At 34.0% G+C, this 70,962-nt stretch overlaps 7 protein-coding genes and 1 non-coding gene across 8 annotated transcripts; 3 read left to right on the top strand and 5 right to left on the bottom strand.

Annotated features, from left to right (window-relative positions):
• The first annotated feature begins 29,670 nt into the window (after nt 1-29,670).
• Nucleotides 29,671-31,435, top strand: LOC130941628 (organ-specific protein P4-like). The gene is made up of 2 exons (XM_057870190.1): nt 29,671-29,768; nt 30,821-31,435. The coding sequence occupies exons 1-2, from the start codon at nt 29,724-29,726 to the stop codon at nt 31,328-31,330; spliced, it is 555 nt and encodes a 184-aa protein (XP_057726173.1). The 5' UTR covers nt 29,671-29,723; the 3' UTR covers nt 31,331-31,435.
• Nucleotides 31,436-43,313: 11,878 nt separating this feature from the next.
• LOC130942061 (ras-related protein Rab7) lies at nt 43,314-46,029 on the bottom strand. Its single transcript, XM_057870740.1, has 7 exons — nt 45,743-46,029; nt 45,394-45,420; nt 45,120-45,219; nt 44,860-45,006; nt 44,699-44,779; nt 44,435-44,580; nt 43,314-43,705 (listed from the first exon to the last, which is right to left on the bottom strand). Exons 1-7 carry the CDS (start codon nt 45,793-45,795, stop codon nt 43,639-43,641), a joined length of 621 nt encoding a protein of 206 aa, XP_057726723.1. The 5' UTR covers nt 45,796-46,029; the 3' UTR covers nt 43,314-43,638.
• Nucleotides 46,030-47,347: 1,318 nt separating this feature from the next.
• Nucleotides 47,348-50,259, top strand: LOC130939869 (proline-rich receptor-like protein kinase PERK7). The gene is made up of 8 exons (XM_057867935.1): nt 47,348-47,569; nt 47,657-48,035; nt 48,123-48,752; nt 48,838-48,908; nt 48,994-49,070; nt 49,162-49,309; nt 49,425-49,586; nt 49,682-50,259. Exons 1-8 carry the CDS (start codon nt 47,348-47,350, stop codon nt 49,943-49,945), a joined length of 1,953 nt encoding a protein of 650 aa, XP_057723918.1. The 3' UTR covers nt 49,946-50,259.
• Nucleotides 50,260-51,360: 1,101 nt separating this feature from the next.
• On the bottom strand, nt 51,361-53,970 carry LOC130940715 (guanine nucleotide-binding protein subunit beta). The gene is made up of 5 exons (XM_057868930.1): nt 53,662-53,970; nt 53,045-53,564; nt 52,600-52,957; nt 51,795-51,908; nt 51,361-51,618 (listed from the first exon to the last, which is right to left on the bottom strand). The coding sequence occupies exons 1-5, from the start codon at nt 53,765-53,767 to the stop codon at nt 51,583-51,585; spliced, it is 1,134 nt and encodes a 377-aa protein (XP_057724913.1). The 5' UTR covers nt 53,768-53,970; the 3' UTR covers nt 51,361-51,582.
• A 151-nt stretch (nt 53,971-54,121) lies between these two features.
• TRNAE-UUC (transfer RNA glutamic acid (anticodon UUC)) lies at nt 54,122-54,193 on the bottom strand. The gene has a single exon. It is a non-coding gene; the product is annotated as a tRNA-Glu (tRNA).
• Nucleotides 54,194-55,348: 1,155 nt separating this feature from the next.
• On the bottom strand, nt 55,349-58,824 carry LOC130940714 (glucan endo-1,3-beta-D-glucosidase-like). The gene is made up of 5 exons (XM_057868929.1): nt 58,245-58,824; nt 57,373-58,037; nt 56,093-56,419; nt 55,711-55,993; nt 55,349-55,612 (listed from the first exon to the last, which is right to left on the bottom strand). The coding sequence occupies exons 1-5, from the start codon at nt 58,330-58,332 to the stop codon at nt 55,575-55,577; spliced, it is 1,401 nt and encodes a 466-aa protein (XP_057724912.1). The 5' UTR covers nt 58,333-58,824; the 3' UTR covers nt 55,349-55,574.
• Nucleotides 58,825-59,794: 970 nt separating this feature from the next.
• LOC130939868 (serine/threonine-protein phosphatase 7 long form homolog) lies at nt 59,795-63,193 on the top strand. The gene is made up of 5 exons (XM_057867933.1): nt 59,795-59,872; nt 60,916-61,631; nt 61,703-61,793; nt 61,880-62,945; nt 63,054-63,193. Exons 1-5 carry the CDS (start codon nt 59,795-59,797, stop codon nt 63,191-63,193), a joined length of 2,091 nt encoding a protein of 696 aa, XP_057723916.1.
• Nucleotides 63,194-64,208: 1,015 nt separating this feature from the next.
• On the bottom strand, nt 64,209-67,257 carry LOC130939867 (uncharacterized). Its single transcript, XM_057867932.1, has 4 exons — nt 67,043-67,257; nt 66,045-66,436; nt 64,774-65,766; nt 64,209-64,675 (listed from the first exon to the last, which is right to left on the bottom strand). The coding sequence occupies exons 1-4, from the start codon at nt 67,255-67,257 to the stop codon at nt 64,209-64,211; spliced, it is 2,067 nt and encodes a 688-aa protein (XP_057723915.1).
• Between the last annotated feature and the right edge of the window lie 3,705 nt (nt 67,258-70,962).

Here is a 70,962-nt window from a genome sequence, read left to right as displayed (position 1 = left end):
GTACGCGTACGCGTGGATGCAAAAAAATTCGACCCCAGCCAAAAACCTGAGAGTCAGGCCTACACTGTGCGAACATTGGGCCTAAGGCACAAGTCTGTGCACGCGTGCGCGCACCTGGCGCGTACGCGCACATGATCTTAAATTCGCAATGCACGCGCACGCACATTGTGCGCGCGCGCGTCGATTGCACAATCTGCATCCCCGGTACTTCTACCCGAGAGTTGTGCCACTTTTGGGCCAACTTTATGCCTCTCGCCTAACTCGACGCACGCGTGCGCGCATCTGGCGCGTACGCGTCCTTCAACCAATATGCCCATTGACGCGTAAACGTGCATGACGCGTACGCGTCGGTAAAAAAAAAAGATTTTTTTTTCTCCCCTTCCATTTTCTTTTGCTTATCACATTTGCATACTTCTACTCTTCCATTTTCATTTAGTTTCTGTAGCATGTTTTCGTTTTTTTAAAGTCATTTTAATAATGGTGTTGCATCTTCCTACTCAATTGTTGAGGTTTCCTTGCATTACTTTGGTACCTCTTGACTTGTTTCATATTGTTGGGTGATGTTTCTCTTCAAATCAATGCTTAATCTTTTATGCACTTGTGTTCTTTGTGCATTGATATGACCTTATATTGTCTTTCATTGCCCACTCTCTCTTGTTCAAACTTGATGCTCAATATGTTTTTCATACTTTAACTTTACTCTTGCATCAAGTATCATTGATATGCCATTTTCTCTTATTGTTTCCTCCTCTACATGTTGTAGCTACCATGTAGTAGAGAACCATACTCCTACTTGGCATTAACCCCCGCCTATGTCCTATTTGCTTTGATATCTTTGTCATAGGCTTAATATTCCTTTCCTTTTCTATCCTTTTAGGTTGGCCACCAAGGAGGGAAAAAGGAAAAGTTTCTAAATGGGGCAACAAACAAGTCCTCCGCGCAACCTTGTGAAGAAGCTCATCAATTGTAGCAACCCGTCCACCTTGCTCTTCTTTGCATGCACCGAGGACGGTGCAATCTTCAAGTGTGGGGAGGTTGTCCGACCGATCTCCATGGGTAACAATTTCCTTTTCAACACCAAATTTTTATTTTCTTTGTTAGATTAGCTATTGCATTGCATGATAGGTTGCATGTTAGTTAGAATTTGTACATATTTTTACCACTTCTTTTTTTGTTAGGACTACTTGGTTAGGGTGATGATTTCTTTCCCAAGAAACCGTTTTAGGGCACCCTACCAATTTGAAAAAATATACTTTGTGGAACTTGCTTGAATGAATTTATTTTGGAACATGGTTTTTGAGCTAAGAACACAAGCTTGTGAGATTTGAGCCTAATGGTGTGGTTACATCTTATAACCACTTATTTTCCTTCTTGTGTGCATTATTCTCTTCCTATGATTGTAATCTTTGATTTGTTTGATTCTTTATGTCCATTATTTTGTGTATTCATGCATTTATATGATTGAGGCCATCATTTCATTAGCTCACTTACCCAAATGGCCTTACCTTTTATCTTCCTTTGTTAGCCAAATTTGAGCCAACGATTAACCCACTTTGTTCTTAATTTAGCACATTACAAGCCTTAAAGTGAAAAACAATAAATGTCCTTAATTTGGATCTTTGATTAGCTTAGGCTAGTGTGTGTGAGTATCATTCAAGTGTGGGAACCTTGGGACATTGTGTGAATAAAAGGGTAGTTTTGTATTTTTATTGAAATTATTGGAAATTGGGTACATGCTCATGTATTGATCAATTGTAAAACCTTATGCATTGATGCTCTTGTATATAGGAAGAAAGAAAAAAAAGCAATAGAAAAAGAAAGAAAAAAAACGAAGAAAAAGAAAGAAATAAAAAAGGGGACAAAATGCCCCAAAGTAATGCTCAAATAAAAGTCAATGCATATGTGTTGTGAAATGAAAAGGGAATGCATGAGTATGTGGAAAGGTGAAGAATGGGTAGTTAGGTTAGAACTTAATTGTATAGGATGTCATAGGTTAGGTGGGAAGTCTAAGCTTATCAAAGATTCAAACTTCAAGCTCACTTGACTAAATATGCATCCTACCTTAACCCTAGCCCCATTACAACCTAAAGAAAAGACCTCATGATAATTGTATGCGTGCATTGAATAATTGTTGATTGTTAGATGAAAAACAAATCTTGAGAAGCATGATTAGGGGAGAATTGAGAGAATCAACCCCAAACACCGAGCGACTAGAGTGCAAACACTTCCGGTGAGGCTTCGATGCTCAATTCCTTGATTCCCGGCTTTCATGAGCATTCTTCTCGCAAGTCTACTTGAACTTTATTTTGATATTCGAATTGGTAGGATTCATGAATCGTTATATGATCTTGGCCCTACTTGTGCATGTATGACTTGGAGGATTGATTTATTTTTAACCAAGTAAGTAAAACCATTTTGCATTTAGTTGCATCCATTTAGATAGTTACATATAGTTTAGGTTGCATATAGTTTATTTACATTGAATAAATGTTGATACCCTTTGTTTCTCTCTTGGCTTAAGCATGAGGACATGCTTGGTTTAAGTGTAGGGAGGTTGATAAATCCTATTTGTAGGGCTTATCTTATGCTTGATTTAGGAGATTTTATAACCTTTTACCCACATTTATGCAATGAAATAGCATGGTTTTGTATATTCTCCTTTAATTGTGCTTAAGAGTGAAAACATGCTTTTTAGGACTCAAAATAGCTAAATTTAATTCACCTTGATTCTAGTAGATGCCTTGATATGTTTGCTAAGTGATTTCAGAGTTAGAAGGCAAAGATTGGATCAAGGGAATGAAGAAAGAAAGCATGAAAAGTTGGAGAACTTATGAAGAAATGAAAGAACCGGAAAGCTGTCAAGCCGACCTCTTCGCACTTAAACGACCATAACTTGAGCTACAGAGGTCCAAATGATGCAGTTCTAGTTGGGTTGGAAAGCTAACATCCGGGGCTTTGAAACGATATAAGATTTGCAATAGTTTCATCGCGCATAGTGGCGCGCACGCGCACGGTACGCGGACGCGCCGATGGTGGCACATGACCCACTTAATGCAACACGTGGCCAGTGATTTTAGAAGCCTTGTGGGCCCAATCCAACTCATTTCTGATGCTATTTAAGCCAAGGATTGAAGAGGAATCAACATACTTTTAATCATTAGCTTAGTTTAGTAGCTAGAAGTAGTTTCTAGAGAGAGAAGCTCTCACTTCTCTCTAGAATTAGGATTAGGATTAGGTTTAGTTCTTAGATCTAGGTTTTAATCTTTGCTTTCTTCTACTTTTATTTCTCACTTCCTTGTAGTTACATTCATTCTTCTCCTATTCTTTTGGTGTAATCTCTTTTATGTTGTTCTTATATCTTGTTGTAGATCTATTATTGTTCCTTCTACTTTCTTTCAATTCAATTCAAGGTAATTCATAATAAATGTGTTTCTTTTGATTGTTGTTGTTAATTTCTTTCAATAATTGTTGTTAGATTCTCTTCTTGTTGTCAATTTGCTTTGCTTTTCTTTTGTGCCTTCCAAGTGTTTGATGAAATGCTTGGTTGAGTTCTAGTGTAGATTTTTGTTCCTCTTGGCCTAGGTAGAGTGATTAGTGACTCTTGAGTTATCTAATTCCTTTGTTGATTGATAATTAGAGATTGCTAATTGATTTGAATGCCACTAAAGCTAGTCATTCCTCTAGGAGTTGATTAGGACTTGAGGAATCAAATTGATTCATCCACTTGACTTTCCTCCATGGTTAGAGGTTAACCAAGTGGGAGTAATGAACAATTCTCATCACAATTGAGGAGGATAACTAGGATAGGACTTCTAGTTCTCATATCTTGCCAAGAGCTTTATTATTTGTTAGTATATTTCCTTTGCCATTTATATTTCTTGTATAGAATCTCAAAAACCCCAAAATAACTCACAACCAATAACAAGACACTTTATTGTAATTCCTAGGGAGAATGACCCGAGGTTCAATACTTCGGTTTATAAATTTTAGGGGTTTGTACTAGTGACAAACAACTTTTTGTATGAAAGGATTATTGTTTGGTTTAGAAACTATACTTTACAACGAGATTTCATTTGTGAAATTCTAAACCGTCAAAAATCCAATCATCAAGACTCCCCCGCAAACAACGGAGCTGCTGGGTTTGGTTCACGGTCAATGAGAACGACTAGAACAACTTGAACTTGAAGCCAAGCGTCAATGTGAAGCAGAACGGGAGCTGCGATGTAAAATCCTGATTTAACAAAAATTAAATAAATAATTAATTAAATATGGGTGGTAATGAGTGAAAATTTTAGCATCATAATTTGATAATTTGAATATGATATTTAGACTCAGTGGATTTTTCTGAGTCTGAAAACATAATTTTCTGCGTACAAACGTGCACTGGAAATTTAACCGGTAGTATAAGATGAGATCTGTCCGGTACTGCAGTTGAGAAAATTAATTATAAGTGAATAAGGTTAAGAAATTAGAATTTATAATTTAAAAAGATAGAAATATTTAAAATATGATTTAAAACTCTAATATTAAAGGTTTTGGCCAAAAATTGAGCCAACGAACTAAACCGAATGAACTGGGCTCGAGTGGGCCCAAGTCCATAGTATAAATACCTCACTTTAGCACCAAACTCATTGTTCTTCCCCCATTTCCCTTGAGTACCATGAAGAAGAGAGAAGAGAAGTAAGAAAACCCTTGTCATTATTCACTTTGATCTTTTTTCGTCCATAACTTTTGATTCGGAGCTCCGATTGACAAGCCGTTTGCAGTCACGCGTAGTTCTCCTCATCCTCTTCAATTCTATCTAAGTCTTGTGGTAAGAAATTCCCAGTTTTTTGCCCAATTTTTTGTTCCTTACAAATTTGTGGTTTTGGTTTTTGTGGTTGTTGAATTATTGTGATTTTGGTTGTTTAGGGATGCTCTAGCATGGATTCCTAGTAGATTCTATCCACATTTTGTGTGGGTTAAGGTGATGGAGCTTAACTCCCTTCATTATCCCCAATTTTATGTATGAACCCTAGAATAAATATTGAGATATATTGTTGTGACTAGATTATATGTAATAGAGAATTGTTGGGGCTGAATTTGGTGTGAAGTGGAATTTGATTGACAAATTTGGGTGGTGGACCTTGGAGATTGAGCAAGAAAAGGCTTCAGGGGTTGGAACCGCCGACATTCAAGGTACGGGTTTGAGTTTCAAGTAGGCATTATGTAAAGTTATGTGAATACCTAGGTTAGTTGTCCCTAGGATATGATTGAATGATATTGATTATATTTATGATTAGTTGTTTGTGGTTGAAAAATTGAAGATTTGACTATGGTTGAGTTTGGGTATGAATTAGGAAGAGAATGTGGTATGTTGATTGATGATGGTTGTTGATAATTATTATTAATTTGATGATAAATGTTGATAATTGTGGTAATTTTGATGATTTATGGTGTTGTTTTTGATAAATGGTGTTGAATATTGAGATTGAGTTTGAATGATGATTGATGAGTGTGTTGGTTAAGAAATGTTTATGTATGATGAATTTGATAATTGGGGTTGAGGATTATGAGGATAATGTACTATAAGTGAAAATTTGGTAAGAGTGGTGGTTTGAGACAAAAGGGTAAGTTCAGATGTGAATTTATGTGCGTTGTGGTTTTGAGTTGGTTTGGTTCAAAGTTTTGAAATATGGAGAACCTTGCTGACTTTTGTAAAATTTGTTTTTTAATGGACTTTGACGGATCATAACTTGAGTCTCGGTTTTCGAAATTGATTGTATTTTTGCTTTAAATTGAAGATGGTTTAAAGAGCTTCAAAATGGTATAAAGTTTAAGGAAAATAGAGTTTTGTAGAGGAAGTTATAAACGTTTGAAGTTCGGTGCAAAAATCTTAATTCTGCAGCTTTGAAATTTTTCTAAGTTTGGTGAGGTTTGCGTACGTGAATCTGTGCACGCGACGCGGGCATTCTTTACTGCCTGGGAATCTCGCGTACACTGGCATTATGTTGTGTACGTGAGCATGTCTTTTCAAGGCATAAGTACGCGAATTGTCACACACAACAAGAGCATTCCATTCTGTTTTGGATACTCGAGTACACGAGCAGGGTGTCGCGTGCGCAACCACCCATTTTCACACCTTTGCGTACGCGAACAGGGGGCTTGCATACTTGAGACCCCTGTTTTGCTGAAAAATTGTTTTCTTCACTTTTTAAGTGTTTTCTAACTTTCTAAACTTCCTTAATTACTGATGAGCGGATAATTTATACGCTTTTTGGCATTGTTTTTAGGTAGTTTTTAGTAAGTTCAAGCTACTTTTAGGGATGTTTTCCTTAGTTTTTATGTTAAATTCACATTTCTGGACTTTACTATGAGTTTGTGTGTTTTTCTGTGATTTCAGGTAAATTCTGACTGAAATTGAGGGATTTGAGCAAAACTCTGAAAAAGGCTGACAAAAGGACTGCTGATGCTGTTGGATTCTGACCTCCCTGCACTCGAAATGGATTTTCTGGAGCTACAGAACTCCAATTGGCGCGCTCTCAATGGCGTTGGAAAGTAGACATCCAGGGATTTCCAGCAATATATAATAGTCCATACTTTATTCGAAGAATGACGACGTAACTTGGCGTTGAACGCCAAGTACATGCTGGTGTCTGGAGTTAAACGCCAGAAAAACGTCATGATCCGGAGTTGAACGCCCAAAACACGTCATAACTCGAAGTTCAACTCCAAGAGAAGCCTCAGCTCGTGGATAGATCAAGCTCAGCCCAAGCACACACCAAGTGGGCCCCGGAAGTGGATTTATGCATCAATTACTTACTCATGTAAACCCTAGTAGCTAGTCTAGTATATATAGGACATTTATCTATTGTATTAGACATCTTTTGACAGTTTAATCTCTTTGAATATTCGGTCACTTGATCATGGAGAGGGCTGGTCATTCGGCCATGCCTGAACCTTATGCTTATGTATTTTCAACGGTGGAGTTTCTGCACACCATAGATTAAGGGTGTGGAGCTCTGCTGTACCTCAAGTATTAATGAAATTCTATCTTCTTTTATTCAATTCCTCTTTTATTCTTATTCCAAGATGTTCATTCGTACCCAAGAACATGATGAATGTGATGAGTCAGATAACCCGCATTATCATTCTCACTTATGAACGCGCGTGATTGACAACCACTTCCGTTCTACATGCAACCGAGCTTGAATGTATATCTCTTAGATTCCCCAACAGAATCTTCGTGGCATAAGCTAGATAGATGGCGGCATTTATGAGGATCCGGAAAGTCTCACCTTGTCTGTGGTATTCCGAGTAGGATCCTGGGAATCCGGAAAGTCTAACCTTGTCTGTGGTATTCCGAGTAGGATTCCGGTAATGAATGACTGTGACGTGCTTCAAACTTGCAAGTGCTGGGCGTTAGTGACAGACGCAAAAGAATCAAGGGATTCTATTCCAGTAGGCGCGGAAACCAACCAGTGATTAGCCGTACTGTGACAGAGTGCGTGAGCATTAGTTTTCACTGCGAGGATGGGATGTAGCCATCAACCATGGGTGATGCCTCCAGATGATTAGCTGTGCGAGTGACAGCCGCATAGGATATTTTCCCGAGAGGATTGAAAGTAGCCACCGCTGATGGTGAACCCCTATACACAGCTTGCCATGGAAAGGAGTAAGAAGGATTGAGTAGAAGCAGTAGGAGAGCAGGCGTCCTTGAGCTCTACAGCATCTCCATCCGCTTATCTGAAATTCCCACCAATGAATCTGCATAAGTATTCTATCCCTTTTATTTTCTATTTCTTATTGATTTTCGAACCCATAACTTTTTAATCTGCCTAACTGAGATTTACAAGGTGACCATAGCTTGCTTCATACCAACAATCTCTGTGGGATCGACCCTTACTCACGTAAGGTTTATTACTTGGACGACCCAGTACACTTGCTGGTTAGTTGAACAGAGTTGTGAATTCAGCTGGTGCCCCTTAGAAGCCTTCATCTCAAAATAATTAGAACATGGATCACAATTTCGTCCACCAAGTTTTTGGCGCCGTTGCCGGGGATTGTTCGAGTATGGACAACTGACGGTTCATCTTGTTGCTCAGATTAGGTAATTTTCTTTTCAAAAATCTTTTTTCAAAATTTTTCTTTTATTTTTCGTTTTTTTTTTCTAAACTTTATTTTCGAAAAAAAAATATTTATAAAAATCCAAAAAAATTAGAAAATCATAAAAATAAAAAATATTTTGTGTTTCTTGTTTGAGTCTTGTGTTAATTTTTAAGTTTGGTGTCAATTGCATGCTTTAAAAATTTTTTCTTGCATTTTTTCAAAAATTCATGCATTCATAGTGTTCTTCATGATCTTCAAGTTGTTCTTGACAAGTCTCCTTGTTTGATCTTGATGATTTCTTGTTTTGTGTCTTTTGTTGTTTTTCTTGTGCACTTTTGCATTCATATTTTCCATGCATTAAAGATTTCTAAGTTTGGTGTCTTACATGTTTTCTTTGCATCAAAAAAAAAAATTTTCAAAATTATGTTCTTGATGTTCATCATGATCTTCAAAGTGTTCTTGGTGTTCATCTTGACATTCATAGCACTCTTGCATGCATCTTGTGTCTTGATCCAAAATTTTCATGTTTTGGGTCATTTTTGTGTTTTTCATTAAAAATTCAAAAATCAAAAAAATATCTTTTCCTTATTTCTCTCCAAATTTCGAAATTTTGGGATTGACTTGGTCAAAAATTTTTAAAATTAGTTGTTTCTTACAAGTCAAGTCAAAATTTCAATTTTAAAAATCTTATCTTTGTAAAATCTTTTTCAAAAATCATATTTTTTTTCATTTTCTTTATATTTTTCGAAAATTTCAAAAATCTTTTTCAAAATATTTTCAAAATCTTTTTCTTATCTTTACATCAAATTTTCGAAAATATGCTAACAATTAATGTGATTGATTCAAAAATTTGAAGTTTGTTACTTTCTTGTTAAGAAAGGTTCAATCTTTAAATTCTAGAATCTTATCTTGTAGTTTCTTGTTAGCTAAGTAATTTTAAAAATTAAATCTTTTTCAAAATATCTTTTTCTTAAAACTTTTATTTTATCTTTATCTTATCTTTTTCAAAAATTTTATCTTTTTCAAAATTTGATTTCAAAATATCTTATCTAACCTCTTATCTTCATATCTTTTTCAAATTTTGATTTCAAATCTTTTTCAATCAACTAACTAACTTTTTGTTTGTTTCTTTTCTTTTTCAAAACCACCTAACCACTTTTCCCTCTCTAATTTTCGAAAAATCTCCCTCTCTTTTTCAAAAATTCTTTTTGTTTTAAATTTTAATTTTAATTATATTTTATCTTTGATTTTCGAAAATTACTAACCTCTTTTTCAAAAATTATTTTCGAAATCTTCCTTCTCTTTTCTTCTTCTATTTAATTATTTAATTACTAACACTTCTCTTCACCTCTCTTCATCCAAAAATCCGAACCCTCTTCTTCATTCTTCTACCCCCTTTCTTTTTCTACTAACATAAAGGAATCTCTATACTGTGACATAGAGGATTCCTCTTTTCTTTCTTGTTTTCTTCTCCTTCATATGAGCAGGAACAGGGAAAAAGGGACTCTTGTTGAAATAGATCCAGAACCTGAAAGGACTCTGAAGAGAAAATTAAGAGAAGCTAAATTACAACAATCCAGAAGAGACCTTCTAGAAATTTTCGAACAAGAGAAAGAGATGGCAGCTGAAAACAATAATAATAATGCAAGGAGAATGCTTGGTGACTTCACTAAGCCAACGTCCAAGTTTGATGGAAGAAGCATCTCCATTCCTGCCATTGGAGCCAATAACTTTGAGCTTAAGCCTCAGCTAGTTGCTTTAATGCAACAAAACTGCAAGTTTTATGGACTTCCATCTGAAGATCCTTATCAGTTTTTAACTGAGTTCTTGCAGATTTGTGAGACTGTAAAGACGAATGGAGTTGATCCTGAAGTCTACAGACTCATGCTTTTCCCTTTTGCTGTAAGAGACAGAGCTAGAATATGGTTGGATTCACAACCCAAGGATAGCCTGGACTCATGGGATAAGCTGGTCACTGCCTTCTTGGATAAATTCTTTCCTCCTCAAAAGCTGAGCAAGCTGAGAGTGGATGTTCAAACCTTCAAACAAAAAGATGGTGAATCCCTCTATGAAGCTTGGGAAAGATACAAGCAGCTGACCAAAAGATGTCCATCTGACATGTTTTCAGAATGGACCATATTGGATATATTCTATTATGGTCTCTCTGAATTTTCGAAAATGTCATTGGATCATTCTGCAGGTGGATCTATTCACCTGAAGAAAACGCCTGAAGAGGCTCAAGAACTCATTGACATGGTTGCAAATAACCAGTTCATGTACACTTCTGAGAGGAATTCTGTGAATAATGGGGTACCTCAGAAGAAAGGAGTTCTTGAAATTGATGCTCTGAATGCCATATTGGCTCAGAACAAAGTGTTGACTCAACAGGTCAACATGATCTCTCAAAATCTGAATGGATTGCAACATGCATCCAACAGTACTAGAGAGGCAGCTTCTGAAGAAGCTTATGATCCTGAGAACCCTGCCATGGCAGAGGTTAATTACATGGGTGAACCTTATGGAAACACCTATAACTCATCATGGAGAAATCATCCAAATTTCTCCTGGAAGGATCAACAAAAGCCTCAACAAGGCTTTAACAATGGTGGACGCAATAGGCTGAACAATAGTAAGCCATATCCATCATCTTCTCAGCAACAGACAGAGAGCTCTGAACAAAACAATTCTAATTTAGCCAATATAGTCTCTGATCTGTCAAAGGCCACTTTCAGTTTCATGAATGAAACAAGATCCTCCATTAGAAATCTAGAGGCACAAGTGGGCCAGCTGAGTAAGAAAGTTATTGAAACTCCTCCCAGTATTCTCCCAAGCAATACAGAAGAAAATCCAAAAGGAGAGTGCAAGGCCATTGATGTGATCAAAGAGGCCGAATGCACAAAGGAGGAGGAGAACGAAAATCCTAGTAAGGAAGACCTCCTGGGACGTTCCTCAAGCAAGAAGGAGTTTCCTATTAAGGATCCTGAGGAATCTGAGGCTCATCTAGAGACCATAGAGATTCCTTTAAATCTCCTTCTGCCATTCATGAGCTCTGAAGAATATTCATCCTCTGAAGAGAATGAAGATGTGACTTGAGAGCAAGTTGCTCAATACTTAGGAGCTATCATGAAGCTGAATGCCAAGCTGTTTGGTAATGAGACTTGGGAAAGTGAACCTCCCTTGCTTATTAGTGAACTAGATACTTGGATTCAGAGAACTCTACCTCAAAAGAAACAAGATCCTGGCAAGTTCTTAATACCTTGCACCATTGGCACCATGAGCTTTGAAAAAGCTCTATGTGATCTTGGGTCAGGGATAAATCTTATGCCACTCTCTGTAATGGAGAAGCTGGGAATCATTGAGGTACAACCTGCCTTGTTCTCATTACAATTGGCAGATAAGTCCATAAGACAAGCTTATGGAATAGTGGAGGACGTGCTAGTAAGGGTTGAAGGCCTTTACATCCCTACTGATTTCATAATCCTAGACACTAGGAAGGAAGATGATGAATGCATCATCCTAGGAAGACCTTTCCTAGCCACAGTAGGAGCTGTGATAGATGTCAACAGAGGTGAGTTAGTCCTTCAATTGAATGGGGACTACCTTGTGTTTCAGGCACATGGCCATCCCTCTGTGACAAAAGAGAGTAAGCATGAAGAGCCTCTCTCAGTTCAGAGTCAAGAAGAGCCCACACAGTCAAACTCTAAGTTTGGTGTTGTGAGGCCACAACCAAACTCTAAGTTTGGTGTTCAAACCCCATATCCAAACTCTAAGTTTGGTGTTGGGACCACACTAAATTGACCTGATCACCATGTGGCTCCATGAGAGCCACTGTCAAGCTATTGACATTAAAGAAGCGCTTGTTGGGAGGCAACCCAATTTTATTTATCTAATTTTATTTTATTTTGTTTCTTTGTTATTTTTGTGTTTTATTAGGTACATGATCATGAGGAGTCACGAAAAAATCAAAAAAATTAAAAACAGAGTCAAAAACAGAAGAAAAAATTTTCACCCTGGAGGCAGCGCAGACTGGCGTTCAACGCCAGTAAGGTGCATCTGGCCGGCGTTCAACGCCAGAACAGAGCACCATTCTGGCGCTGAACGCCCAAAACAAGCAACAACCTGGCGTTAAACGCCAGGATGGTGCACAGAGAGGACAAACTGGCGCTGAACGCCAGGAACAAGCATGAAACTGGCGTTCAACACCAGAAACATGCATTACATGGGCGTTGAACGCCCAGAACATGCACCAATGGGCGTTTAAACGCCAAAATGGTGTGCCAAGGCATTTTACATGCCTATATGGTGAAGGAATGGTATTTGTTTTCACCTCAGGATCTGTGGACCCCACAGGATCCCCACCTCAGGATCTGTGGACCCCCCTACAGGATCCTCACCTCAGGATCTGTGGACCCCACAGGATTCCCACCTACCATATTCCCACCTTACCTCCTAATCCTAGTTTTTGTGATGACTATTCCCCATGTCACAATTCCCAACATTCTTCACCACCTACATTTACCCACTCTTCCCCATAAACCCCACCTACCTTTCCAATTCAACTTCTCCTTCCTACCCTCATAAAATTCAAATTCAATTTCCCACCCATTCCCAACCAAAATGGCCGAACTCCCACCCTCCCTCTCCCTATAAATAACCTCCCATTCTTCTTCATTTTCACACAACACAAACCCCTTCTTCTCCCATATAGCCGAACCTACTCTCTCCCTCTCTACCATCTGCTCTTCTTCTTCTTCTACTATTCTTTTCTTTCTTGCTCGAGGACGAGCAAATTTTAAGTTTGGTGTGGTAAAAGCATAAGCTTTTTTCTGTTTTTCCATTACCAATGGCACCTAAAGCCAGAGAAACCTCAAAAGGGAAGACAAAAAGCTTCCACCTCTGAGTCATGGGAGATGGAAAGACTAAATATAAGCCGTCATAGCTCAGTGGTAGAACATGTGGCTGCAAATCAAGAGATCCCTGAGATACCTCAGGGGATAAGTTGTCCTCCACACAAATATTGGAAGCAACTAAGGGTAGGAACACCAAAATTACTAGGAATCAAGCAACAAAGGCAAGGAAGGGACATAGAAGAGCTTAAGGACATTGTTGGACCTTCAAGAAGAAGACGCCACTAAAGGTGGATTCATTCCTTGTTCTTTATTTCTTTCTGTTTTCGGTTTTTAGTATGATGTTTATCTATGTTTTGTGTCTCTACTTCATGATCATTAGTGTGTAACCATGCCTTAAAGCTATGAATAAAATCCATTAGTCCTTCACCTCTCTTAAATGAAAAATGTTTTAATTCAAAAGAACAAGAAGTACATGAATTTCGAAATTATTATTGAATTTAATTTGATTATATTGATGTGGTGACAATACTTTTTGTTTTCTGAATGAATGATTGAACAGTGCATATGTCTTTTGATATTGTTGTTTATGAGTGTTAAAATTGTTGGCTCTTGAAAGAATGATGAACAAAGAGAAATGTTATTGAGGATCTGAAAAATCATGAAATTGATTCTTGAAGCAAGAAAAAGCAGTGAAAAAGAAAGCTTGCGAAAAAAAAATGGCGAAAAAAAAATATAGAAAAAAAAAAGAAGGAGCAGTAGAAAAAGCCAATAGCCCTTAAAACCAAAAGGCAAGGGTAAAAAGGATCCAAGGCTTTGAGCATCAATGGATAGGAGGGCCTAAGGAAATTAAATCCAGGCCTAAGCGGCTAAATCAAGCTGTCCCTAACCATGTGCTTGTGTCATGAAGGTCCAAGTGAAAAGCTTGAGACTGAGTGGTTAAAGTCGTGATCCAAAGCAAAAGAGTGTGCTTAAGAGCTCTGGACACCACTAACTGGGGACTCTAGCAAAGCTGAGTCACAATCTGAAAAGGTTCACCCAGTTATGTGTCTGTGGCATTTATGTATCCGGTGGTAATACTGGAAAACAAAGTGCTTAGGGCCACGGCCAAGACTCATAAGTAGCTGTGTTCAAGAATCAACATGCTCAACTAGGAAAGTCAATAACACTATCCCAAATTCTAAGTTCCCCAGAGACGCCAATCCCTCTAAACTACAAAGGAAAAAGTGAGATGCCAAAACTGTTCAGAAGCAAAAAGCTGCAAGTCCCGCTCATTTAATTATAATTAATATTCATTGATATTCTGGAATTTATAGTATATTCTCTTCTTTTTATCCTATTTTATTTTCAGTTGCTTGGGGACAAGCAACAATTTAAGTTTGGTGTTGTGATGAGCGGATAATTTATACGCTTTTTGGCATTGTTTTTAGGTAGTTTTTAGTAAGTTCAAGCTACTTTTAGGGATGTTTTCCTTAGTTTTTATGTTAAATTCACATTTCTGGACTTTACTATGAGTTTGTGTGTTTTTCTGTGATTTCAGGTAAATTCTGACTGAAATTGAGGGATTTGAGCAAAACTCTGAAAAAGGCTGACAAAAGGACTGCTGATGCTGTTGGATTCTGACCTCCCTGCACTCGAAGTGAATTTTCTGGAGCTACAGAACTCCAATTGGCGCGCTCTCAACGGCGTTGGAAAGTAGACATCCAGGGCTTTCCAGAAATATATAATAGTCCATACTTTATTCGAAGAATGACGACGTAACTTGGCGTTGAACGCCAAGTACATGCTGCTGTCTAGAGTTAAACGCCAGAAAAACGTCATGATCCGGAGTTGAACGCCCAAAACACGTCATAACTCGAAGTTCAACTCCAAGAGAAGCCTCAGCTCGTGGATAGATCAAGCTCAGCCCAAGCACACACCAAGTGGGCCCCGGAAGTGGATTTATGCATCAATTACTTACTCATGTAAACCCTAGTAGCTAGTCTAGTATATATAGGACATTTATCTATTGTATTAGACATCTTTTGACAGTTTAATCTCTTTGAATATTCGGTCACTTGATTATGGAGAGGGCTGGCCATTCGGCCATGCCTGAACCTTATGCTTATGTATTTTCAACGGTGGAGTTTCTGCACACCATAGATTAAGGGTGTGGAGCTCTGCTGTACCTCAAGTATTAATGAAATTCTATCTTCTTTTATTCAATTCCTCTTTTATTCTTATTCCAAGATGTTCATTCGTACCCAAGAACATGATGAATGTGATGAGTCAGATAACCCTCATTATCATTCTCACTTATGAACGCGCGTGATTGACAACCACTTCCGTTCTACATGCAACCGAGCTTGAATGTATATCTCTTAGATTTCCCAACAGAATCTTCGTGGCATAAGCTAGATAGATGGCGGCATTTATGAGGATCCGGAAAGTCTCACCTTGTCTGTGGTATTCCGAGTAGGGGTGTACATGACCCGGCCCGGCCCGAAGACCCGGCCCGGCCCCGAACACTTTAGGGGCTAATTTAGTGTGATTTCATCGGGTCTAGGGTCGGGTAAGGGTCTCAAAGATAGACCCGGTCATTATTTCGGGTCGGGTCCGGGCCATAGCTCGGGTCACCCGAACTCGGCCCGATAGCCCGGTCTTCATACACAATTAATATTTTATGTTGGATGATGGCTATTCTTATGTGGAATTTAAATATTGTAAACCTTAATATTTTGTGTTATTAGTCATTTATAAGATTATAAGTTAATGTTTTATGTTTAAAATACATAAGACTTTACATTAATGCATAATATCGTGTTATTTGTATTGATTTAAATATTTAGTGTTAGACAATATTAGTATTGATTATGGTTATGCTTTAATTTTAGAGAAGTATTGGTTCTTGTTATATTTTTTTAAGTGAATTTTATTATGTGAATTGTGAAATAAAGGTTGGAGATTAGGTTATTTTTACATGCTAAAGACCCGGTTTTCACCCGGTTTTTACCCGATTTTTACCCGGCCCGAATGTGCGTAGGTTTCATCGGGTCTAGGATCGGGTTAGGGTCCAAACATTAGGCCCGGTCTATATTTCGGGCCGGGTCTGGGTCAAGCCAAACCCGGTGTGGCCCGGCCCATGTACACCCCTAATTCCGAGTAGGATCCTGGGAATCCGGAAAGTCTAACCTTGTCTGTGGTATTCCGAGTAGGATTCCGGTAATGAATGACTGTGACGTGCTTCAAACTTGCAAGTGCTGGGCGTTAGTGACAGACGCAAAAGAATCAAGGGATTCTATTCCAGTAGGCGCGGGAACCAACCAGTGATTAGCCGTACTGTGACAGAGTGCGTGAGCATTAGTTTTCACTGCGAGGATGGGATGTAGCCATCAACCATGGGTGATGCCTCCAGATGATTAGCTGTGCGAGTGACAGCCGCATAGGATATTTTCCCGAGAGGATTGAAAGTAGCCACCGCTGATGGTGAACCCCTATACACAGCTTGCCATGGAAAGGAGTAAGAAGGATTGAGTAGAAGCAATAGGAGAGCAGGCGTCCTTGAGCTCTACAGCATCTCCATCCGCTTATCTGAAATTCCCACCAATGAATCTGCATAAGTATCCTATCCCTTTTATTTTCTATTTCTTATTGATTTTCGAACCCATAACTTTTTAATCTGCCTAACTGAGATTTACAAGGTGACCATAGCTTGCTTCATACCAACAATCTCTGTGGGATCGACCCTTACTCACGTAAGGTTTATTACTTGGACGACCCAGTACACTTGCTGGTTAGTTGAACGGAGTTGTGAATTCAGCTGGTGCCCTTTAGAAGCCTTCATCTCAAAATAATTAGAACATGGATCACAATTTCGTCCACCAATTACTGCTTAGGATTACTAATTAGTTATTAGGTCCTAAGATTAATAGAGATATGTTAGTGAATTAAATTGGTGAATTTTTGTATAAGTTTAGAAGATGGAGACTTAGGCGTGGTATGTAGTTCGATTAATGATGAGCTTGTGGAATTGAGAACTGAGGATGGTTGTAACGAGTTTGGAACTCGAAGATGAGTGGACATGGATTGTATGGGCAATGATCACTGAGAATACGCTAAGGGATCTGGCCTGGCAAGGATGGTGATATAATCTCGCTTGCTCAGTGCGTAAACCGTTGTGCAGGAATGGTGGTTTTATCCCACCTACAGTGAGGATGTAGGTTCTATCCCGCTCATGTATTGATGAATTGTTTAGCAAGGACGGTGGTCTAATCCTGCTTGCATATTATTTTGTGTTGGGCAAGGAGGGTGGTTTAATCCCGCTTGCAGATTGATTTATGTATGTAACCTGAGCAAGGATGGTGGTGTAATTTTGCTTGCTCGATGTGCCCAGTAAGGACGGTAGTTTAATCCCATTTACTGTGGAGGCAAAGACGGTGGTTTAATCCCGCTTGCGTGTTCCGGACAAGGATGGTAGTTTAATCCCGCTTGTTTATGGAACTTACGGATAATGATGGTGGTTGAATCCTGCTTATCCGAGTCGGGTCTGACAATATAATCGATGTGTGAGCTCATGGTTAGTAGGATAGACATGCATCATTTGAATCTATATGACATTGTTTGGGTGTGTTTATTGTATATGTGGTTTGACTATGTGAATATTATTGTTTAACTGTTATCTGTTATAATTACTATAATTGAATCTGGTTGTGCTTGAATTTTCATTACTTGTATTTGCTGTTATCGTTCTATTATGAAACATGATATATCTGGAGGCTGAGATGAAGTGGGGAGAGCTTGAGACTAAAAGAAATAGGATAAGTGAAAGGTGAGAGAACTAATTAGAGATAGTTTGAGAAGGACTTGAGGTTTATTGGAGGGAGAAATGTCGAATGAAAAGCAATGGTGCCTGAGTGTAGTTAGTTGGTCTAGCATACATTACTGTTTTTCTGGTTCAGTATATTTCTAGGCTTGGATTCCTGTTTGTTGAATTGCCTAGAGGATTCATGTAGTCTTTACATTGTCTCTGCTTTGGAACTGTTACCCCTGTTGAGAACCCTGAAACGGATGATATTCTCACCTGTTTCGGAAATTTCCATCTTACAGGTATTGGACGTGATGCACCTTGTTGAGCGTGCAACAAAGATTGTCTTTTGGGGATTTTACTTTTGCTTATATATATATATATATATATATATATATATATATATATATTCTCCACTGCTATATATTATATAACTTGTATATCCCTCTTAGAGGTTGATTATGGAAAAACAAGATTTATGTTTATGATTCTGTCATACTTTTGGGTTGTATTATATTAACTAGTCGGCCTTACCTTCTCAGGTCAAGACTAGTGTTGTTATGTATAATTTTTGGGTCATATATATATACTTCTGTCGTTTTCACTTATGTATATCGTCAGTTTCTGAGTGTGATGTGATTTGGCTTATGTCTTTTCTTCACAGGCTCCTAGTACATCATATTTCTTCTATTATATATGTATGTATTTTGTTTTTAGTAGTCGTGATACCTCACCACAGTTGATTTACGACCTAGGCATAAAGCTCTGTGTGGTAGGATGTTACATGTGACAAGGAGTGTAATGACGAAGGGAGCTAGAAGAAAAGCTCTTACGACTAGAGGCCAATCTCCAAAGACAAAGCACCAGAATAGACCGAGAAGAAAGCCCCTAGGGGGAGAAGACCAGTTCATAGAAAAGATCATGCGGGCTAAAGTTCCTAGAAATTTAAAACTCTTGACATGGATCTCTATGACGGAACCTCCAACCCAAGACACCACCTTAGCAACCTTAAAAGTCGGATGTATTTAGCTGACTCCTCTGGCTCCACTGATGCGTGCGCATCATGTTGTCTTTTTCTATGCCTTTTCGTATACGAAATAAACGCATAATGCTTAATTATGGAGAGTTTTTGGTCTTAAATTGGATATTGCTTTGATCCTTTTGATTTCATAATTCTTGTAGGGAAATTTTAGTAAAATAGAAGCAAAAGCACAAGGAGGAACCAAGAATTGAAGACAAGTACAAAGAGAATTCGTGGATGCTGTCAACCCTGACCTCTTCACACTCCAACGAGCATAACTTGAGTTACAAAGATCCAAATGACGTGGTTTTAATGGCATTGGAAAGCCAACTTCTAAAGATTTCCAACAATATATAATAGTTTATACTTTGTCTTTGGCATCACGGCACTAAACGCCAAGACGTAGCACATTTTCAACTCAGTCGGAAGACTTAATTTAATTTTTAATTAATTTTATTTGATGATTTTTTAGGTTTTTAGACTTTGAATACTTAGAATTATTAGGATTAGGTATAAAAGAAGGTGGGACCCAGCCCTGCGGGATCTCTCCTCTTCTCTTCTTTTCTCTTCTCCGAATTTTCATTCCACACTTTTTATAACTTTTCTCTACTAGGGTTTATTTTCACTATGAGGAACTAAACCTCCATTGTTAAGGTTAGGATTTCTACTTATCTTGATGGAATATTATTTATTCTTTTATTCTTTGATTAATACATTAATTTATATTCAAGGATTGATTGCGTTCTTCATTTTAGGGATTAGAGTATATTGGAAGATAACTCTTTTTCTATTTGAATTCCTTTTGAATCTTGAAAAAGTTATATCACAGGATTTATAGCTTGAAATCAATTCCTCATAATTCTATACTTTTTTGGATTTAACGCGATATGTGATATATAATCATCTTATTTTTGGGTTCTTACGATTTTGTGTGGTTTATAAACTAGAATTTAAACTTAAACCCTCTAATTAAATTAAGTGACAAAGGAATTGGTGGTTGATTGAGTTAAAGGATGATTAAATTATCAAAGAATTAGAGTCTAATCACTTATATTTAGGTAGGACTAAAACCCAAGTAGAGCTTAGTGTCCCTAGGATATTATATTAAAGAAACAGGTTAGTACGTAAATGTTACGTGACGTATAGGAACCTTGTAAAGGAATAAGGTGCGGTATAGTTGAAAATAGGATAGTCACCGTTTTCTTTATATTTTAGAGTTGGAGTGGTAAAAAAATTATGATCTTTAGCTTAATAGAAACTTTAGTTCGATATGGTCACGTAGACATAAAGTTTGTGCAATTTTGAGTTCATTTATATTTTAAAAATAGGAAGAAAGTTAGATCATCGAGGTTGTTTCAGTGTCAGCCTTGGGTATGTGATTTAAAAAAAATTAATGTTATTGTTAGATATTTTGAAATAACTAGAATAAGAATTTCTGAAATAACTTAAATAATCTTTTCCAAGAAAAATATAATTAACTAATAATGTTTTAGGTTATTACGGAAGTGAAATAATTGGTTTGTAGGGCTTATAGTTAATTGTGGTATGATTGTTTGGCAAGGACATGAGTTTTGTCTCACTTGCATGATTGTGATAGAAATATGATCAATATGGAGAATTGACAACTGATCACTAAGAGCTGGTAAGTGAATTATTAAGCCCTAAACGAATGAGAAAAGCGGAATCTGTAAGTCGGAGGTCGCTTACAGAGACTAGTGATTGTTGTTTAAGCCTTCTAATTGAATATAAGGATGGGGACGCCCGTGGATTTGAGTTGCTTTTCCAAATATGCTCAGACTGACAAGCTGTTCCTATAAGGCAATGTCACTTATAGAGGTATAACGTGAGTACTCAACCTAAGAGTTGTTCCTGTAAGAGAGTTGCTTACGGAGGTATTCCTATAGTACTTAATTTGGTTTTGCTCTGGAAAAGCGTTACCCAGACCGGCTGTTGGGTTACGTCAGAAGTGGGTAGAAACTGATACATGAGCTAATGACCTACACTAGGGCTAGACGTTCATCATATGCATTTGTATGAATTGTTTGGGTGTGCTTTGTATTGTTGTATTATGCTAATTGTGAATTCATTGCTATTTGTTGCATGCGTAAATTGTTGATATATTTGTATTGAGTGATTTGCTTTTGTGTGTTTTATATTTATGTTGGAGGTTGAAGTAGACGGAAATATATTTTAGGAAGTATAACTTAAAGAAAATAACTAATTGTCTAACGTAAATTCAAAGAATTTTAAAGGTTTGACAAGAATAAATATTTTGGGACACAATTTGACATTTTGTATTTTATTCTTTACTTTTACAACATTCCTATTCTTTATTGAGAATGAGTGATTTTGTTCTCGTCCCAAATTTTCTAACCCTTTTAGAAATACTAGTATGAAGACTCGTCGCGAAGCAGCAGATAAGTAGAAGGGTCTATTTGTAAGTGAAGTTATTTTATATTCCCTTGCCTTTATTATTTAGAATCTTGTTTCTTTACAGAGGGGCAGGAGCTGATTTTGAGTTTGTATTAACTAACTATACCATATTAATAATTAAGTGAATATATATCTATTTGGATATAGTTTTACCTTATGAATGATTTTGATTTATCTGGTGATGATTTCAAACAAATCAACAAAAAAATATATTGGCTTTTTTTCTTAAAACTGCAAATGAGTTAACATCGTAAAGGCTCAATATTAACTAAATAATAACAGAAAAGTTCACGTAATGTCCTTTCTGGTAGAAATACCATAACTTAAGCGCGACATTCTACTGGAAGGGTCGTTTCAAGTTGGTATTAGAGCAGTCCTTCCTGTAGAGTCTTGGGAGTGACTCACTTCACTGTATACTCTGTGCGTCTGTCATGCAGTAAGATTTGTCTTAATGACAAGAGATTGAGTTTTAAATGCACGATTATCTATTAAATGATTCTATTAGTTTACCATTGCATATTTCATGGTATTAAGTCTGGCCAGCTTGATACTAATGACTTATGTATACAGGAACACTGATGGGTCGTCATAGACGAAATAGAACTGATGAGTAGTGGTACTCCCTCGGTTTGGGAATATTAGAGGTTACGTTTCAGGAATTAGTTCCGATTCGAAGTATAATTTATATTCACATAACTTGGTATACAATTTTTCTTTTATCAATTGCATTGTAATTCTCTGATTCAAATTTCTTTCTTGGAACATGATTTTACTATCTTCCAGTTATACTCCATGGTTCACATATATATCTGTGCTTGATTGTGAACCTAACTATTCGTTTGGATCTTTTAGGATATACATCTTTGAAATTGCTTAATTTCTCTTTATGAATCTTGTACCCTTTGATTTGAGTTTGAACTTATTTCATTATAAAGAATGATCTTTAAATCTTTAGAAATATTACCATTGACCTGAGCCGCCTTTACTTGTGGACTTTATACTTTAATTCAATTGGAACTTACTTCGATTTAATACAACATCTTTTCTCTTATTGTTCTTATCAAAGTTTTCTAATTTAGATTTTTTTTTCTTAAGACACAATTTAATTCTTTTGTTTCATGTTCTGCATCTTATACGTATCTTGCTCTAATCATACTCTTAGCTATCTTATAGATTCTTGACCTTATAGCTTTTGATTTTGCGTTCCTCTACATAGACAATGTATCCTCTTGGAAATTCTTATTTTGGATCTTCTCAAAGAAGTTTCGGTTTGAGTTTTCTTTTGCCTGATTCTATCCACAATCATTCTATGAATTTTGATAAGATTATTTTCAATTTAACATGCATTTCCTTACATGAACTCTAAAACTTCTTTATATAATTTAAACTGGTTTGTTTGCAATGCACTACCTATCCTTTTATGGACTCATGAAAAAGTTTTATCTTAGATTTTCTTCTTTAAATGCAACTTGATTTTCTATCAATTTTGTTGTCGTTTTATGCGTATCTTTGCTTGATTATGTACCTAAGTATCCTCCAAGATTTTTGAAGGAAGATTTTTGTCTTTATTCTAAATAACCTTCATTTTATAAACCTCATATGACTTATTTCAACTTGAATATGTTTCGATGTAATGCAAACATTTATGCTCTTGTTATTTCTTTTGAGAAATGTTTATTTTGTATCTTTTCTTTTTAGAAAGTGAAATAATTCCCTTATATTTTTCTATTTCCTGTGGACATTTTATTCAATTGTGTTCCTAAACATTCTCTTGAATTTTGTGGACGATGCCATTGACTTTGGTCATCTTCCTCTTGTGAACTTTGTACTTTAGCTTGAATTCAATTCCAATAAATGCATCATTTTTCTGTTATTGTTCCTGTCGAAGTTCTTTGATTCAAGATTCTTCCTTGAGATTGTGATTTGATTTTCTTTCTGCAACCCCTCATTATTTTTATATATTCTTGTTTACTTGTGATTTCTTGTCGAAGTTCTTTGATTCAAGATTCTTCCTTGAGATTGTGATTTGATTTTCTTTCTGCTACCCCTCATCGTTTTTATACATTCTTATTTACTTGTGATTTCAAACATTCTTCCAAGTCCTTTAGAACATTGTCGCTGCTTGTTCTTTTTTAACTTAGTTTTGTATCCCTTCGAGTGAACTAGAAGTTGTGTTGGCATTACGTCCGATTCCTAACCATAGTGAACGATACATTAATTATATGGAACCGAGATTGCTGATACAGAAGATAAAACTGGTAAGTGTATGACGTCACAAGAAGTCGTGAAGTTTTGAATATAGCAAAAAGGTTTGTAGATGTCACATTATAGTTGCTAGTGATAAAATTGCAAGATGAGCATAGATTATAAAAGTGTTAAGTTGGGATCACATATAGCATGTGAAAATGTGATGCATCATGGATTAATAAGCTTGGTTATAAGAATGCAATAAGGTGATCAAACTTCGTTAAAGATTATGAGCAAGCATTGCGCCTATTGTTAAGTTCCGAGTTTTAAAATTAACTTGTATCAAATTATTTTATAAACTTTTGCATCACATTACATTTTTTTATATATTTGTGTGATATGTCTTCCTTGATTTTTGAAGCTAAGTATACTAAATCTTTTTACATTTCTTCCCTGATATGTTTGAAAGTAAGGTTAAAGTATATCTTTTTGTCTTGTATCAATTTTTGAGGACAAAATTTTTTATAAGGTGAGTAGAATGTAACGACCCGTATTTTTGAAAATCTAAATATAAATAAGTTATGATTTATTTTATTAAGTTTGAGCTTTATATTTTTAGAAATTATTTTATTACAAGTAATTAAATTAATTATAAGATAAGTTGATTTTAAATCAATCAAGATTATTACGTAATTTTTATATAATTGAATATTTTTCATAATAGAAATTAGAATGCTAGCAATAGGGATAAAAAAAAAAAACTAACCAGTCGAAACGAGTATTTGTGGGGATTACTCATGATTTGGGGTTAGATGGAGATTTATGAAATTTTCACGACTTGCCCACATGAAGCGGATGAGAACGGGGAGATAGGTACTCGCCCTATGAGACCCGTAAAATTACTGATTTATCCTAATTTATAACTACATAAATTAGTAACCCTAATTTCTACCTCCAATTCAAATCCTTCCTTTTTCTTCTAGATTCATTATCAACCTTAACTCTCTCTCTCTCTCTCTTTCTCTCTCTAAAATCCGTCATTATGTTGTTTAGTATCGTTCTATAAATTATGTTATGTTATTATGTTAGAATATATTTTTATATTTTTTCTTTTGAAATGTTATTTTTCATAGTGAATATGTTATGAATTGTGTTGAATTATATTGAATTCATTATTTTATGATTTAATATTATGCCTTTTTTCAATTTTTTTTAAATCCTTCGATACCTGAAGGGATTTGCTTACTTGAGAGAATAATTAAATAGTTATTTGCGAAGACAGAGAGGAAACGAGGGCATGTTTTTTTAAAACAGGAGTGAGGGACAAGAAAGGTGCTCGCCACGCTCTCCTAAGTATTCATTATCATACTTAATTAGCAACGGAGATCTAATTTGAGACGATTTGAAAGATCGAAGACACGTGGCCTTCATCTATATTGGGCCTTAAGGTAATGAACTCAAATCAGATTTGTGACCCTAACAATAGACATAGATTAATCTTCCTTGTTTTAAGGTTTTACTGGGGTTAAGTATATCTTGGATTAATATTTTAAATAATTATTGTAATAAATACTACACTATTATATATTATAACATTCAGTATATGTAAAAGTTAGATATATTTACAAGAGATTTTTTTATTTAAATAAAAAAAATTAATTATCTTTTTTCTCTCTTTTAATTTTAAATATTATTTATTAATGTAATGAAAAGGTAAAAATAATAACAATCATTTAAATAATTAAAATAGATAATTATAATATATACAACTACATATATTATGGATTATTATATATGATAAATGATTTTTTTTCTATTGACTATTTATATGATTTATTTTATGATTTTTCTCCTCGTAATATATAAATTTAAGATACAAAATGTTATTTATATTATGAAACATATAAAATAAATAACTTAAGTTATCATCTAAGACAATAAGAATAATAGTGTAAATACTTGCTTACATATTAATATTAAAAATATATATAAATAATATATCCTGATATTTTTTTAGTAGAAAAACAATAATAAAAATTATTAATTAAGTTAATTATATAATAAAAAAAATAATTTTTTAAATAATAATAAAAAATAAGATCACTATTTTCACGTACTATAAAATTTATAAAATAATTTTAGACAATAAATAAATCCTCAATAAATTATACATTAACCTTGTCAAAAAAATAAATAATTAATACATTAGATATAATTATTTACGTACTATAATATACATTATCGATTATTAACTTATAATTAATTTTTAACTTAATTTTTGGTAATTAAAATTTAAATGATTGTAATTATTAAATATTGAATATTTTGCATCTAACTAATTTTTTTGGTTATTGAAATTAAAAAAGGATGAGTTATTAATCAATTTTGAAGTCAAATTTAAATTTGAGTAAACAAATAAAAAATTATTTTAAATTTTATTTCATTAATTGAATTAATTTCAAGATAAGAAATTATTCTATACATTATATTGTAAAATAGTGTAGTCATTTGTTATTTTTTATTGACAAATATTACCAAATAAAATGGTATAAAAAATTAGAAGAAAATATATTTACCAATTCAAAAAATATTAATTTATTTTTAATAGAATAAATTATATATTGAATAACAAAATTCTTAATGGTTTCTCTCCACACTAATTAATACTCACAACGATGGTGTTTCAGTAATGTTACCAATAAATATTAATCAATAATCTTATAGCTTTTGTAATAACGTAAGTCTATAAATTTGAAAACTTGAAAATTATGTCATAAAATGTGAAGTTTTAACACGTAATAACGTTGATCATATTGTTTTGATCATTTCAAGAATAAATATAATACCAATAAATAAAATTGTCCCAGGTAAATTTCAATAAAGATAAATCTCCATAAATATGTATTGTTATCAATGAGAAATTATTTTATTTTCAAAACAAATATTTTTTTCTACTGTATTTCTTAACTCGACAAATCGAAGATTAATCTACTACATATTAATATTCTATTTATTAAGAGTTTATCGCTAGTCAATAAATTATTGTTACATATACAAGACAAAATTTAAATTCTTAATATTTGCTTAAGCGAATAAATAAAATGAATACTTAACTAACTCAAATTAATTAAATTAAATATTAATTATTTTTAATATTTTTAAATGATAAAATATTTATAGTAATAATTATTATATATATTTTTTATTTAGTTTTTTAATAAAAATTTAATATAATTTTATGTATTATTTCGTAGAGAGTACTGGAACATATACTAAGTGCTTGTTTAGGCACCATTAAATCAATAAAAAAAGATATTTTTTAATAGAAAATGATTTTTTTTAATTTTTAGTGTGTTTGACAAATTTCTAATAATAAAAGTACTAAAAAAATAAATATTTTTAAAAAATTATCATTTACATCTTTTTTCAAATATTTTTTTTAAAAAAAAATATTTTTTACATAATAAATAAATAAAAAATACTTTATTGTATTTTATCTAAATATAATTAATAAATAAAAATTTTTTTTACATAAAATATTTAAATATAAAATTATTTTTATTTTAATAAAAAAATTTTAAAAAATATTATTTAATTTTTTTTTTGAAAATAGCGTCGAAACAAGTACTAATTATTCGGTATGCTAAGATTATTAGTGAGTGCGCCATCATATGTATCACATGATTCACGTCAGTTTAGCACTTTAGCTATACTATAATAGTATTGAAACTAAAGGTTCCAATAACGGAAATATATAATTGATGGTTCGGTGAACAACTCCAAATAAAGAATCATTAGGGAGATTATGAAGATATACATAGCACAATAATCTACTACTATATTGTTAAATAAAGAATAAATCTATGCTATTCCTTTACTAATATTTTGGGCTGTGCTCTCCCAAAAGTTATCGAAATAAATAAGGGTGAGCTACAAAAGAAAGATTTTTTTTAAAGATATAAAAAAAAATCTAATATTTAGATATCTTATATAAAAATATTTTTTTAAATAAAAAAATGCTTTTGAAAAAGATGAGAATTTATTTTAAAAAAATAATTTTTATTTCTAGTACACTTTTATTCTTATTTAAAAAAATTCTAAATATAATAAAATTAAAAAAATAATTTTACTTACAACTAAATGAGATTCAAACACAGTCTGTTTGTTTTAAAAAAGCTTCTGCAAATAAAAAAGAAATCATGAATGATAAGATGATAATCTCAAGATAAGAAAACAAATTGGAGATAAAGGATATATCCATTATTTATTTCTTAACTTTTATTTATTGTGTCGTTAATTTCGGGGACCAGAAATATTTGATAAAAAAATATTAGTAAAAAATTATTAAAATTTATTATTTTTTACTTTATTTAATACATTATTTTATAATAAATAAATATTAAATAAAATAACTCATTGTTTTTTGTCGTCGTTCCTAACGCTGTCGTTATGGGACAAACCTTGCAGTAAATTGTTTGTATATATATATATATTTTGTACTCTTTCTATCTAAATTTCCGTATCTCATTAAATAATTGAGGGAATCTAATTGAATCTAATGAACACGCAACATGATATCAGTTTTGTCCTTCATTTTATATTTTAAATTTTGATGATCGTTAACTTCTATGAAAAATATTAGTCGTTTGAGTAAAGTATTGTTTTTGTTCTCATTTGAGATTAATTTTAAAATTATTCATAATATTTTAATTGTTCTATTTAAATTTCTAACGTTTTAAAATTGACTTAATATTATTCTGTTATTAGGGATTCGTTAACAGATATAATGGCAGAATAAAATTGAGACAATTTTAAAGCGTTAGAAACTTAAATAAGACAAAAATATTAAGGACAAAAACAATACATAAAATAAATTTTAATTTAATTTTATCTTTCAATAATATCAATATTTTACTGTACATAGTATTCAATTATTTTTTAATTACATCTAAGTAAATTACACTTAATCACATTACTTTTATTTTAAATAAATTTATTTTTTTATAATTTTAAAAAATTTTGATACATTAGAGATAAAAGGTATACTTTATATTTTATTGTATATATATATTATTTTTTTCTTTTTCACAAATTTATATATTAGTCATTCTACAGACATTTTATGATAACTAAAAATCTTTAAGAATAAAATTATAAAAAAAATTAATTTATTTAGAATGAAAGTAATATGATTAAATATAATTTATTTAGATGTGACTAAAAAGTAATTGAATACTATGTATAGTAAAAAATTGATATTATTAAAGGATAAAATTAAAATTTATTTCTATGTATCGTTTTTGTCCAATATTTTTGTTCTATTTAACTCCCTAACGTTTTAAAATCATTCCAATTTTGTCCTGCCGTCAATTCTATTAATGGATTCTTAATGGCAGGACAACATTAAATCAATTTTAAAACATTAGAGATTTAAATAGGACAATTGAAATGTTAGGAACAACTTTAAAATTTATCCCAATAATACTTTACTCTAGCCGTTTTTATTTTCATATGTGCGAGGATTATTCAAACTTAAATACTAAAATTATTATAAACTAAAATGATAATATAATCTAATTATTTAAATGAAATGACTTGCGTATTAATGTGTTTATTAATCCATCTTTTTATTTGCCGGATATGATATTAGTTAAAATAATAGATATTTAATATGTGCAATATTCAGAGGCTGACACTTTAAGTATAAAACAAAAAAAATAAGTAAATAATTTTTAATCAGTCAACTTTAAATAATTATAATTAATAATTAATAATTTTATATTTTTTAAAAATAAAATCTAAATAATTACTAATTAATGACTATTAATTAGTATATGGAGTGCAATTTAAAAATGTTTGTCACTAAATTTCTGTTAGTTACCTAATGGAATTGAAAACGAAAAGAAGAGTTAGTTAGTATTGGTTTAAAATTATAACAAAGACAAAAAGAAAAAATAGAGTAATGCTAGAAAATTAACATTTTTGGAACTAATATTTATCAGTTTTTTTTAAATTATTTTTTATCTTAAATTTATACCTTAATTATAACCCATAATTCTAAACACTAATAAATTATAAACTATAAATCTTAAGTCTTCAAAAAAAAAATTGGCTCATATTGACTAATTAAAAATTGATTCTTTACTCTTTTTCAAAAAGAATATTAGTCACATAAAATGTTCCATTTAATATTTTACATTTTAATTAATATGTTTTCGGTTTAAAATTTAAAAATAGGAGTATGATATCTTGAAGCCTGAAGGCTTGGAGCTATAAATAGGTGAAGGTTGAAGAGATCATACATGCATTCATCCACAGAGAATAAGAGAAAGAGAGTCTTACTTCTTTCACTTGATTCTAAAAAATGAGAGTTGCTTTTGCTTTTCTTCCTCTTGCTTTCCTTGTCCTGGTATATGTTTCCCTTTCATTGTTTTTATGTTTAAATCCCCTTAAGATAGAGCTCCCATGAACTGAGTTTTATAGTAAACAACAACTCAAATTAAAATTTACCACTGTTTTAAAAAAATTTAAAAAGTAATTCGTCATGAATGCACGCATTCATAAAATTTCATCTATTATATGTCATATTACATAACATAATAAATGAAATTGTAGTCTCTAAGATATACGTGTTTGTTTAGTTTAATATTTATAATTTTATTCATATAATATTTATAATTATATATTTGTTATATTTAAAATTATATAATTATTAGACTAATTTTTTTATTATTTCTCGAATATTATTGGGTTTGTGTTAGTCGCTTTACGTTTGAGAGTTCGTTCATGTTTTACTGAGTTTTAATAGTTTTCATTGTATGCTTAATAATATATTGGTTTCTATTATTATTAGTATATTTTAGACGTACGTTTCTTCCATTTATCCAACACATCTATAAAAAAATTGTAAAACTTTTTACTTTTATTTTCGATCTTAACAAGTGATTTAAACATTTTTAGCTAAATCCTTCTTTTATTTGGTTATTTGTTTAGATTAATATTAGAGAGAAAATAACATAACATTATTTTATTTAATTTAGTATTCATAATTTTATATGTATAATATTTATAATTATATATTTATTATATCTAAAATTATTTATTTATTTTAGCAATAAATTAAATAATACAAAATAAAAAAATAAATACATTAAAGAAAGCTAAAAAAAAGTTATGATTCTCTATGATTCCCAAATTATTATAGCTCTTAAATATTTTTGTTTATTTATTTGGTTTTCAAGATATATATTTAATTTCTACAGCGGTGGAAACTTAGATGTAGTTGATTTCATGTGAAGTTCATAACTGAGAGCCGTTAGATAAAATTTTAGTCAAATAAATCAAATCATCTAACCGCTCTCAGTTATCAACTTCACATGAAGTTTACTACATCTGAATTTCTACCTTCTACAGCAGAATGGCATTTCGATAATTACTTTTGCCTTGTTTTGTGTGGAGAAGCTTGTAGCTTCAGTTGAATCAAGAAAAGATGCAGGGGAATATTGGAAAATGATCAAGGACATGCCAGAAGAAATTCAAGGCCTCGTTAAATTCAATGAGGAGCAGCAAACTGAAGGTTTGAAGCCTCTTATGGTCACAGAAGAAGTAACTATGGAAAAGAAGGTGTTTACAGAAGATAACGAAATGGATTGTAAGGAAAAGAAACAGGTTGTTAAAGAGTTTGAACCAAGACCCAATGTTTCAGCTTATGGTGACAATGAGGTCGATGCTAAGGAAAAGAAGCACGTTGTGAACGATTTTGAACCAAGACCCAATGTTTCAGCTTATGGTGATAATGATGTTGATGCCAAGAACAAGAAGCACGTTGTGAATGATTTTGAACCTAGACCCAACGTTTCAGCTTATGGTGACAACGACATTGACGCTAAGAAACAAAAGAAATTTGTGAAATCCTTTGAACCAAGACCTAATGTTTCAGTTTATGATAAGGACAATGTTGATGCTAAGTAAAAGGACATGGTGAAACACTTTGAACAGTATGAAATGTCACTACTGGTTATACTATAATGATGAATAAATAAAAATAAATGCATCTTAAATGATGTAAGTTAGTTACTCCATCGATCTATTGATCATTTTGAATTTTTTTGGACACATTTCATAATTATTCCATTTAAATATAATTTATTTCTGGATATATTAATTTGTAAATATATAAACAAAATTAAAAATAATTGCTAATTAAAAATAATCAAATAATTTATTTATATATATAAATTAAATATATATAAAAATATATATAGAACAATAAATAGAAAGATATGCAAATACACGCCGGATTTAGTTAATTGTTGATTTTTTTTCGGGCATATATAATTTAGTTACTTTTTTTGATAATTTTGTTTGTATAAATATTAAATCGATTATGTTATTTATATATTAAAATTAATTATTAATATAAAATATATATTAAAATATAAATATATATTAAAATAAATTAAAAGTGTTTTATATTAAACAGATATACCTCGTAATCAAAAGCTGATTAGATTTAACACTTCAATGAATATTTTATTCAAGTCAATCATAATTGAACAAATGGAAACCTGAAAAATAGGAGGATACATGGTTGGATTTTGAGAGAGAAAATAAATTAGGGCGCCATTCACCTAAAAACGCAGGAAACGTGCTTTTTTAAAAGACATATATGGGTTATTAGTTGAATTAGTTTTTACAAAATAAAATATTTTTAAATATATTTTTGAATTTTTTAAATTAAATTAGTCTTTTAAAAATTACAAATTAATCATATTTATTTTTTAATTATTTATTAAATTTTTTTAAAAAAATTGATATCTTAAAATATTAATTGATAACATATATCATTAATGATGGACCCACAAAATTTATGTTAAAAGTCTAAAATAATACATATTACTATCAAAATATATATTAATACAAAAATTTATTTTGAATTGTTGTCTAGGATCAACTATTTCACATTAAATTCTAAAAATTTTTTATTAAAAGAAACTAATAGAGTGACTTCAGATTTTAGTGATAGTTTTTTTTTTGAAATATTTTTTTATTATTATTTCTAAAAGAAAAAAAATATTCTAAATTAGTAAATTGATCAATTCACTTTAAAAATTTATATGCAACATAATTACATATAATAGAATAAAATGAAAAATAAACAAATAAATAATAAGGATCACTAAATTGAGAATAAAATAAAATATATAAATTCATGAAGAGAATAAAAAAATAAATCAATACCTAAACTATAATTGTTTGAATTAAAATTTATAATTAAAAATATCAAAAAGAGAAACAATAAAATTGAAAGATATATAGAGTCATAGAGAGCTATATAAAATAAAATAAAGAATTTAAAATTTACTTTTTGACGAAAAAAAGATTACCACTAGACAAAAAATAAAAAAAGAAGGTTAAAAATGTGAAACTAAGAAGATGGTTTAAGAGAATAAATGAATAATGGCTAGGATTTGAGAATAGAAGATAACTAAATTTGATTAGGTTAACTAATAGTAAAAATGATAGAAAGATAAAATGGGTTTGAAATTTTTAATAATTAGATTTAATTTATTTGTAGTGGGGTTATTAAAATTTAAAATGGGAGTATATATATATATATATATATATATATATATATATATATATATATTAAAAAATGATATGAGAGTGGGGCAAGTGCCCCTCGTTACTATGCATGGGTCCCTATCTGTATATAATACTTGATATGTCTAATTGAATATTAACTAAATATATTTATAAAAATTTATTAATTTAGTCATTTTTTTCAATTACAAAAATCATATTTCTAATATGACCTAATGACTAAATTAATAGATTTTTGTAAATATATTTAGTCAATATCTAATTGAATATGTTCGTTGACGAAAATTGTAAGTAAAGTAACTGAAAGAACGATATGATTAATTAGTAATCTTTAAAGAACTAATTTAATTAAAAAAATCTTTCAAAAACAAATTCAAAAAATATCTTATCTTTTAAAAATTAATTTAAATATTAACCGGATATATATGACTTCTATTAATTAATATTCCACATATATGACTTCTATTAGTTAATATTCCATTGGTCAAGCCGTGCTACTTGGAATTTGGGAGTAAATCAAATTAAACTCTCGTGGTAACATTTATGGTTCATGTACGATTAATCTATTTTGTTAGAATAATTATTTAAATTAGTCTTTAAAAAATTTAAAAATAAATATTTTAATTTTTAAAATTAATATATAAAAATATCTTTAAAATTTTATTTTAATAGATAAATCAATTTTAAGTTTATTTTTTGACAGAATAATTATTCAGATCCATTTCTAAAAATTTTTAAAATAAATATTTTAATCTCAAAAAAATTAATATATAAATCAATTCTAATATTTTTTTTATTAGATATAACAGTCTTCCGTCTAAAAATTATTATTATTATTATTATTATTATTATTATTATTAATTACACAATAATACTATATCATAATTTTTTATATTTTTTGAATAAAATAATAAAAAATTTATTTATTAAACTGTATTTATAATATAAAAAAATATATATAGTCACTCAATAATAATAATAATAATAATAATAATAATAATAATAATAATAATAATGTTTAATAAAATTATTAGAGATTATTCTATAAAATTATTATTCACTCTAATAAAAAGAATGTATTAATATACTAGTGTCATCAATCACATACACAAAACTAAATTGATAATAACAAAAATTAATATATAATAAAAATAAAATAGACAGAAGACTATTATGTCTGATAAAAAAAATATTAGAAATTAATTTATGTATTAAATTTTATTAGTGACTAAAATATTTGTTTTTAAAATCTTTGAAAATTAATTTTGATAATTATTTTATTAAAAAATAAACTAAAAATTAATTTATCTGTCAGAATAAAATTTTAAAAATTAATTTATTTATTAATTTTTTTAAAAAACTAAAATGTTTGTTTTTAAAATGATTTGAATAGTTGCTCTTCCTCTTATTTTAAAACGAATTATTGTATTGAGTCAAGTGTATTGGTCTTTTTTGTTTTATTCATATGGGTCTAGTTTTTGTAACCATCTTAAATGTATATCAAAATTAATTTATATATAAATATAAAATTTTAAAAATTAAAAAGCAAATTTACTCTCACTTATACGCGTGCATTTTTATTCTCTCATATTTATGAATTATATAGGTTAAAATTATCTCTTTTTTTTTTTATTTTCAGACTTAATTCTCTCTTTATTTCACTATTAAAAAGTTGTTTATTATTGAGAAATTTTTAAAATAGAATTTTACTATAAAAAATTAAAAATATCCGACAAATTTTTTATTAATAAAAAATAAAAAAATTTAAACTATTAGTGACAAATTATAAGATCTACCGGTAATTTTATCAATGTAATTGGTTAATAAATGTGTCGTAAATTTAAATACACAATCTCGAGCTCCATTCACACGAGCCTCCAAATTTGACTGTTCATACCAATAAACCTCCATTCATTCTCTCCGTTGCACAAGCTTCTTCCACCGTTGCTGCCGTCACTCACGTCGCACGAAATCTCTCTGTCACTCTTTACATCGCACGAGCTCCTTCTATCGCCGCTCTCATCGCGGCTACTCCCTTCGTCCCCATCATCGCAGAGCACTCTCTGTTGCCGCTCTCGTCGTGTCTACTCCCTTTGTCGTCATCGTCGCACGAGCTCTCTCCGCCGCCGCCCTTGTCGCGTATGCTTCTTTCATGAATTTTAGGTGTACTCTGTTGCTTAGAGCCGGACTTAATTTTTCTGTGCCAATTTTAGGTTTATCATACTCTACTTCGTTAATCTGGCTTTGTAGTATCTGCATACAGTCCAACCAGGTCCAAAAGGAAGAGAACCAGACACCCAACTTTCAAGACATGGACACCCAGCAACCACAACCCATGCTTGCCGTCCCCACTTGCTTCCAAACACACGCCTGGTGGCCATCTCCCAAGCTCGGTGGCACTTGGTTCCCTGGAAGTGCAATTGGGCCACACCCAAAGTAGAAGACTCCAAGTCCGGTGTACAACACTCCTCAACTCTCAGGATGCAACAATTAAGACTCAATTTCAATTATACAAATCATTAAAAGCCTTAATCACATCTGAAGATTGAAGATTCAAAATTCAAAGAGATTAGTTATTGTTAATTCCTTCTAGAAAGATAAATATTTGGTCGTTAGGATTTATTTCTAAATTAGATTTGAATTATTATTTTAATTTGAATTTGAAATAGGTAGTTAGCTATCTTATCTTTCCGAAAGATAAGATTAGAGTTAGTTTTAAATTTGAATTCTAAATAGAACTTAGGATATAAATAAGTGAATCTTGTTCACAAGAGGGGACATCATCCATCGAATCACACATCTCTCTCATGATTAGGATTAGTTTCTTTTCTATCATGAGTTACTAAACCTCCTCGTTTGAAGGTCATGAGCTCTATTTGGTTTAAGGATTAATAATATAAGTGTTTTCTTTATTTTAATTCATGCTCCTTTACTTTTTCAAGATTGAGTTTTCTTCTTCATCAATAATGGTTAGAACTATTGAGAAATATTCTAATTCTGTCTTGGATTCTGATTTTATATTTAAAAAAATTAATTTCAGAATTAGCATAAACTCATCTCACAATCTTCACTTATCCAGAACTAGTTTGAATAAGTGACATATAATTCGGCTAGTGATAGTTTTCGAAGATTGTGTGGCTTAAAATTGAAACTGTTCTTCACCTCTTCTCTGATTAGTTGATCAAGGGATTGGCGATTAATTGGGTTTAGAGAAATTAAATCTCCAAGGGATTGTGGTTTAATTATAAATGATTTGTTGTGAAAAGACTTTTGTAAGAATTACATAAGAAAGCATAAGCATTGTTATTCCAAGAATCAAATTTCTCGGATGCCTTCAACATTCTCATCTATTAATTTTCTTCAAACTTCAAGCATTCTCCCAAGTCTCATCTATTAGCAAAGCTCTTTATGACAGGAGCTAGCATTAATCTAATGCCTCTGTCCATGATGAAGAGGCTACAAATTGAAGAGGTGAAGCCAACCAGAATCTCATTGTAATTAGCCGACCGATCAATGAAGTTTTCACATGAGATAGTGAAAAACGCATTGGTCAAGGTCGAAAAGTTTATCTTTCTCACCAACTTCATAATCTTTGACATGGAGGAAGATTATGATACCTCAATCATCCAAAGAAGACCATTTTTAGCCACTGGACAGGCACTTATTGACATCCAAAAAGAAAAGCTAACACTAAAGGTTATTAATGTTTTCAAAGCCATGCAACACCCTAGCAAAACAGAGGATTACATGACAATTGACTTAACTAACACCTTAGTCCAAGAAATTGTAGACGAAGGAACCCCTTGAAGACCCTTTGTATCACATAGATTCTTAAACGAAAGAGGAGCTAGACAATAAATGTTTAATGGAAGATGACACTGGAAGGTGCTATGAGGCACCCTAAGCTCCAACCAGAGACGGATCCAGAAAATTTTGATAGTGGGAGCAAAATATGTATAATATAATAACAATCTTTATAAAAATATTATGTGTATATATAAATCAGCTATCAAAATATTCATTAATTATTATATATTTGTATATAAATATATGTATTGTTTAATTTATTTTTAATGTATTTTTTTATTTCAATATGTATACAGGTAGTTATTTTCTATGCACATATAACATGATTAATCTTTAAAATATCTAATTTACAAATTAAAATACTAAAATAATAATTTAAATAATAACACATAATTTAAAATTTTATTATTATTTAGGTTTTATATTTAAAAAAAATTGAGTAATCTTTTTCGTAACAATACAATCGAAATATCTCTCTTTTTATATAGAATAACGCTACACATTCAAGTTTTTTTTGTTAAACAAGCCCAACCAAATTAATCTAAGATAACAAAAATCATTTATGACTAACATTATTCTATGTCTTATTATTTAACTTGGTTAGACTTAGTTCATAAAAAGACTTGAATGTGTAGTATTACTCTTTTATATATATATATATATAGAGTAAATACTTATTTAGAAATTTACTTCTCATATAATTAGAAGTCAATTTTTATTGAGATTTATAGTTGAGAAAGTTCTTTCAATTAATGCAGTTGTTACTAAAAAAAAAATAAAAACTAATATATAAAAAAAGATAAATAATACTCTTTCAAGTCGATTTCTAAAAAAAATATAAATTTCATTTAAATTGAGAATTGATCATTCTAATGACATCTAATATGAAATTTTTAAATTGATTATAATGTACCAAAAATTGAATAAAAAATTATTGTCAAATTTAATAATTTAGTGGGGACAAAAAATATTATTATCATATACTATTCAAAAAAATTTCAAATTGTAGTGGGGGCGCTTGCCCCCACAACCACCCACGTACATCCGTCCCTGGCTCCAACCTGGAAAACTTAACGTCAAGCAAGTAACATTAAAGAAGCACTTGTTGGGAGGCAACCCAACTGATGTGAATTTTACACCACAATACTACCGACAAGTGCACTGGGTCGTACTAAGTAATAAACTCACCGTGAGTGAGTGTCGATCCCACGAGGATTAACGAACTAAGCAAGTAATGGTCAATCAATTAATCTACTCAGACAATCAAAATTAGGTTTGAAAGGCTTGAGCATAAATAGCAATGTAAAAAAGCAAATAGTGAGTGTTGAAAGGTAATGTGATTAAAAGAGTTAAGGTTTTAGAGATGTTGAGACGTCCAGATCAATAATTTTTACTTTCCACCTTGATTATGCAAAGATATTTCCATGGCAAATCATTAGTAATTAAATCTTAATCCCCTGGTAATTCAATTCCTCTTTAACCTAATTAATCGCTAATTTCTTAGTCAATTACTTAAGAAAAGAGTTGAGCACATTCACTAATTCATAAGCCACACAATTCATAAGAATCTCCCCTAATTGATTCGTTGTCACTTATCAAGTCTAGTTTCAAAACATAAGAGTTGCGAGAATCGGTTTTCAAGCTTAATTCAATTAATCAACTTTTCCAAGAAGTTAAAAGAATTCAAGTTAGAGAAGAATTATTTCTCAACACATTCAAATCCTTTAGAATGAAGAACGAAAATCTTTTCTTAAGAAAGTATCAATGCATTAATTAAAGGTTTGAAAAGCTAGAATATTAGTCCATAGGAATCAACAGAGCTCCTAACCTTAACCAAGGAGACTTAGTTGCTCATGTTCTTCAGAGAAATCCTATAATTATGAAAAGTAAAAGTGCCCAAGAAGTGGTGCGAAATTTATAATCCACAAACAAACCGGTAAGTGTATCAGGTCGTACCAAGTAATACCTCAAGTGAGTGAGGGTCGATCCCACGAGAATTGATGGACCAAGCAACAATGATTAAGTGACTCACTTAGTCAGACAAGCAGAAAACGGTATTTTGGGATTCAAAAGCATCAAACAGTAAATCAGGAACTCAGAAAGCAAATAATAAATTTGGTGTAAGAAATATGTGAAAGAACAGTTAAGGTTTCGAAGTTGTTTACTTTTCGGATTTCTATTTCTTACCAACTATCTTAATCATGCAAGAATAAATTCATGGCAAACTATAATTGACTAAACCCTAATTCCTTAGTAATTTAGTCTCCTCTAACCTAGTTAACCGCCAATTCCTTGGTCACTTAATTTCAATTAGAGGTTCAAGTCCAATTCTAGTTTATTAGCCACAAGAATCCTAATTACTCAAATATAAGAGGATTATATGTCACGTCTCCCATTAAGTCCAAGCAATTAGTATTCAGGAGGAATTACTTTCAAGCTTTTGTCCAAGTAAATTACTTTAAAAATTTAACAAGAACTCAAGTAGAAAAAAGGGTTATCTTCTAATATACCCTAATCCCTAAAATGAAGAACAAAAGCAAATCTTTGAAATTGAAATCAATACATTAATTAAAATAGAGTGGCAATAGTATTAATCCATAGAATAAACAGAGCTCCTAACCTTAAGAATGAAGGTTTAGTTGCTCACGGAGAAAATAAACCCTAGTAGAGAAAAATGTCCAATTCTGAAAAGTGCAGGAGAGGAGAAGAAAAAATCCTAGGCCAATATCTCTTCTCCTTTTATATCTAATCTTAATTAATGTAAAATATATTTTCTAAAAACTAAATAATATCCTTTCTGATTGTAAATAAAATACAATTTTGATCAAAATCCTTGAAGATTCACGTTGCTGGCCTCTCTTGGGACGTGAGGACCACCCTAGATTCTGAAGCTAGCGCCAAACTTGAGCTAGACCAAGTTTGGCACCACTCAGTCTGCACATGAGTGTCGTCCATATGTTGATCCTGGAGCCAAACTTGGAATTTCCAAGTTTGGCGCCACCATGCCACCAGTGAATGGATACCTTGTGATGATCATGGCACCAAACTTGGAGATTGTCAAGTTTGGCGCCACCCCTTTGATTGTTCAGGCTCCATTTCTTCCTTCTAAACTCTGTCAAATCCGTCCTAACGCTACCTAAAATAAATCAAGTTACACGCAAATCAAAGTAGCGTTCATAGTGTCTTAAAATACCTAAATCTTGATTAAACTTAACAAATGCAAATGCAAATTCACTAGGAAAAGATAAGAAAGATACTCACACATTACAATACCAAACTTGAATTGTTACTTTTCCTCAAGCAACCAAAAATAATATAAACTTTAGATGTGAATTTGCATGAGAGTTGAGTTTTCAATAAAGCTCCTGTCCGTCTCAAAGTGGGGTTACCAATACTGAAACCCTGAATAGTTTCGGCATCTCACTATCCTTTAAATCTTAGGAATGTCAATGTCATTCGGAATTAGAATCCGGATAATATTATGAATTCTCTTGCCTTTTTACTTCGGATTAATCTTTGAACACAGCTTTTTTCTTTTTTTTTTTTCTTTGGTGCTTTGCACCTTGAACCTAACCGTGACTTTAAATACATTGTCTCAAACTTTACTTGACATAAAAACACCACAAACACTTAATTGGAGAACTCTTTGAGTTCTAATTTCTCTTTCAATTGCTCTCAGACAGTGGTACTCAAAACCTTTGGCATACTCTGTATCTGCACTTGGCCTCGGCTCTTAGTGCTTTGTCTCAAGGATTACTTGACACATTCACACTACAAGAATATGGCTAGGAAAACAACTCTTTGAGCTTTCAATCATACTTAACCTTCCTACCCATTGATGCTCAAAGTCTTGGACCTTGCCTTTTATTTTCTTTTTCTTTTTACTGTTTCTTTTGCTTCAAGGATTAATTTCTTGTTTAATTTAAAGAATCCATAATAGTTCTCTAAATTCCTGTTCCTCATGTAACAACATCTTTTGATCCAAATTCAAATATGCACTGTTCATATCATGCATTCAAAGTCACAAAAAACACAACCATATTTAAGTAAATAAAACTACTCTTAAATATAGAATCAATTTCTCATGCAATATACCATTTTTTTCTTTTTTTTTCGATTCAAACTCCGTGAGCGATACATGAGACATCTTTTCAAATTAAAAATAATCAACGAAATCAAGTTAAAGCCTAAGAGACTGAAAATACTAAAGATCATGCAGGCAATCAAAGCAAAAGAAAACAGGAATATAACATAATAGGAACGGAAGAGAAATGGGAAGTGAAAAAAGAACTAAACCACCCAGTCACCCCGGTGGGGGTCTCTCTCCTCAGGCTACGGTCCATATGGTCCTCTCAGGCACCCGAAGTCATGTCTCAGCTGAAAAAGTTCATGGCGTTGAGTATCTTGCTCCGCCGCCAATTGATGGAGAAGAGTGCTGTGAGCCTGTGACTGTTCTGTACTGCTTTCATCTAATCGAGAGAAGAAGTAAGTTGTTCCCAGTGGCTGTCCTGTGTCATCCTCATCTGCTCAAGAGAGGATGTGAACTACTGCCAGTACTTCTGAGGCATAAAATAGTGTCTTTGAGGTAGGGGAGGCTGGTCTTGCTGAGCCTCCTCTTCAGCTTGCTCTCCTCTGTGGACCCTCTGGTACTCCCTAACATATTCCATAGTCTTTTTGGTGATAGGCCTCTCAATTGGAATAGGAAAATCATTTTCCACCTTCACCCTAGCGGTTTCATAGAGGCGGTAGATAAGATGTGGGAAGCCCAACCTAGCATGTGTAGAGGAGAGTTGGAGGCAATGCTATAGATCTGCTGTGCAATGATGTCCTCTACCTCCACCTCCTCTCCCTTCATAATGCAGTCAATCATAATAGCTCGATAGACCTCCGGATGGCTATCCCCTAGCCAAAGGGAGAAGGTCACTGCTCTTAAGTTGGTTCGGTCTCCCTTCCGAACCTATTCTCCACTAGGCCCCTGGAATGCATATCTCAGAAGCACTTGGTCTAAATGCTAATCCCGGTTCACCCTCTCGCTGTAGCACTCTGCCATATGATTAGGGAGTTGCAAATGGAGGGTCTGTCGAATACTCCTTTGACTGAAGTCAAGGATTTTTCCTCTCACATAGCTCTCGTGGTTCATCTCATTGACTCCAACGACATCCTTATAGGTGACCCAAAGGTTGCCATAAAATTCCTGAACCATCAATTATCTTACCTGAGTGTGTGGGTTGCACAGAAATTGCCACCCTTGCCTCTGAATCTGGAACTGGAATTCCGGATACTCATCCGGTTGAAGTGCAATTTTCATTTTCGGAATCATAGTCCTCTTTGAAGTGACCTCATAAAAATGCTCATCATGTAATTTGGAGCAGAATCTCCTTGAATCATAAGAACTGGTGGCCGGTTCCTTTCGTTTCCTCTTTCTTGAGGTTTCACTGGTCTTCGGTGCCATGAGATCAAACAGAGAACAAGCGAAGCGACAACATCAAACTTGAACATTTGCGCGTCCTCGAGCAAAATAAAATGGAGCAAGGAGGAAGAAAGAGGGAGGAGCACGCACCTCCCAGACGTTCAGATAACCCTTTTCTAATAACTTTTGAGACACATCTGGTATTACCTAAGGTACCTGAGTACAAGCCTAAAATGTCATATCCTTAAAGATTTCAGAAAGTTTAGAGAGATAATTGTTAATTTGGTATAAATAAATTTTTATTCAATACATGAAAGAATTTTCTTCGAAATAAACTAATCTATAATACCACCACAAATTTCAACACCTCACTCATACTTCTTACAAATTTATGCAAACGTCCACGAAAAAAAAAAAATTCACGTCTCTTATGACATAGCCTAAAAAATCTACATCTAAATAGATTTATACATACTTTAATGCATATGTATTCTTTTTAACTTCTATTCTTGCAATACATAAATGATAAACAAAATTCCTTATTATGTAGTCCCAAATTTACATTAATGTCAAATTTGTGTTTGCCCCTCCTAACTTTCCTTTACAGCCAAAAACAATTTACTATTCTTTTTTTGTTGATAAAATTTATGATTCCATTCACTAATTTTAATTGTAGTATTTTCAATTTAGTTATCATCAAATTTTAAATCGCAACACAGTATCATCCGCAAGGAACTCATTACCATAAATTTTAATTTACTTCATTGCCAGATTTTTTCTCATCCCAAACTTCTCAAACATGCCTTGGCCCATTTATGGGAGCTGATTTGCATCCCACACACCTGACCCAACCATAATTCGGCTCGGCTAGGACTACAGCTCACGCTTTCACATCCCAGCCTTTAGTTGCAAGCGGACACAGGAGAGATTGTCTGTGTCTGTACACTTCTCAACTGCTCCACCCGTTGCATACCCACTGTGAACCCCTGCTCTTGGTGTACACTCAAAACAACTTCCCACGATCTTAGCCTCTCACATTCATTTATAATATATCTGGGTAGATTAAATTGACGGAAGCTGCCATACCTGAACATCTTCCATATATAATAGATATAACAAATTGCACAAATGAAATGGTAGAGTGCCTGAAATCGTTACCTTTAAATAACCGCCAGTAACATGGCAAGGGTAAAAACGCTGAAAATTCATGGATTTTACACTGTTTCTTTCACTTTAGAGGATCTAAATCTAGTGAAATACGATACAAGTACAACAGCTTAACCTGATTTAAAAAGAAAAAAAGAACATAAACCAAACAAGCACCCTACAAATGGTTTGGGGCAATTTGTTTCTTGAGCAAACACTAATCTACAGCGAAGTTTCAAAGACAGCAAAGCCTAAACAGGAAGAAGCCATTTTTAAGTGAGTTTATTTGTATGTAAAAGGGAAAGTGACATATTTAACACTCGCATCCTGTTGATCGCTGTTGACTGCTGTTTCCAACATCAATCGTGTCTGGCAGGTATCTTTAATAAGCACAGATTATCCACAAGGAGAACAAAACCCCAAAACGTTATTATCAGTGTCATATTCAAAGAATAGAATTTACAAATATTAAAAGTTCTATCACGGCTGGAGTAAAGATCAAATAACGCTTTGAAGATGTTTTACTTGAAAGAAACTTTAGCCATACAGCAATATTCCGGGATATAGAGGCAGATGATTTCAACACTCATTCTAAAATCAGGCATCAGTTGTGTAACACCAACTAATTTCAGCACCAGCAGTAACAAAATAAGGACAAAGGAGGTAGAACATGCCATTAATGAGTAGTTACCCCATTGAATATATTATCCAAATCTTATCCCAATTATTACTCTTCATATTTACCTATTTAGAGATACTTAAGTACAATAATGGATTATGTATATGTAACTAGCCTTCTTCCCATTGAAAACCTAAATTAATAATTCCAAAAAAGCAAAAATAATAAACAGAAGCATGATCCTTATTGTATGATTAACGACTTTCGATTGATAAGGGTGTTCCCGTTGCCTACCACTAATGCTAAGTTTTAACCCAAACCAAAATTTAATCATACACAGAATCCTTTGATTCCAAGATATTACTATACATATAGTTTGGAACTTTTAGGACTCCAGCAATCACCAATATTGTCCACAATCAAATAGCAACAAACTGTGTGAACTTGCTTACATACATGATAGAAGAGAAGCACATGTTTAGGAACTTACAGTTCTTCCTCTTCACCGCTTTTCAGGGCATCCTTTGCTATGCATTGGAATGCTTCTTCAACATTAACGCCTTCCTTGGCGGATGTCTCAAAATATGGAATATTTCCTTTAGATGCACACCAAGCTCGAGCCTTCTTTTCTGAAACCTGCAAACAAGAATTTATTTGTGTTCATATGGTGTCTGATATCAATGAGTTTTGGAAAGAACGAACAAGAGAGAAAAAAAAGTTAAATAATATATATAATAATAGTAGCAAAGCATACCACTCTACTGTTCCCACCATCAATATCAATCTTGTTTCCTATAACAACGAAAGGAAAATTCTCCGGATCTGAAGGACTTGCCTGCCAACGCAACCGCAGATTTACTAACACATAATTGTTAAACCGCAAAAAATTATACACAAAAATGAAGACAGGCATGCCTGAATCAGAAATTCATCTCTCCAGTTGTTAAGGTTTTCAAAAGATTTCATTGAATTAACATCATACACAAGAACACAGCAGTCAGCACCACGATAGAAAGCAACTCCCAGACTTTGGAATCTTTCCTGGCCAGCTGTATCCCAAATCTGCAAGGTTAAGAATATATTTTAGACAGAATAAAGTTTCCATTGTTGCAACAAATCGTGTTACAGAAACTAAAAGAAGCTAAGCATGATTGAGCAGTATCCAATGCACGAACCTGTAAGGTGAAAAGCCTGTCTTCAAATTGCACTTCTTTGGTTAAAAAGTCTGCTCCAATGGTAGCCTTGTACTGATTACTGAACTTCTTATTAACATATCTAAAATACATATGTAAAGGAAATACCTACTCCAAACCCGCAGCTTATTACAGTGTAAATATTTTTTTTTTTTTGGGTGTCTGTGTAAATAATGTAATACTGTAATTAGTATACAGTGTTGAAATGTGAAAACATTTAAGGTATGAGGAAAAAAAAAAGAGTACCACAGGATACTGGTTCATCAAAGATGTCTTACCCACCCTGCAAAGTTAGCAACAGTACTGCGTCAAATACACTGATTTTGAATCACCGAAGACCGGTGTTTGACTGCTTCTAAGAACTCAAACAAATGCAACATAAACAGTCACATAGAGCAATAGTTATAAATACTAGCAGGTAGAAAATCTGAAAATGTAGATCTTAATTCCAAAAGATAAGTAAGCTCTTTGGACACAAATAAGAAAGAAAAGTTCAGCAGAAGCAGAGGAATAATTTAAGATAAAAAAAAAATGATAGGAATCAGGGAAACGATTAAAGCAAAAGTGCGTGCCCTAGAATTGAGAGGCGGAAAGAAGAGACGAACCCGCTGTCGCCGAGAATGATGACCTTCAAGAGAGTTCTTCTTCGGGAAGGCATGTTAACAGAATAGATCGGAAACAAAGGTGTTTGGCGGCGAGAAATTGCGTTTGTTGTGACTTGTGATTGAGTTTAATTTCTTCAAATTCGGTCGATGAGTGAAGTTTCCGTCTACGGTGTGCGACCGCTCATACTTTCGTCGCTCCTCAGCTAGCTTCTCCTTTCTTTCTTTCCTCTGTCTCGTGCTTCAGCTTGACACTGCCCAACCCAAGCAGCGCTTACCTGATTTTTCTTTTTCGATTTTTTTTTTAATTTTATTTTGTCTTTCAGATTAGTGGCCAGTGACAACTTGAACATCACATCACCAGACTCCAAGAACGCCCAATGCAAAATAACCTTTTAGAACTGGATAATTTTTTTTCTTAATTTTATTTTATTTCATAGTTTCAATTCTTTTACAATCATACTTTGAACTAATTGTCATTACCTGCCATTTTCTACTTAAGAATGTTCATAATACTAATAAATTTATTAACTAAAACTAAAACAAACTTTGTACCATAAAAATAAGTTTTGATTGATAAAATTACTATTTGGTAATTTTGTCGATAGATATTATTTTTTAATACAAAATCAGTCTAGTGTTTTAAGTAAAATTGTTAGCATTTAAAATTTTTATAAATAAAAATAATCGTTTACTCTAATATTTTTAATGCATGAAACCCTTGAGATTAATAATTTTTAGTATTTTTTATTATTATTTAATCAATATAATTATCAAATAAATTTTATTAATTTATGTGTATAAAATTTAAAAAATATAGATACAAACTGTATTAATTAATATGTACAAATTCTAGTAAATATACGTATAAATTATATATTTTTTATATACAAAATTCTATAAATATAAGTATAAATTATTACAACTAAATATTAACAAAAAATAATAATATTTGCTACTTATATAGTATTAGTCTTTTTAATACATTAAAATTTTTGTTAAAATGATATTTTAAATATTATCTAAAAGTAAATAATAAAGTAGATAAAATCCCCTTTTTTTATTTCTTAATCAGTTCGTTCTAAACGTTATTTAGTTTAATAGCACCTCTCTCTGGCATCTCTCTCTCTCTCTCTCTCTCTCTGGATTATGATTACATACAACATGATCATAGTTGCATACTTAGTTACATAAGGCACCGCATATGCATGCATTACGAGAGAGAGTGCGTGTTGTATGTATTATTAACTAAAAATGAAGTTGAAACGTGAAAGTCACATTTTTCATTAGTTAAGAAGTTGTAACAACGTAACAAATAGAGAAGGATTTATGATGATAAGTGTTAGTTTGTTAAGGGTTTTGTGTTTTGTTTAGCCGGGGCGTAACGAGTAACGATGCAAAATTAAGAAGCCCATCGAATATGTGACATTATTAGGTATTAGTACAGAGAAGACCTGCTTGGTTACTAAAAATGGGGAATTAGGCTGTATTGTAGGAGATGAGTGGGTAACATTCCATATATTTTGTTTCATAGTCGATCAGAACCATCCTCTTCCTTGCCTCTTTGGGGAATTGTCGGAGGAGGAGGAGGGAACACCTTTATTTCAAATGTCTTCCGACGATTTCCTATCACTTATTGATCCATCTTCTCCCTCGCCAACGCCTCCCTCCGGTTCCTCCGACACCTCCTCTCCCCCACCTCCGCCCCCATCAGACGATTCCTCTTCCTCGCCCCCGCCTCCCCCAGACTCCTCCTCACCACCACCTCCACCTCCACCCTCAGACTCATCATCTCCACCTCCTCCTCCACCCTCGGACTCATCCTCTCCAGCTTCGCCTAATAATGAGGATTCTTCTTCCTCCTCCTCCTCGTCCTCCCCGCCGCCGCCCCCACCACCATCACCCAAAGGCGACGAGAACAAGGACGACTCCTCTTCCTCATCTCCACCACCACCATCACCTCCTCCCCCCCCTCCTCCCTCTCCCTCTGACAATAACGACAACAACAAAACATCCGGCAAAGTACCACCGGCATCCGGCGATGTTAGTTCTCCTCCGCCGCCACCTCCTACACGTAGTCGATTAGGTCCACCATCAGGTAGAACAGCTCCTCCACCAGGGCTATCGAAGTCGAAGGATGAGAATAGCGGTCAAATGAGCACGACGGCTATAATAGGAATCGCAGCTGCAAGTGGTTTCTTACTTCTTGTCATCATACTCTTCTTTGTCGTACGTGCAAGAAGAAAGAAAAGAGAGGACGCTCCCATTCGTTACTTCACTAATACCCAACCTGGCGGTAATATATATAGATAGATGATTATAGTTAATTAAACACGAAATGAATGATTTATTTATTTATAACATGCTTGGAAATGGATAGCAGGACGAGGTCCGGGATACAATAATAATGATGTTGACCATGCTATGAATATACCTCCACCACCAGGTGCAGCATGGGGAACAGTAGGAACAGCACCAACATCAGGCGGAGGTTGGGGAATGAATCCCAATTCCCAGCCATACAGTGGAAGCATGATGAGCAACTCCAGTGGTTACTCTGGTGGTTCTCAGGGTTCAGTGTATCCACCCCCACACCCTTCAGTAGCTCTAGGATTCAACCAGAGCACCTTCACCTTTGAGGAGTTATCCGTTGCCACCGGTGGCTTTTCAAAGGAAAACCTGTTGGGTCAAGGTGGGTTTGGATTTGTGCACAGAGGTGTCCTCCCCAATGGTAAGGAAGTAGCGGTGAAGAGCCTCAAAGCCAATGATGCTCAAGGAGATAGAGAGTTTCAAGCTGAGGTTGAGACTATTAGCCGTGTCCATCATCGCCATCTTGTCTCACTTGTTGGCTATTCCCTTTCCGAACAAAGAAAGATCCTCGTCTATGAATTTGTTCCCAACAAAACCCTTGAATACCACCTTCATGGAAAGGGTCGGCCTGTCATGGATTGGCCAACTAGGCTTAAAATCGCCACAGGAGCAGCGAAAGGACTTGCTTACTTGCATGAGGATTGTAAGCGATTCGTGCCTCTCTCTGCCATTATTTTTTCTTCTCAATCACGGAATGAAATTTACTAACTCTAGTAAAACTTGACTAGGTCATCCTCGTATTATTCATAGAGACATAAAGACTGCCAACATTCTGCTTGAAAACAACTTTGATGCCAAAGTAAGTTCTATCAATGCAACTTTGTGCCTCCGGCTTTGGTTAATGGTTACGTTCTTCCCAGAAATTAACAGGTCTGCTCATTCAGGTGGCTGATTTTGGATTGGCAAAGTTCAATCAAGACACTAATACTCATGTTTCAACTCGTGTGATGGGAACATTCGGGTAAGCAAACAACCTATATATATAGTAATATATTTCAGGGTAAATGCATGGCAAATTTCATCTAATAATTACTACTTGTCTGTTAATTTAGGTATTTGGCTCCTGAGTATGCATCAAGTGGCAAGCTAACTGAAAAGTCTGATGTCTTCTCCTTCGGTGTTATGCTTCTGGAGCTGATTACAGGACGACCCCCACTGGACCACACTGGTGATTATGAAGAGGATAGTTTGGTTGATTGGGTATGTACCTTCCAACCATCCAACAAATTTTTTTTTTTTGGTTTCAGAATATCGTAGTTAATACAGCATAACTGCAAAAAATATATATAATCACTTCCAAATTTTATATGAACAGGCTAGACCACTCTGTGCAAAAGCATTGGAAACTGGAGAATTTACAGGGCTAGTGGATCCACGTTTAGAGGAAAATTATGACAAGCAGGAAATGAAAAATATGGTGGCTTGCGCTGCTGCCAGTGTTAGGCACTCAGCAAGGAGACGCGCAAAAATGAGCCAGGTACATAAATTCTACGATTTAATTGGAATAACGTGACTAAGCTTATCCATGGCGATTATTTAGTTTCTCGCTAATTAATACTTACTAATATACAGATTGTGCGAGTGTTGGAGGGAGATGTCTCTCTAGACGTCCTTAATAACGAAGGAGTTAAACCAGGGCAAAGTGGTGTGATGGGCGAAAGCGGTGAATATGGCTCTGCAGCATATAGCGCTGACATGAAGAGGTTCAGGATGCTAGCATTGGGAGAAAGTGGAGTTGCAAGCAGTGAGTTTGGTGGAACAAGCGAATATGGCCTCAATCCTTCTGTCTCAAGCAGTGACCTATCAACATCCACTGAATATACGAGGAGGCTATGAAACACCTTGAGAAGTCAGAACCCATCATCGCCGGGGAAAAAATTAAACCATAATTTATTTCTTCTTTTGCGCATATTCTCTATGTTGATTAGAGAAGGAATACTATATACACCACATACTTGTAAAGTAAAATAAAAAGAAAAAGAAAAAGAAAAATTATTTGTACATATGGAATGGGACATCCCACTTGAACTATGTGGACATCCCAGTTAAATGGGATAGAGTATGAATCCCATATGTATACAATACAATACACAATATTGAAAATTCTTTTGGATTTGGACACGTTATGTTGCATAATGCAAGATGATAACCTTGGGAGAATGTATATTTTTTATATGAACATACGAGTTATCTATTCCTTTTGCGTTTTTGGTGGATTGTTTATCTCTGACTTATTCATATTTGAACATGGAAAAAATATATTATAAGTTGGAACTTTTTAGAAAAAGAAAAAGTAAAATTAATTGTAAAGTACAATTTTAAATTATATTTGAACTATTTTGATAGAATTTTGAACACAATAGAAGTTATTGTTAAAAAATTTATTAGCTCGTAATTTTTTCTATGCTACAAATATTCTGATCTCAAATATAAAAAAAAGAACAATGCTACATGATTAATAATATTTATTATTTTTGTCAATAATTAGTCAACTCTAACCCTAAAAACTAAATTCTAAATCTCTAAATTTAAAATATTAAATTCTAATAACATAAAAATAAAATATTAACTAAAATATTAATTAATATTGATAAAAAAAATTAGCTCTTTAGCATTTCTCTTGCCGAAATCCAAATCATGCATATTATATACATGTAATGTAAAGAGAAATATTACAATAGTAATGGGCGGTAACCACCACCAACTAATAACGAATCGACTTCTATTGTATGAAATATTATATATGAACCTCTCTTTCTTTTTTAAAATGAGTAGTGCTAGGGAGCCAATGGCTGGATAATATACATCTCAATAAAAAATTAAATTGATTTTGGAATTCACCAAGGATCGAACTCTTGACCTTTCGAATCTAGAACTCTAATACCATATCTGAAACCACTCATCCCAAAAGCGTAACCTGACAGGATAATATAACACTAATGGTCATATCTCTAATACTTCTTAAACCTCCATTGTACACATTGTACGCTTAGGCCATTGGCTCCCTAGACTTTTTCTTTTAAAATATACACGTCAATTAAGTAACAAAATATTCAAAATTTTATATTTAATACGTAAAGTTACGTATAAAATTTGTATAAATTATATTTTACCAACAATTTAATATTTTGTTTGTATACACAAGACTTTTATACTAAGCATTACATTTAGAATTTAAATTGTCTCTTTTTTATAAAAAAAAAATTCAAACGTAGTTAATTTTTAAAGTATAAAACAAAAAAACTATATAATTGAAAAACGTTGAAGAAATATGTACCGGTATCCTTAACTTGGTATACCTTATGCACCCCATATTGTCTTGTACATACATCTGCATTACTGCAATACCAATGTCTCCAAATCTACCATCACAATCAAACATCACTCACATCTGGATTTAGATGAACAACATCGCATGCAAGGAGTGGCCTTGATGGGGAGCTAAAAAGTACAAGTATTTGCCCATTCATGGTTCAGATCACCTTCCTATGCCCTCCAAATGCCCATATCTGCAAGAAGCAAGCAATCATGTCAAAATAACCAAGGATTTTTAAATTGACAGATGATACTCAGATATTACAATATCCCAAGGATATAACCAAGCATTCATACACACTAGCATTCCTTCATGACAGATTATATAGTAAATACAATATCAGGCCAAAATGTATGCTTAGTTAGTTACCTTTAAGTTTGTGTCATAACTTCCTGTACACAAGGCACTTCCATCAGCTGACAAACCTAAACAGCTGATCCTGCCCACATGAGAGTTTTGAAGTGATCCTAAATTCAATACAACCTGGAAGTAAACAAGTCATGAGACATGAAGGTTGCACAAATGCAAGTACATGAGAAGTGCCAATTATTGCTAGGAGAAAACAGTGTCTACGGAATCAAGGCAATAACAAGATGTATCACAAGGGAATTAAATTTTAGTTTTGCTTTCTGGTATACTACTAAATAATATGATAAGTTTCAAGTTTGATATTTCATATAATACCATTCTTCACAATCATATTAGTCTAAACTAGAATTTTCACTTCTTTAGTTCTTTTCACCTTGAACCTATGTCATTTACTTCAAAAGGTTCAGATGAACTCCTTTTAAAATAAGAACCCAACCCTGCAAAACTAAGATCCAACATACTGACAGTAGCACAACCATTCCATCTATTATAGGTAACTACAGGGAAAAAACGATAAAAATAATCACGGAGTCAATGATCTAAATATATACTGCATATGAAATAAGGATCAACCTCAAATATTTCATATGCAGTAGCTATATCAATGTGTAAATACTTATTAGGAATTAAGGACAGTGTGTATTGGTACCCTAAACTAACCCTTTTCCCCGAATAAACAGAAGTTTTGTAACTACCATGTCAGAAGCATCACCTGTCATATTAGTATGGTTGCTAACTAAAGAGTAAAAAATGCGTAGCCTATTATTTTATATCACACTCAGTAAAGCACCAATTAGTCAATTACCTTTGCCAATAAAGTGTCCCAAACATAGCAATCACCATTAGTGTATCCAGCAAAAAGGAGCCTTCCTGATATGGAGAATGCTATGGAGGTCACATTTGCAGTGCCATTTTCACTATGCTGCTGTTGATATACTTGGAGTTGGTGCCCTGTCCTGATATCAAACAATCTGCAAGTTCCATCATCCGAGCCGGTTCCAAATCTATTCCCATCAGGGAAGAATTTGACAGCACTAACGTCTCTCTCATGCCCATGAAATGTCCTCACTGCGCGACTTGCCACACGAGTATCCCATAACCGGGCAGTTGAATCACAAGAACCAGACACGAACATTCTAGAGTTGGATCCATTAATTGAAATGCTGAGAGCCACAAACCAGAAAACAAATTCTCAGATTAAAGTTTTAGATAATATTATAATTGAGACACAAGTGAATTATCATTTATACCTAAGCACATCTGAAGTGTGACCAGACTGAAATTCACCGCCGAAAACAGAGGTTCTAAGACCAGTAGTAATATCCCAAAGAACACAAGTCTGATCACCAGAAGCAGTGATTAAGTGAGTGTCTTCATCAGGAACATACTGGCAAGAGGAGACATAACCCTTGTGGCCGGTAAGCATACGCGATACGGGGAGATTACCGTCCCTATCGGCGGCGGAATTGAGATTGAAAATGGAGCAGACGCTGTCGAGGCCGCCGCACGCGACGGATTGACCGGTTGGAGAGAAGGCACAGGTCATGACCCATGCGCAAGGAAGCTTGATGGCATGAGTCTTCTGGCTCGTCAGCGCATTCCAGACTATTAGCCTACCGTCTTGGGAGGCGCTAACAATTCGATTCTTTTCCCAAGTCCAATCCAATGAATACACCTTGCCGGTGTGACCCTGGAGGGTTCTGCAGCAAACCAGATCGGTGGGTCCGAAGGTCACCGGAGTTCTCCCCTGTGATTTGGCGTAGCCGGAAACTGAGAAATTTGATTTGAGTAATGAATTAGATCTTGCCTAAGAAGATAAGAGGAGCAAAGGAATTAACGATTAACAGAATAGGAGGAAGTTAGTTACTGTCAGTGTCGAGAAGAGAGAGGCGCTTCTGCTTTAATCGGTCGCGGAGGTTGTTAACGGTCTGTGTAGCCGCCAAGTGACGCTCCTTCAGCTCTGCAACGGACATCTTTTAATTCTTTATTGTTATGTTAGGTCTAAACCTGTAACTACAACTGCAAATTAGTCCATAGATGGACAGGACACAAGTTGTGTTTACTGTTACTAGTTGTCTATCTATATAATAGCTTCGTCGCCGTCGCCGTCGCCATCGCCATCATCATCATCATCATCATCACTACCGACCAAATAGAAACCTATTATTCTCTGCTAGCAGTAGCACTATCGTCTTATCTTAGTCCATCATATTCCACTCCCAACTACCGCAAACCACGCATTTACCTATCCAAATTTTCCAAACGGTAAAACTTACAAGTTACAACTGTTCTTTTGTTAAATAAAATGAATTAAAAAAGAAAACAATTTCCGTTGCCGGGAATCGAACCCGGGTCTCCTGGGTGAAAGCCAGATATCCTAACCGCTGGACGACAACGGATCTTTAATTTTGGGAACTCCATTACTTATATTATTACATTGTTTTCCTCTAATATTATATGAAAAATATTAAAAAATTATTACAATTTGTTATTTTTTGTCATTAGTTTTAGTCATTAATACAATTTTTTTAGTCTAATAATATAACATCATACTTTAACTCAAAATTTTAAATATTAATAACTAATTAAATAATTAAAAAGCAAAAATAATATATTTTTATGGCTCGTTAAAACTTTTCATATATTATATTATAAGTCAACGTCACTCGTGAATCATGGGAAAGATTTATCCCGTTTATTCTATGATCTCAGCTTACGTATAGAAAGTCCAAATGCTGAGCCTTTGAAAATAAAATGGTTTGGAACATTGCCATATGACCACATCCTACAAAAGTCGGTATTGTAAATTTGTAATTTCCGAGTTCTAACCTACAAAATCATTAGTACTAATAGCAAAACTGTAGAAACTCTTGTATGTTTTTAATATATAGTCAATACGATGAATTTTATCAATGCTTTAGTCCTGTGATTTATTATACATCATATTATTTTTCTAGTATCACACTTGGTTCATGAGATTCTTCAATTAAAAAGTTGTCTCATTTGGCGATAAATGATGTACAATGGATAATAAAATTGTATGTAAATAAAAAATTAAAAAATAGAGACTAAATTAAATTTCTATATTGTATTTAGTATAGAATATAATAAATTTAATTATGTCTCAATTTTATATTTGGTTTAAAATAAAGATAGAAATTGAAGAATAAATTTTAAATTTAAAAATTTAAATGAAAATATTTTTAAAACAAAATATTACAAAAATTTCAATCACTATCACTAAAAATTTTAGTACTGTTATTTTTTAGAAGTATTTGAATATATCAAAATTTTGTGTCTCGAAATTAAAATTTAAATTCCTATTTCCAATCTCCAAACATATTACTAGGATCACAATCTCCTAATTTCAATTCCTGTCCCAGAAAATAAATGACTCATTTCCAGTCCGAGAAAACGAATGACAGTCTAATAACATTGCTACACTACTACACAACAAGGCAAGAGATCGTAGTTATAAAAAAGGAATGATTGAAACCAAATCGAGTACTAGGGTGGGGGATCACAGGAGAATTGAAGAAACAGGAATTTGTAGATTGTCACACTAATAAGTGGACCTTTTTTGATAAAGTAATAAGTAGATATCTTAGTATCTTACACAAACCAGAATTGACATGACTTTACAATTAAAGCAACATAAAATTAATTAAGATGTATAACTTAAAGAGGGAAAAAGACAAAGCCTTATTCATTAATTTATTTTAAAATTATAAAACAATTCTATCAGCACAATTTATTGCCAAGAGCTGAAGCCTCTACTTTTCAGATACTCCCGCCAGGGTAAACGCAAGCATTGTAACCTACAAAGAGGAGGAAGAGGAAGATCGTGTTAAACACGGTAAAATACAATGTATGATATGAAACCTATATTATTCTTGGTCTAAGCAAGAAAACTTACTTGGGTTTTGGGAAGTCAACGTTGCTGATTGAGAGAAATCACAATTCCATGGATTCTTGCCATATGTTTGGTAGTACAGATTCATGGCAAAGGCAGCATGGGACGCAACTGTGTTAGGCTCAAAACAGGTACCTCCGGGTTGAATTGGTCCACAGTCTATGCCTTCACTACTACAGGCATAGTCGAGGTTTGCCTGCAACTGAGCATCGGATGCTCCTGCTTTAGGAACACACCATCCGGCTGCCGTAGTAGGTGCAGGAGTTTTAGGACTACTTGGGGGAATCTGTACAGGCAAATAAATAACACAAGACAATTTGTTACTGAAAATCGCAACTAGCGAAATGTTTCGGACACTCAATACAGGTTAGAGCAATTTCCTCACCTGCTGGCTAGACTTGGCCAAGCCAACATCATATGACACGCTAAGATCAGTTTTGTACAGGCCAAAGGCGCGCTCAGATCCCGGGCCTGGTTTCAAATCCTCATCGTAGAGTGCAAAAATATAAGTGTCGACTGATTTCCCAGGCATCAAAGGGGTACCAACCAATGATCTAAGATGATTGATCAGATTCCCATTGTAGGCCTTGGCATTATCAACACTTGGTCCTACTTCATTGTTGTCACCGCGAGCGGGCCACCCAGTCTCAGCAACCACAATTTCAATGTCTTGGTACCCCATAGCACTTAAAGCAGAGTGTACTGCATCGACCTATTACAACAGTTAACCCACATCAAAAAGAAAGCTGCAAATGGCGCAAATTACAACAAACCAAATGAGTTTATTAGATGAATGATTTCCATTTTGATTGAATCATCAGCAAAGTTACTCACTGTGTGGCATTTTCTTTGATATTCCATATGATAAAAGAGATATAAAGTTTTACCAACCAATATCATAGTCAGTCACTAGGCTAGGTATGGTCCATTTTTCTTTTCCATGTCCATCAATTATTGAAACTTTGGAAGGACTCATTCAGTCATTTGCGAATTGTGACCATATTGGGGGAAGCCAGGCTGTCTTCCAATCAAAGTCATTTGGAGGACTTAGGTGATAAATCTACAGACTCATTATTTCAAAGGGGAATAAGAAAAGGAAGGACAGGGTATGCTCCATCCACCCTCTTTAATTATATAACTGAGAAAGATAAGAACAATAACTCCACTCTTATGCCTATAACGCCAAAAATCCTAATTAGAAACCTTTCTTTGGCTACAATACAAGATACACACATTTAACTCGATTAGTCCAAATTACGTAACTCATGTATGACATCTAACATAATCTTCTATTTCTATGTAATTGTAAACTACATCTACATCTAAACACATCTAACATCTTAATTTGACACGGCATTTCTAAATCTAGTCACTCATTGCATAATAAAGCCATAATACTACAAATCAAACAATGATAATAAATAATATAAGTTACTTTCGGTTTGAAAAATATATCAACTTGAAGAATATTAAGACCGTGGTGTCACAGTTCAACGAGAGATAAATATACAACAAATGCGAACCGACCACAGAGGAACAAAGTTAAAGAATCAGTGCAAAGATTGTAGACACGTGGATCGAATGTGGAAAAACAAGAGTAAAACTAAAGGTATGCAACTTTAATTTAAAAAAATAAATAAACAAAAGAAAAGATAACGTACGGACCTGAGCATCGAACATGTTGGTGTAGAGCTTTCCGTTACCCGAGTCAACTCGGCCCGAGTTAGGCTGAAAGAGGCAAAATGCAAGCGTTTCAGGTCTAGGGTCGCTCTGGTAAGCAAAGAACGGGTAAGGGTTAATGGTGAGAGGAGATTTGTTGTCTCTCTGAAAAGAAAGTAATTGTTTCAGTGTGTCTTGGAGAGCTGGGTTGAACGACCCCGTGGACGGAGGATCCGACTGAGTCAACACCGCCATCGAGTGCACCGTCGACACCTTGATCTTCCCGCCCAGCGATGCAGAGTTCAGCGCATTTTGGACATTTCGAATCGCCGGTACCAGCTGTGAGGTTAGGCCCTGGTCGCCGGAGGTCAAGACCTCGTTGCCGACGGTGATGAGGGTGATGTTGCTTGCTGGGTAGTAGGGTAGCACGTTCGCGTTAACCCACTGAGCCGCCGCGTTCGGATCGGACGCCAGGTTCGGAATGTCGCCGTTGGCGGCACCGACGACGATTGAGATGCCGGAGTTGGCCAGGGCATTGATGATAGCGGGATCGGCGCCGTAGAGACGGATTTTTCCGATGGTGGTGGACTTGAGGAGCTTTGCGGTGGCGTCTGGCGGTGGGAGGTTGTCGGCGACCTGACCATAGTTTACGCCGATGAAGGACTGTGACTCTGGCAAAACAGGCGAGAAAATGAAAGAGAAGTTAATTAGGAAGTGATAGTAAGAGAAAGAGTAAATTAAAAAGAAAATAGGCAATAATGAGAATAGTTTGAGAATTCTTCTTTTTCACTTTCCTTGAAAGAAAGTGACCAGAAAGTAAGATTGCTTTTCCGGCTAAAAGGTAAAGAAAGTTATGAAAAAGGGACGTAAGGATTAACCAGCGAAGCGGAGAGTGAGAGTGGTGGCCAATAGCAATAGATAAAAGCAGAGGAAGATTGAAGGGCGCAAAGGTGTGATTGCATCCATGGCTTTCTAAGAAGAAAATTATAGCTAATTAAACTTGGCTCATAATCCGCTAATTAATCTTTCAGGTGGGAGTGCAGGGTGCTGCCTGCTGTGATGTTGCGCTCTTAATTAGTCACTGCTTGCTATGATATATAGTGGGAGCGTGAGACTGAGGAATGAACAGCAAAGAGAAACGACAAAAATTGAATTGAATAAAGAGAAAGAAGTCGAGTGGTAGAATGAAAGAGGATGTCCGGTATCTAGAAATCGAAACTACAACTAAGAAGAAGAAGGAGCAGTGAAGTGAGAGCTTATTAGTTGGAGCTTGGAGGGGGAGTTACCGTTGTACTATTATCAAGTATGAATAGGAGTTAATGTCAAGAGCCAATAGTAGTGAAGACGTATAGGTGAAGTTGTCTCGTTAAATGGGTGAGTTTCCGGGAAGGATTCAACCTTTTGATGTGCCATTGGTCCCAATCCCTAACAACTCATTTCCTCAAAGTAAACTATTTTACTGTTTGTTTGGGTTTACTAATTGACACACTCTGTTTTCGGATAAATGGGAAAAAGAGAACGTGGGGATCCATTGCAATGAAAAAATAAAACAAATAAGAGGATATTATTTGTAGACAAATGGCTTGGATAAATATACTTTATTTACATTAGCGAGGGACACTTTTTTTTTTTTTTTTTTGGGTCATGAGCGAGGGACACTTGAAAGACAAGTTATGCTCCGCGAAGGCTTTCCAGTTTCCATTGCTTCGAAGGCGGCATCGCATTCAGATTCTTGAAAAAATGGAAATCAATTAGTAGTAGGTCCAACGTCCAATGGGAAAATGATGTTTTTCTCAAGGTTTGAAAATTGAATTCACTGCTAAACTGGAAAATACAAAGATTGACAACCTTATGGTCAAATTGTTAATTTGTTATCGTAATTAAAGACCATTTATTTATCTAGAAACTAGGGTGGATTGGTGGAAGCTGGAGAGTAGATTTATAATTTATAATAAAAAGATATTCAAGTTTACTTTAAAGAAAGTTATTATTATAAAAACGCTTTTTAATTTTCATATTGGGGAGTGTTGGGTGTTTTGTGGGTATATGGGGTGAGAGAGTGAATAACTTGGCTGTGGTGTCAGGAAGGAGTGTAAAGCAGGAAACGGACCCAGCGTTTCCCCCCCAACACGAATCGGACCCAGCGATTCGTCCCCTACACGGCAATCGGACCCAGCGTTTCCTCTACAAGAATCGGACGCAGCGATAGGAGCAAACGGACGGTCCGATTCCTTGAGCATTCCACGTGTCGGAGAGGAGCTCCTCCCCAGAACGGTGCCCCAGCAGCCAGCATACCCCCCTTTCCCTTTCCCCCACTCCCTCACTCCGAACTATCCTTTTCAAAGTGAAAACCCATTTCTTGTTCTGTGAGTTCATCCTCCTCCTCCCTTCTTCTTCAAAAACCCTGCATGCAATTGAATCTGTGGAAATGGCTAAGAGACACAAGGCTAGAGATGTTGATCGTCCTGAACTTCACATTGTTAATTATTTGTCTAATCCTGATTATGTAAGTTAAATTTTTTAATTATTTGCAAATTTCTGTATTTTAATTAAATTTTGTAGAAAATTTTTTTGTATTTTATGGTTAAATGTTGCAGTTAGGTAGATAGATATATAAATGTTGATTGTTACAGATTTTGTAAGAATTTTTTGAGAGCAGTATTAGAAATTATAATTAATTAATATAAAATCTGATTATTAATTTTAAAATTATAATGTTAGCAATTTTTTTAATTTTTTTGTTATTATGTTTAGATATTGTTAGTTAATTGGAAATTATGTTAAAAAAAATTTTGTTAGACGGTTATTTTGATTAATGAATAAATTTTGATGATTAAAGTTATAAATTATGAATGTAAATTGTTTGTTATTATGTATAGATGTTGTTAGTTAGTTGGAGGAAATGTAAGATATTATTGTTGGAGATTATATATTTAGGATTTATTATAATTTTTTGTTGGAGAATATGTTAGAAATATTTTTGTAATACGAGTAGATATTGTAGTTTAGTAATTAACTTTTGTGATCAAGGTTGGAAATTATAATTCTGATGTTGTAATAGATTTAGAATTTGGAATTTAGAATTACTTAATTTACTTTTGTTATTAATTTAAGAATTTATAATTCGGAACTGCATCATTAATAACGAAATTTTTTAATATTAATTGCAAGGCCAATTTACTTAATACATAGTTCATTTGGGAAGAAAGGTAAATTATAAGAATTCAATTATAATTTAACTAAGAATACTATAGTAACGTTAATTTTGTATGTTGTTAGTTAGACAATGTTGTTCATATGTTGTTAGTAAATAGATGAGAAGTTATAGTTAATTAGTAAATTATTATGATTAATTTTAGGAAATTATAATTATAGGAATTATGATAACCTTTTGAAGTTATGTTTACCTGCTGTAGTCTGAAAATTTGTTAGTTATTTTTTAGTAATTGGGCTAGAAATTATGATTAATCGATGAAGTAGTAAGATTAATTTAAGTTGTAAATTAGTAATCATTTATGATTTGACTAGGAACATGTTATGTTTTTTCAGAGTTCACGGATGATCACATGTGACCACCCACTGCCTCCGGATCGGTACCATCCAAGTGTAGAGGATCATTTACGGGTAACTGGGTTTTATCATGCCTCTCAGATTGGAGTAGTCCAAGGACAGAAAGCATTGATAAATGCTTTAGTTGAGAGGTGGCGGCCGGAAACACACACCTTCCACCTTCCGATTGGTGAGTGCACAGTGACCCTTGAGGATGTAGCTGTTATTTTGGGCCTCCCGACGAACGGCCTTCCGGTTACGGGGATGACCTTGAGCAGCTTTGAAGCATTGGAGGGTAAGTGTTTCCATCAGTTTGGGGTTGCACCGAGAAAGGCCGACTGCAGAGGGAGCGGCATAAAAATGACATGGCTTAGGAATCTAAAAGAACGTATACAACTGACTGACGAAAACAGTATGCAGAGGTACGTCAAGTGCCACATTATGTTGTTATTGGGTACTATATTACTTGGAGACAAGTCAGGGGCATCTGTGCACTGGAAGTTTCTGCCTTTGCTCCGGGATTTTCATAGTATCAGTAATTTTAGTTGGGGATCGGCATGTTTGGCGCACCTATACCGGTCATTATGCCGGGCCTCTTGTTTTGATTGTAAAGAAATCGATGGTCCGTTAACACTGCTGCTAGGTTGGTTTTGGATCCGCCTACCGTATCTTGCGCCCCCTACTAGGGAACCACGCAGTTTTCCGCTTGCAAACAGGTAACATTGTCAACTTACTTGTTATGTTCATAATTCTATTTAAGATGTGCTAGTAACATAAATAATTTCAGGTGGCGTAACTGGGAGCGTGGTGACAATCGGTATAGATATCTTAGTCTCGCCTACTTTAGGGAGGCGTTAGATGAGGTTCAGGAAGGGCAGGTGTGTTTTTAATAGAAAATATTTGTCTTCAATTGAGGTTGATTGTTATTTTAATTGTAGTCACGTATGTCTTATGCTATGTTCAGTTCGTGTGGGTTGCTTATGGTGTGGATCGCATTGAACCGGGCATAATCCCAGAAGACATCTTCCTGCACGCAGTAGTCTGGAGCGCTACGGTTCCGTTGATTTCATTCGAATCTATTGAGTGGCATGCAACGGATAGAGTTAGAAGACAATTTGGTTTGGTTCAGGGAGTTCCATCTGAGGAAACAAATCTGGGAAGGGCACATGGAGAAACACTTGCTGGTCCTAAGAATCTTGACTGGGCCACAGCCCCGTCCCATTCATGTTGGATTATGCGCTGGACAAACAGGTATAATTACATTCTGTGTGAGTATGTGGAACCTTCACAGCATCCTTTGGATGTTTACATGGACTGGTATCGTGCACGGTATGGCAAGCATTTGAGATTGTCAAATGTTGTGGTTCAAGAGAACGATGAAGGTGAACAAGTAATGGATGATGAGGGTAACCCATCTATAAATGATGAGGGTAGCCCAGTAATGGAAGATGAGGGTAGCCCAGTTATTCATGTAGCCAATGAAGAACCGGTTTCACATTCACATCCACATCCACCTCTACCTCCAGCTTCCCAAGAACAATTTCAGGCCTCGGTACCATATCATGTTCAGACACAATATACCCCGTCATACCCAATAGATCAACAATATTGGAGTACTCCACAATGGGATGCTGGAGAGGGTGCTTCTTTTAGCCAGTTGCTTGGCTTCATGGCTGCGGATGCAGGGCAGTCACAATTTGGCCATCAACCTGAATTTATGCCCGGCAGGTATTCTTTGGACGCGAGGATTCCATGCCACACTGCCTCAGTTGCTTCTGGAGGTTTGGAAACTGGAGATTCCAGTAGAAGTGAAGGCGGTCGGGGGATCTTTACTAGCCGGAACCTACGGCGTGTATCAATGGGTCAGATTGAAGAAAATGCCGGGATAGGTGAGCATGAAACCGATCAGTATCTCGTGGAAGAACCGGATGATGAGGAGATGGATGAGGATCAAGAGGAGAGCGAGGATGACGAGATGGATGAGGATGAAGAATCCCGCAACAATGCTCCAGATGATGCGGATGATGCAGGTCCGACTTTATGATTATGTTTTGCACTTGTTGCTTTCTTTCTTTTTTTGCCTTTTTATCCCGTGTTTGCATCATATTGGATAGTCTCTTTCATTAAATTATGTACAGGTGAGACAGGTAAACATTACAATCTCAGGGTGGACCCGCCACGTCGGAGCGCTAATCGATACACCCCGTCCATGTTCAAGAAGGCCAAGAAGAAATGCAAGAACATCCTCGAGAACATAAAGTGGGCAACAAGAAAGTAGCTATGTATCTATGTTGAGTACTTGTATTTTGAATTTAATGTTGTGTATCTATGTTGAATACTTGTATTTTGAATTTAATGTTGTGTATCTATGTTGAATACTTGTATTTTGAAGTTAATGTTGTGTATCTATGTTGAATACTTGTATTTTGAAGTTAATGTTGTGTTTATGTGTTGAGTACTTGTATTTTGAAGTTAATAAGTCAGGGTATAATAAATGTTAAGTAAAAATAAGTCATTTACTAAATAATATTAACATATAATTTAATTTGCATAAATGTTAGTAACAGATTTTCTAGCCTGGTGGCAGCAGCTCCCTTTTATTATGGTTTACTCATATCATTATTAAAATAAAAATTAAACTTTCTTAAATATCTATAAATTAATATTTTTTGTTTTATTTTTGTTATTGATTAATTATATGATATGAATTAATATTAATCTTTTTTAACATATATTTAAATAGTGTAATAGTAATAGATACTAACTAATTAATGAATTAGAAAATAAGTTAATTTGATATCTAAGGTCATAAAGAAGTCTCAGGTCTCGTAAAGAAGTTTCATGAAATAACAATGTCCTGATAAACATAAACAAACGCGTAAAAATAAACAAGCAAATGCCATAAAGTAGTACAATGAAACATGATAGGCATAAAACTACTATCCTGGGTTACTCGGACCTACACCAGATGACCGACGGCATCTACTTCGGCTGTGTCCCTCGGCTCCACATTGCCGACAACGCCTAGGAGCACGTAACATTCGTGTGTCCATTTCGTTCAAGAAACGTGTCATCCTCGGGCGACCTTTGTTCGCCCGTCTCATGTTCGGATTCGGGACAAATCGAGGGCCGCTGTACACAGGCCACATAGTGGGATTGCCCAGTGGCCGAAACCTAGCTCGGTAAACCCTTCGAACTTGGTCCATCTTGTAAACTTCGTGGACATACACTCGCCAATCCAGTCGCTGATTCGCACAACATGCAAAAACATGTCGACAGGGAATCCGATCCACCTAAAACTCACCACAGTCACAGCGTTGTTGACGGAGATCGACGGCATACTCAGTTCCAGCTGGCATCTCACGAACCTCGAAGACCTCATTCATCCTATCGAAGCAATTAACCTGGATGTTAGAACTTGCAAGTTGATTGGCATTCAACTTCGACGTGACAACCTCAGAAAAAACATGTCCAGCTGTTATCCGCGACTCCGCCTCGGCTCTTTTTCTAGTGAACAACTCGTTAAACCTGTAGAATGTGGCTTTCACAAGTGCAGTTATAGGAAGATTGCGTGCCCCCTTCAACACGGAGTTGATGCATTCCACTAGGTTTGTCGTCATGTGACCCCAGCGGTAGCCACCGTCATACGCCAACGCGTACTGTTCGCGTGGGATTCGGTTCAGCCAGTTGGTATATGCCTCGCCCCGTTCACGTAAACGCTGGTAGCGCTGTTCGTACTCGCGCACCGTCCTCGAATAACCTGGACAACAATCAAGGCCACACAAGAGAAGAATTCATGAGAAAATCTGCTGGAAGGTAACTCGGTTAATAAGGAAATTATAGTTACTTAACATTTACCTATATTGACCACAAGTTTTTGCAGGTACGGTGCCTTGAACTTTCTCAAGAAGTTCGACTCTATATGCCTGATGCAAAACATGTGGAATGCTCTCGGGGGCGACCAAGCTCCGTTGCTCCGGGCAATAGCTGCATTGATGGATTCGTGCCTGTCAGAAATCAGTCCCACACCATCCCTAGTCACAACATGTTGTCGCAGGTTACTAAGAAAAAAGTGCCATGCATCAGAAGTCTCCCCCTCCACAATTGCGAACGCAATAGGGACGATATTATTGTTACCATCCTGTGAAACGGCGACCAACAAACAACCCTTATACTTTCCGTACAAGTGAGTCCCATCAACCTGGACAACTGGCTTGCAGTGTCTGAACGCTCTAATGCAGGGGTAATAACTCCAGAAGACTCTATGCAATACCCGGATATCAGTTACTTCCTCATCACCTTGATATGCAGACATAGTCTCGAAATGGACGATTGCTGATGGCTCCTTGTTACACATGGCCTGAAACCAAATAGGCAAAGCTTCATATGATGCTTCCCAACCGCCAAATATTTTTTCCACTGCTTTTTGTTTCGCCAACCATGCCTTCCGATAGCTGACGGTGTAATTGAACTTCGACTGCACTTCCGCAATAACTGATTTCACCTTTATTGACGGGTCAGCCTCAACCAACGGCTTTATTGCTTCCGCAATTGTGTTCGAATCCAGCTTCGAATGATCCTGAGAAATAGTGGCTCTAGTACAAGTGTGAGAACCGTTGTACCTCCTTATAACCCAACAATACTTTCTGCTGATCATGCTAACCCTGATAAGCCAATCACACCCTGATCCATATTGTGTACACTTCGCATAGAAGGTCAACGGCTCCGACTCATACACACGGTAGTCTACGCCTCTTCGGATGGTATAATCTTTCACCGCCATCATAACAGCTTCCCTACAACTGAATTCCATTCCGATTGCAAATTCACCATTTGCAACCATAGGAATTTCTACCACAACGACAGCCAAATCAAATTAATTTAAGGCAAATACATTTAATAACTTAAAGACTACGTCAATGCTCCCTATATCCCCATCAATATAAATATTATTCCTATCTATCATGTTGTCATCCCACTTTTAACATCCTACAAACATAAACACATAAAAAACTTTGGACGAATGCACACAACTTAATTTTCACGTGACTTATATTCTTATTTACATCTATCAACATAGATTATTTCCCAAAGTCTACTACTTTTTATATTTATATGTTAATACGTACCGGCACTCATATATTCCGGAAACTCCGGCGCATGCATGGCTTCCAAGTCCAGAACCCGCATGAAGGACGGCTCCTCAAAGGGATCTTCGTTTGCAAGTGCATGTGCAACGTCTTCCACATTTGGACCCACCACCCCGTCACCTTGATCTTCTTCTCCTTCTGGAGCAACAGCTTCGTAATTGCTTTCAAACTCTTCCTCACTGTCACTATCATATTCTTCCTCTTCAATATTTCGGTCCACTTCAGATTGTTCGAATTCGACGTACAACTCTATCACCGATATCTGACCGCGACTTTCAAAATACATTGAAAACATCTCCTGCATACTCGCTTCGTCGGTTACATACTTGGTTTGATACTGCACGAAACCACCAAATACCGGTATGGGATATCTATATACCATACATGATATTTTCTTGGATATTTGAAAACCTATCTTCTTACAAATCACACCTTTTAGCTCCTCGAATGAGATTGTGAAAGGGATTACAATATCTAACGGCTTCTCACAACTAAATCTCACTCCTTCGGGTGTTTCTAATAGAATCTGACCGAAATAATATACTCTAACTGTAACTCTATCAACCATTTTTCATACTCTCATACATAAATATCTAGTGAACTCTCATTTACTCTTGGAGTTCAAATGAAATAACACAGACTCAATGACAAGTACAATAGAAACAGGGGAGGAAGAAGGGAAGAAGACGCTGAACAGTAAAGAGGAATCAGATTTGAGGAGTTCATCCGAGTTTTCAAAACACACACATATATATATATATACAAATCGGACCCACCGAATCCTACTAAAAAAATTTCACTTTTTTTTTCTTCTGCAAAACGGACCCAGCGACCCCTACAACAAAAAAAAAAAAACTCCCTCCCACAAATCGGACCCAACGACTCCATTAAACAAAAAAAAATTCACCTGCCCCACCAAACGGACCCAACGATTCCTTGAGTAAAAAAAAAAAAAAATCAGAAAACCGCAAACGTACCGAGCGACTCCAGTTTCATAGACAACAAAAAAAAAAATCAACATTGCACCCTTAACGAATCGGACCCAACGATTCCCATATACAATTTCAACTTTGATTCCCGCCCACGCCAATCGCTGGGTCCGAATGCCCGCCTGCCATGGATCAGAAAAACCTGTCCCACACCATTGTCTAACACCTCCATTTCCCATATCTCTGCACAACTCATTCTCCATCCCAATATTGAAAAAACTGAGCCTTATAAAAAGACCCATAATTTTAAAATTTGCTAAAGTGGCAAATAAGTGAAATAATTATAAATTATTTTAAGAGAAAATTATATTCTGATGTGATAAGAATGGGACGTGGATGTCTATTTTTACGTGGAGTTTACTTTTTTAAGGAAAAATTAATTTTAAATGTATGTTGAAATTAGACTCCCCGTACATGTATAAATAGAGGTCTATTGCCTCTAAGAAAAACACAAGCAAACTATAATAATCTTTTTTTTTACGGAGCAATATTTCTCTCTCTCTTTTATACTCTTCTTTTTCTTTACATACAATACTACTTATATTAGTAATATATAAGTTACTTTTATTATATCAAAATAATTATAATAGTAAATATTAATACAAGAGTTTTATATTTATATTTTTCTATCTTATATTTATATCTTCCTTATTTATTTATTTCACAACACGTTATCAGCACGAGACTCTGATCAAATTTTTAAAGAAGACTCAGGTAACAAATTTTCATTATGTCGAAACTCTCTCATCTTGAATTCAATGCTCTTGATATATCTGGAAACAATTATTTATCATGGATGCTAGAAGCTGAAATTCATCTTGATTCAATGGATCTTGGAGATACCATTAAGGCCGAAAATAATGCATCCCAAAAAGGATAAAGCCAAAGCCATGATTTTTCTTCGTCGTCATCTTGACGAAGGATTGAAAAATGAATATCTCACATTAAAAGATCATGCAGATCTTTGGAAAGACCTTGAAGAAAGGTATAATCATAAAAAAACGGTGATACTTCCTCAAGCCCGATATGAATGGACGCACTTACGTCTGCAGGATTTGAAATCCATAAATGAATATAATTCTGCAATGTTTCGAATCACCTCACGAATGAAATTATGTGGGAAAAAGATAACTGATCATGATATGTTAGAGAAAACTTTCTCAACCTTCCATGCCTCGAATGTGCTCCTACAGCAGCAGTATCGAGAAAAAGGGTTTAAAAAATATTCTGAGTTAATTTCTTGTCTTCTTGTTGCTGAACGAAACAATGAGTTGCTTTTAAAGAATCATGAAGCACGTCCAGCTGGCACCGCCCCATTTTCTGAAGTAAATGCGGCAAATCATTGGCAAAGTTCTAGTAGCAAGAAAAATTATGGAAGGAAAAGGAATTATATTCAAAAGAGAGGATCTCACCAGAAGTAGGATCAAGAAAGAAATATCGGGTAAAATAAATCAGTAGAGGATAAGTATTTCTGTTGTGGTGGAAAGTGCCATTGGTCTCGTACCTGCCGTACCCCAAGGCACCTAGTCGATCTTTACCAGGCATCTTTGAAAAAGGACGACAAGAGAAAAGAGTCGAATTTTGTTTCAAATAATGTTGAAAATTCCACCACTCATTATGATGTATCTGATTTCTTTGAGGATCCTGAAAGAAATATTGGTCATTTGATCAATGATGGAATAGTTTAATATGTGAGATTTTAAGTATTCATGTAAATAAATAATGTAAAGTCTATGTATTTAAGTTTCAAATATGATGTATATAAATAATAAAATATTAATGTTTATGAATTTTGAAATCATTAAATATGTCATGTAAAAATAAAATTTTAGTATATAACATTATTTTTAGGGCAATTTACGCTTATAAATTGTTTGAGCCCCAATATTACGCAAATACATTGTTTCAGTTTTATATACGCAAATGCGTTGTTTCACTATTTTATGTAAACCGCTAGCGGTTTACAAGTGTGCATAAACCGCTACAACCAGCCGCGGTTTATGTGTGTGAGTGTGTGAGTGTAAACCGCTGCTGGCAGCAGCGGTTTACGTGCGTGTGTGTGAGTGTAAACTGCTACTGGCAGCAGCGGTTTACGTGTGTTTGTGTGTGAGTGTAAACCGCTATAGGCTATAGCGGTTCACGTGTACTGTGCTGCCTATATAGTCAAATTATAAAAAATTAAATAAAAATTAACTAAGTTCCATACAAAACTAAGTTCCATACAAAAGAACATGTATTAATAGAAATAATTAAAAATTTTATATGAATAATGAGTACTAAAAATTCCAATACAAAAATATAACAATATGCATTAGAGAATGTAAAAAAAAATTCTAAAAAAACATATTACGATGAACAAACAAAATAAGTGTAAAATTGATTAAAAAATCAAAACTTATAAAAACTGATAATTATTCTTGATTTTTTTATTACAAATAAAATCGAATGGCAAAATTAGCAAAAAAATAATATTTTTTTAAATTATTTTTCATTTTAATAATTGAACAGAGCGTAAAAACTACACTTAGTTATTTCCAGTGAACAAAAATTAAAACATAGAAGTCATGTTTGTCTTTAAAGAAAAAAAACAGACAAACAAAAAATTCTGATATTTAACAAGAAAAGTCTAATTAAAAAGATGTTGCAGCGAGTACAATACATAAGACTATATTAAAATCCACGATTATAAAAATAAGTTAAAATATAAATATAAAATATATATTAAAAATAATTAAATAATATATATTTATATATAAATATATAATAATTAATTTTAATAATTTATTTTAGTATATAAATAATATTTTTAATCAAACATATACAAAATAAAAAGATACGTGAGTACATAAAAATAGGGAGATATAGTTCAGTTAGAGAGTAAATTACACCAAAAACAAGAACAAAAAATACTGTTTTAATATATTATGTGTATAATACAGATATAGTTCAGTTAGAGAGTAAATTACACCAAAAACAAGAACAAAAAATACTGTTTTAATATATTATGTGTATAATACACCTATATATCTCCCTATTTTTATGTACTCGCGTATCTTTTTATTTTGTATATGTTTGATTAAAAATATTATTTATATACTAAAATAAATTATTAAAATTAATTATTATATATTTATATATAAATATATATTATTTAATTATTTTTAATATATATTTTATATTTATATTTTAACTTATTTTTATAATCGTGGATTTTAATATAGGCTTATGTATTGTACTCTGCAACATCTTTTTAATTAGACTTTTCTTGTTAAATATCAGAATTTTTTGTTTGTCTGTTTTTTTTCTTTAAAGACAAACATGACTTCTATGTTTTAACTCTTGTTCACTGGAAATAACTAAGTGTAGTTTTTACGCTTCAATTATTAAAATGAAAAATAATTTAAAAAAATATTATTTTTTTGCTAATTTTACCATTCGATTTTATTTGTAATAAAAAAATCAAGAATAATTATCAGTTTTTATAAGTTTTGATTTTTTTAATCAATTTTACATTTATTTTGTTTGTTCATAGTAATATGTTTTTTTAGAATTTTTTTTACATTCTCTAATGCATATTGTTATATTTTTGTATCGGAATTTTTAGTACTCATTATTCATATAAAATTTTTAATTATTTCTATTAATACATGTTCTTTTGTATGGAACTTAGTTTTGTATGGAACTTAGTTAATTTTTATTTAATTTTGTATAATTTGACTATATAGGCAGCACACTACACGTAAACCGCTATAGCCTATAGCGGTTTACACTCACACACAAACACACGTAAACCGCTGCTGCCAGCAGCAGTTTACACTCACACACACGCACGTAAACCGCTGCTGCCAGCAGCGGTTTACACTCACACACTCACACACATAAACCGCAGCTGGTTGTAGCGGTTTATG

The sequence above is a fragment of the Arachis stenosperma genome, chromosome 7 (assembly GCF_014773155.1).
Source record: "Arachis stenosperma cultivar V10309 chromosome 7, arast.V10309.gnm1.PFL2, whole genome shotgun sequence".
Taxonomy (NCBI): Eukaryota; Viridiplantae; Streptophyta; class Magnoliopsida; order Fabales; family Fabaceae; genus Arachis; species Arachis stenosperma.
This window is presented reverse-complemented; position numbering and strand designations above follow the sequence as displayed.

What these genes read in the sequence shown, in the direction of transcription:
- LOC130939868 (XM_057867933.1), top strand. Translation starts at nt 59,795, where the DNA reads ATGGCTAAGAGACACAAGGCTAGAGATGTTGATCGTCCTGAACTTCAC. An exon ending in ATTTGTCTAATCCTGATTAT is followed by an intron (nt 59,873 to 60,915) that starts GTAAGTTAAATT and finishes ATGTTTTTTCAG; the next exon opens with AGTTCACGGATGATCACATG. An exon ending in ATGAGGTTCAGGAAGGGCAG is followed by an intron (nt 61,794 to 61,879) that starts GTGTGTTTTTAA and finishes TGCTATGTTCAG; the next exon opens with TTCGTGTGGGTTGCTTATGG.
- LOC130940714 (XM_057868929.1), bottom strand. Translation starts at nt 58,332, where the DNA reads ATGGATGCAATCACACCTTTGCGCCCTTCAATCTTCCTCTGCTTTTAT. An exon ending in TGGCCAAGTCTAGCCAGCAG is followed by an intron (nt 55,994 to 56,092) that starts GTGAGGAAATTG and finishes TTGCCTGTACAG; the next exon opens with ATTCCCCCAAGTAGTCCTAA. An exon ending in GTTGACTTCCCAAAACCCAA is followed by an intron (nt 55,613 to 55,710) that starts GTAAGTTTTCTT and finishes TCCTCTTTGTAG; the next exon opens with GTTACAATGCTTGCGTTTAC.
- LOC130939869 (XM_057867935.1), top strand. Translation starts at nt 47,348, where the DNA reads ATGTCTTCCGACGATTTCCTATCACTTATTGATCCATCTTCTCCCTCG. An exon ending in TGCTTACTTGCATGAGGATT is followed by an intron (nt 48,753 to 48,837) that starts GTAAGCGATTCG and finishes AAACTTGACTAG; the next exon opens with GTCATCCTCGTATTATTCAT. An exon ending in AGGATAGTTTGGTTGATTGG is followed by an intron (nt 49,310 to 49,424) that starts GTATGTACCTTC and finishes TTATATGAACAG; the next exon opens with GCTAGACCACTCTGTGCAAA.
- LOC130940715 (XM_057868930.1), bottom strand. Translation starts at nt 53,767, where the DNA reads ATGTCCGTTGCAGAGCTGAAGGAGCGTCACTTGGCGGCTACACAGACC. An exon ending in CACACTTCAGATGTGCTTAG is followed by an intron (nt 52,958 to 53,044) that starts GTATAAATGATA and finishes TGTGGCTCTCAG; the next exon opens with CATTTCAATTAATGGATCCA. An exon ending in GTTATGACACAAACTTAAAG is followed by an intron (nt 51,619 to 51,794) that starts GTAACTAACTAA and finishes TGCTTCTTGCAG; the next exon opens with ATATGGGCATTTGGAGGGCA.
- LOC130941628 (XM_057870190.1), top strand. Translation starts at nt 29,724, where the DNA reads ATGAGAGTTGCTTTTGCTTTTCTTCCTCTTGCTTTCCTTGTCCTG. An exon ending in CTCTTGCTTTCCTTGTCCTG is followed by an intron (nt 29,769 to 30,820) that starts GTATATGTTTCC and finishes TGTGTGGAGAAG; the next exon opens with CTTGTAGCTTCAGTTGAATC.
- LOC130939867 (XM_057867932.1), bottom strand. Translation starts at nt 67,257, where the DNA reads ATGGAGAATGAGTTGTGCAGAGATATGGGAAATGGAGGTGTTAGACAA. An exon ending in TCCGGAATATATGAGTGCCG is followed by an intron (nt 65,767 to 66,044) that starts GTACGTATTAAC and finishes TCGTTGTGGTAG; the next exon opens with AAATTCCTATGGTTGCAAAT. An exon ending in AAAACTTGTGGTCAATATAG is followed by an intron (nt 64,676 to 64,773) that starts GTAAATGTTAAG and finishes ATTGTTGTCCAG; the next exon opens with GTTATTCGAGGACGGTGCGC.
- LOC130942061 (XM_057870740.1), bottom strand. Translation starts at nt 45,795, where the DNA reads ATGCCTTCCCGAAGAAGAACTCTCTTGAAGGTCATCATTCTCGGCGAC. An exon ending in ATGGTGGGAACAGTAGAGTG is followed by an intron (nt 44,581 to 44,698) that starts GTATGCTTTGCT and finishes TCTTGTTTGCAG; the next exon opens with GTTTCAGAAAAGAAGGCTCG. An exon ending in AGCGGTGAAGAGGAAGAACT is followed by an intron (nt 43,706 to 44,434) that starts GTAAGTTCCTAA and finishes TGCTTATTAAAG; the next exon opens with ATACCTGCCAGACACGATTG.